The 72,089-nt window shown below is 34.0% G+C and overlaps 1 pseudogene; it reads left to right on the plus strand.

The window, feature by feature from the left end:
- Window positions 1-5,582: 5,582 nt before the first annotated feature.
- Window positions 5,583-60,443, plus strand: LOC104676450 (annotated as a pseudogene).
- The last annotated feature ends 11,646 nt before the right edge of the window (window positions 60,444-72,089 follow it).

Raw genomic sequence — 72,089 nt, forward strand, 5'->3', positions numbered from 1 at the left:
AAATGTAATAGTTTGTTTAGAGACAAGTAAATAAGTGTAGCAGATACTCTCAGTTTTACTTTTGGAAGTCTGAGAATAAGATTTGGTATAGATTTCTTGAAATTATAATAGACTTAATAGCTATATTTGTATTTTTGAAAATTATGTCTGTTGGTAAAGGAAAGAGTCTTGAGAGAATAAAAAAGTACCAATTATTTAAAATAATAAATTCTAAAAGGAAAACAATACAAACTTAACTGTATATTATATCACTGTGTTAACTCAGATAGTGCACATATTAAATATTCTGTAGATCATTATTCCAGTTTATAGTTACTCTCCTAAATTAGAAGTTTGGTACTTGTCACTGGTTCTATACTTGGCACAAATAGAATGCAACTTAAAACAATTGGGTAAACTGTTATTACAGATAATTTAAAAATAATTAGTAGTTTGTCAGATTTATTAATCCTTGGCCACGACGTTGGTCTCCTTTGTATAAATTATATGGTGTGTAACATTAAACAATTTAAAGATTTAATATGATGATTCAAATATATTTGTTTCTGGGTCCATTATTTTGCATTCTTTTAAAATATGTTTACAATAAATTTTAAAATGTAGAAGTTTATATGAAAACTATTAAATGTTTCTTTTAGTAAGAAACCACATATAAAAATCTCTGAAGAGCACATTGTATTGTCAAGATGATACAGTTTATTGATAAACTAACTCTCAAATAAAGCTAAACACAAGAGAGGTATGTCAATGTTTGTTCATACAATTTTTTAAAATTACAATGCCTTTAAAAATAAATTTTACTTTTGCCCTAATGTTAATTCAAATGCATATAAATAAAATCTTTGCATTTCTAATTTTTGTTAAATCATTTGTCATTTCATGAACATTACCTTTGTTACCATTGCTTTTTATTTCTGCAATATCATGTGTTGTTCTGGTAACAGCAATAGAAGGGAATTTTTATTAGTGTAAGACACAATTGCTTTGAAGTGAAATGATTACAAAAATATAAAATACCTAGCTATGTAAAAATTGTATGAAAATAAGGCTGAAATTGCTTGAAAATTTTTTTCTTTCTTTCTTTCTTTTTCTTTTTTGAGACAAGGTCTCACTCTGTAATTCAGGCTAGAGCACAGGGGAACAATCATAGCTCACTGCACCCTCAAAATCCTAAGCTCAAGCAGTCCCCCCATCTTAGCCTCCCAGGTAGTTAGGACAATAGGGGTGCACCACCATGTCTGGCTAATTTTTAAACTTCTTATAAAGATGGGGTCTCGCTATGTTGCCCAGGCTGGTGTAGAATCTCTGGCCTCAGGTGATTCTCCTGCCTCAGCTTCCCAAAGCATAGGCATTCCAGATGTGAGCACCCACTGGTGCTTGAAAGTTTCAATAGCAATTGCCTCAGATACCTATTACAGAGTAATGAATCCTCCCATCATTTTTGTTGTTGTTGCTACATTTCAATTTCCTTAGGGTATATTGTGCTCTGCTAGTGAGTTTCCCCTTAGTGTTTAGAAATTTAAAGTTTAGAGTCAGTGAGAGCATTATGTGTTACATGTATACATACATACATGTGTGTTTACATATATACACATATATATACATATATATACACACACACATATATGTGTAGATAAAATGTGGCTTCTGCTTTTACTGACTAACTTTTAATACTGGTAAGAAGACATTTTGTACATTTTGTAAAATCCATCTACCAGATATATTTTACATCTAAAAACAGAGAGAAAACAGTAGTTTGGCCAAATGGGCCATTAAAAAAGCAGATGAGATTTCATGAAAGACAGAACTTGAAATTAATCTGAATCTTAAAGGAATTTTATAACTTAGCAAATATCAAAAGAGAGTAACCCAAAATTAAAAGAAATGTGACCAGGATGAACTCGATGTATCCAGAGAAAATTTGGCTACAGAATATCTTGTATGGGGTGACAGAATGTAGATTTATTTCACTGTTTGAGAGCTGTCTTTTGAAAAATGTTCAAATCAGGATAAGACTGTTGGAAAAAGTCTTGACAGCAGTGTATGCCAGAAAATAAGTACTGAGAAGCAGGCAAGAGATCGGGAAGATGAAGCAGCATCTCATTAATTAAAGACAGCTCCCCCCACATCCCAGCTTTGCTGACACAGTACCAGAGCCGTGCAAAATGAGAGCTCTCTGTATATTTTTAAAATATGTTCACAGTTGTTTTTACTGTTACAGCTTTCTAGAGTGGTAGTTCTTTCTTTAGTTGGGTTTGGTACATCTATTTCATGATGCAGATTTTCCTGAAATATTTTGTTAATCTGGACTATGTGTACAGCCAAATACTTCACATTCATTTTTTTATTTAATTTTTTCTGATGTTTATATTTACTTCTACCAATAATCTGGGAATAAGAATGAGTAAGCAGCCGGGTCTGTTATTCCAGCAGCTCACCTACCCTTTCAGAGTAAGGGGTAGGTAATTTTAAATCTGTTTGAAAAGATATAGTCTCTTATTCATGTCTTAGAGATATAAGGGTCAGGCAATGTTTTGTGTGTTGTTTTCATCTTTAAAAAATTTAAACATTTCAGTTTATCCTTTATATTAGATTTAAATAAAATAATTTGGTTTTCAACAGATATTTTATTACTGAAATTCTTTTTAAAATAACATAATCGAAAATTGATTTAATTACCTTCTTGAGATTAGCAATGTTTTGCTTTTATGTTAGAAGCCTTGAAAAACATAGCATCAATAATAATATGTTTTTCTTCAAGATACTATAGTTTTCAAGATGCAGTTCAAAAGTTCATTACCATTTGTTAAAAAAACTGACTTTTTCATATTTAATCATTTAACCAAGCATAAATTAACCAATAAAATGAAGGAGGGTATTTTTTCTGACAGTTTTGTTTTATACTTTTAATCATTCAGTAGAAAAAAAAATCATCATCATTTAGCTCTCATAAAAATTAGCTCTTTTTTTTCAGATAAAATAAGAGGATGGTGATATGATTGCCTTAGATTTAATGTTTATTAACTTTTTGATTAAGCCCTTGTTTTTTCTCTATTATCAGATTACTCTTATTATTGTCATTATTAAGGAAATTCAAATGATTAAAAATATTAAAATCTGTCATTAATATACAAGGATAAATGAAAGTGAATAAATTCTGCAGTGCCTTTGCATTCTTCTTTATCATCATTATCACCATCAGTACTTCTTGCTCCTTTTCGGCATGCTCAGAAAGTAGGTAGAGTTTTTAAAACACATGGAGTAAACTTCCTAGCTATCATTCATTTTGCCTTATTAATTATATAATGATATAACTTTCTTTATGATGCCATGAAAAATAATAATATTTCTGAAATACACGTCGTGAATTCAACCAATTTCTATGTTCAATGCATATAATTTATTCCTTCACGGACCTTGTTTTTTCTGTTCTTTTGAACCATCTTTCCTTCCAGTAGGTTTGAATAACTAGATGACTTTTGCTTGTAAAAATGAAATAGAGTGTGACTGACTATACTGACATGAAATGATACAATCATTATAAAAAAACTCAAATCTAGGTTTGTATGACTTTTGATAAATAGTCATCTATCTTATTTATGCAATAATACAAAAATGTTGTGCCTTTTTAAATAACTTTGTAGAGTTAGAATTTTTCAAATGTATTTATAATCATATAAGTTTTATGGCTGAATTTCTAAAGAATTAATGTATTTAAGATTACAAATAAAAATTAAATAATTTAATAAAAACATAATTAGTCTCCTCTAATTAATGCTACGTATTAAGACCTCAGGAAATGTTTTCTGGGTATTATCTGTGCTATTTTAAATTAATAATCAATTTCTACTTTATCCTCAACAATGTAAGAAATTTTTCATAAATTCATTATTAGAATGATGGAGTTTATAATGACATTGAAGATTACCAACGTCAATATATTTATACTACAGAGTGGGGAAAAACTCTAAAATGTAATGACTATTAAGGTAATAGCAGTAAGTCTCAAATGGAGTCAAGTTCTTGTACCACTCTTAGTTTTTCTCTCTCCCTTTGTTTGCCTGATACTTTACTGAAATAAATACTCAGTTACTTTGTTTTGTACAGAGGAGCTGAATAAATAAAATATCTGACAACAAGGTATGCAGTCATTACTTTAGAATGACACCATTTGATATAAAAAAGCCTATCACAAATTTAAGACAAATATTCAGCTAAAGTTAGTTATTTTATTAATTAAATTTTGTCTAAAAATGGAGAAAAATGTCAGAACAAAATGTAATGGCATTTTTATAAATAAAGAAAAATGGAAACACACAAATGTCTTACAAATGGCAGATTAAATGAAGTTTTATATGTAATTATTGAGGATTCATGGCTACAATGCATTAGGGATACCATTACATTTTTAGAATTTGAATATCTAGAAAAACTTTTATATAATATCATTGAGATAACTCATTTTTAATCTCAAAACAGGGAAAACATTTTTATAAGACGTAGTACCAATGTAAACTTAGCAAGGTTCCTGGTTTTCTGCTTATTGTTTAGTCCTGTTATTTAAAGAACTTTGTCTTCAGTTTTATCATAAAGGATTTTAATTACTACTCAACAGAAAGTATCTGAGTAAATAAAATTATCTTAGCAAGGAAATGTTTCCTGGATGACTGTTAATTAGAGTTGCACAGGCTTTAACTCCAGTTCATATTTATTAGTAAACTCTAAAACAAAAGGTTATTTGTATGACAAATAAAAAGTATTGATAAATAAAGGGATTCAGGATTACTCTTTTGATACTAAGAAAATGTGGGTAACTTTTTTCTGCTTCCACATTTGTTATTTTAGGAAAAAAATATATGGATAATATTTTTTCCCAAATGATTTTGACTTTTTTCCCTGATATTTACATTTATTTTACTGACATAAAGTAAAACCAAGCAAACAAACAAAACTCAGCAAGAAAAACTCTAGTTTATGTAGAAAGGAAAAGGGAAAAAAGACAAACATCCAACATTTTGATGTATACTGGAATGTTTCTCTGTGTCTATTTATATAACAAAATGGAACACAACCTACAATATTATGTATGTGTAAAATTACAAAATTGTATGCTAGATCTATTTATATTTATTTACCCCAAAATATAATAGGAACCTATTCCCATATGTGGAACTTTAGAGAAAAATATTTCATATTTTTACATGTTGCAGGATTTCTGAACAAAAATTGCTGGAACCAGGAGTAACTTAAGAAAGCAACACACCAAATTAATTGAAGATTTGGATTTATCCATATTCTGAAGGCAATTGCAGAATTATTATTTATAACAATTGTGTGTATATTTATTGAGAGGTGTTGGGGATAATCTCTTGTATGCATAGCATTATCATTACGAAAGTTTTAATCAGTGGTAGATTGGTTTGAGATACACATGAAAGGTGAAGTAGTCAGGTAGGTACTGGATATGACACTTATTTGGTAAAGGTACGATCATAATGATAAAAACTGCAATGTGAGCTTGTTGCACTGAGCATCTTTGTAATAATATGATTAGAGGTAATTCAGGGAATTTAACCGTCAACATGAAGCATGCTATGGTAGGCAGAGAGCCTATGTAGCATCTTGATAGAGATTCTTATTTCTTGAAGCCACATTGTAAACTTTGCTCAAAATTAGGACTATGACATAAGTTTGAAAGTAAGAAAATGACAAAGGAGAGGATATGTTTAACTGAAACAGGTCCTCTTTGCTAATGTCAGGTTTCAAAAGACAAAATAGAAAACAGCAATGTGAAATAAGGAATTGTCCATTGATGAACTTAAGAATGAGAAACACTAAATTTCCTCAGTCCCTCAGTGTATCTCTTTCTCAGATCTCCTTGTCACCTCAATTTTGTCTTTCTAGAAAACCCATTTGTTATCATTTATGAATTAGTAAAGATTCATACCACTATGTGAATAAAGCCACTCACAGAAAGTGGCAACCAAGAGTATTTCCCAAAGTTATGCCCACTAAGACAGTTCCCCTTTATCTGTCCTTTATTTATTATTTATTACCTTCATGGCCATTGGTAAGTGGAGCTGTAAGGTAGCCTACATCATTTTAATACCTGAGTCAAGGTCAAGGATTTTATTTAAAAATACGGAGTTAATTAGTGGAAGGTCGAAGGCCATATCTAAAGGTAGACAAGTTAGAAGTCAATTTTCTATTTCCATGTATATTTCAATTCCTCAGTTTATGGATCTTCTCTCTCCTAAGAGATGTAGTAAGGAAAAGGTGGGATAAAGTTTGTATTTAAGAAATCTATTTTATCAATCTTATTATTGTAAATCTTTTAATTTAAATGTCTACATTTTGCCAGAAAAGTTATAGCACGTATACTTCATTAGTAAGTCACTATTTTCAGGCTTTGTTCATCTGACCAAGGAATGTATGTGATCAATTTTAAGACATGCGAGGTAGCTTATATTAATTCCTGAATCAAGGATAGTGGATTTTGTTGACAAATGTGGAGTTAATTAGTGGAAGGTTGAAGACCATATACGATGGTAGACAGGATAAAAGCCAATTTTCTGTGTTTATGTATTTTTGTCTTGTTGTCCAATTAATGGGACTTAATAGGTCAAAGAGTAAGGCCACCACTTTCCAGGTCTTCCTCCAGTTGTAAGTTAGCCATAGTCCTGTGTAAGTTTACCTTTTTTCATTTCTTTTTTTTTTTTTTTTTGAGACGGAGTCTCGCTCTGTCGCCCAGGCTGGAGTGCAGTGGCCGGATCTCAGCTCACTGCAAGCTCCGCCTCCCGGGTTTACGCCATTCTCCTGCCTCAGCCTCCCGAGTAGCTGGGAATACAGGCGCCCGCCATCTCGCCCGGCTAGTTTTTTTGTATTTTTTAGTAGAGACGGGGTTTCACCGTGTAGACCAGGATGGTCTCGATCTCCTGACCTCGTGATCCGCCCGTCTCGGCCTCCCAAAGTGCTGGGATTACAGGCTTGAGCCACCGCGCCCGGCCTTTCATTTCTAAACTAGATATCATTTTTGTTATCTACTCAAACACATTATTCAAGCAATTTTCCTTTTTATCTTTCTTTTTTTCTCTCTAACTTTTCCATTTTTCTCTCATTAAAAAAAATAAAAATGTTTTTGTGGTCCCACAAATTATCTTAAAATCTCTTTGCTCTTTACTGCCAAAACTCTTCCAAAAGGTCATTGCTTTCTCTGTCTGTAATTTTTCTTATTTATTCCTTAAGCTCACTTCAGTCTGGATCTCACTCCTTCCCACTCAATGCCTTTAAGAACAGCAGTCTCGTTTTTGTATATGGAACATGATATTATGGCTCTTACTAAACCAGGTTCCTTTGAATTTATTTGTGACTTGCACCTCATCTCTTTCATGTCCTTACTCAATGTTATCTTCTTATTGAAGGCTTCCCTGACCACCCTTTTAAAATATTAATTCATCGTTCTTTCTCCAAAAATGCTACATAATTTCCTTAATTTTTATAGTGTACATTTTTGCTTAATAAAACATGTTCTATTAAACAAAGTTTTTTTTATCAGTTTTGTTTATTGCTGTATCTCTAGCACTTAGAATAGTTTCTGGCACATGAGAAATTATCAGCAAATATTTGTTGAATCAACTACAAAATGGTATATTTCTAATAATAAAATTGTGTTAATATATCATAAGAAAGTTCTAATATTATTTTTAAAATTGTAACTATTTCAATGGCTTCACAACATTCTGTTATATATGTTTACTATTAGATATTTGACTATATAATAATTGTTTGATATTAATATTACTGTTTTATCTTATTATAAAATAATATATGTAATTATTTTGCCTATGGTCTGTGCTTTGACATTTAAGATTTGTAGAAATCTACATAACCATGTACAATTATTTTAAAAATTAATAAATATTGAAAACATTGGATTATTAACAGAATACTCAGGAAAAGCTGATCAATTAAAAATAAAATAAAAAGTTGATACAGATTTTTATATCAAGATTTTTTTCTTACTAGTATGATCTAAAACGTTTTTAATGTTAAAATAAATGTGATGTTTTGGTACAATATCTATATTAATAATTGGCAAGAGTTTCAGTTTCCTTTTTTGTTGTTGTTCAATGTTTGTGTGTCATAATCACACCAAGAGCTTGGAGTTCAGTAAAAATAGAAGGTAGTGGAAAAACCCATTATATTCCACACATTTTACCATTTGTAAGGCCTTTGAAAATCAATTTATCTAATTTGCATAATGGCACTTAAAATTAGGATTCTATACTCTTTCTTGTAGTTGATCAAATAAAACTCTAAGATGATAAGTAGAATTTGTACAAAACATAGTGGTACTCCATTACAGAGTACAAATACTCTGATTGTAATTCAAGTATTACTTGAGTTCATTTTTGAGAGCAGTATTTCATGTCTAAGGACCAATATTTCATATACATGATATAGCATTCTATGTTAGAAGAAAAACTACAATTCTTTCTGTTCACAAATATAGAAATTGGTGACTCAATTTCTCACTTTCAGTCATTTAAGTTTATGAACATTGCTTATTTTGTGATAAGCTGTTCTCCATGAAAATATTTCGTGCTACGTGAGGTGATGCATTTGTAATTAGCTAAATTTAACCATTCTACAATGTATATACACTTTAAAACATCATGTTGTGCATTATAAAAACATGCAATGTTACCTGTCAATTTTTTAAAAATTAATTTTGTATTCCAAATTTATGTTTTTATTTAAGGCTTATGGTATGATCAGTCTTTATAACAATTAGTGTTGAGTCTACTTTTGCAGTTTAAAGAGCTAGTCTGTTTTGATATTCATAATATATTTTATTTGTATTATTTTGTCTAAGAAACAATTATCATGAATTTTAAAACTTATTATATAACGGAAATCACATAGTCAAAGTGTTAAAGCGGTCATTTTTGATACAAATTAGCAAAATATATAGAAAATAAAAATAGTAAGTTGTGGTGCTTCATCTAAATGGACAACTGCTACTCTCCTCAAATGGATTCTTACTTGCTGAGATCGTGAGCCTATTTTTGCCAATTTTGGAGAGAAACAAAAAAGCATGCTTTTATATGAAATATCATAATTTTATGTGTGTTAATTAAGTTTCTTTTTAAAAACACTGAATGTCAAATAGATTACTTACTGAAGTGCCAGTCTGGTTCTGTTCACTGGCAACCAACTTGCAAAACTGTCATATAAGAAATTAAGATGTTTGTTCTGGCCTATGTCATTTCTACAAGTATGGTAACAACATTTAAAACATCTGCCAAATGATAAGAGCATATCTAGTAATTTTAAATCGAATGATATAGTAATTGCAATGTTATCTCAAAGAGATAGGATACTCTGTTAAGGATCTCACTAAACATGATGGAGATTTAATTATGGCCAAGTGCTGTAAATACAAAGTCACAAGCCTTGACCCTGGATTTCTTCAGAAATTCAAGTAATCTTTTACTCTTCTACAGTAATCTTATTTGAGGAGGGTTAAAATAAGTAATGTTTAATATTTCTAAAAGACAAATTAAACAGTAGTATTTTTGTAGCTCATAATTTTAAAACAATTATTTTCCTTTTTATATGTAAACATGATAGTGTAAAATGTTTTCTTAAAAATTTTCAAAACAGTCTCACAAAACTGTTGTTCAGTTAATTCTCAGCTCTCAGTGTTTTCTTTCTCTTTCTTTCTTTTGCTTTCTTGCTTTCTTTTTTCCTTTTCTTTCTTTCTTTCTTACTCTTTCTTTCTTTCTTTTTTTCTTTCTTTCTTTCCATCTCTCTCTCTCTCTCTCTGTGTGTGTTTAATTACATTCATTCTATGAGGGTAGTAGAAATTACACTGAAAGAATACCATTGATATTGATAATCAAAAAAATCAAACTTTTGGGGATTAAATAATTATTCTCAAAATATAATCTCTAATTTGGAAAAATATAATTTAATATTACAGACTTTCTTTGATTCTCAATCAGTTATTTTGATATAGCCAAAGCTTATGCTTTAGTCAAATAAGAAGTATGTTTAGACTGACATCATGATGGCATCATATCCTATTGAGAGACAGGACTAGCTGGATTTCCTAGACCTACTAAGAATTCTTAAGCCTAGCTGGGGAAGGTGACCACACCCACCTTTAAACACGGTTTGTAACTCAGTTCACACCCCACCAATCAGGTAGTAAAGAGGGCTCACTAAAATACAAATTAGGCTAAAAGCAGGAGGAAAAGAAATTGTCAGATCATATATCACCTGAGAGCATGGGGGAGGGGCAATGATCAAGATGAAAACCCAGGCATTCAAGCCGGGAGCGGCAAACCCCTTTGGGTCCCCTCCTATTGTATGGGAGCTCTGTTTTCACTCTATTAAATCTTGCAACTGCCCACTCTTCTGGTCCGTGTTTGTTACGGCTTGAGCTGAGCTTTTGCTTGCTGTCCACCACTGCTATTTGCAGTCTTCACAGACCCTCTGCTGACTCCCACCCCTCTGGATCTGGGCAGGGTGTCCGCTGTGCTTCTGATCCAGCAAGGCGCCCATTGCCACTCCAGATGAGGCTAGAAGGTTGCCATTGTTTCTGTATGACTAAGTGCCCAGGTTTGTCCTAATCTAGCTCAACACTAGTTGCTGGGTTCCACGGTTCTCTTCCGTGACCCATGGCTTCTAATAGAGCTGTAAGACTCACCGCATGGCCCAAGGTTCCATTCCTTCGAATCCGTGAGGCCAAGAACCTCAGGTCAGAGAACAAAAGTCTTGCTGCCATCTTGGGAATGGCCTACCACCATCCTGGGAACTCTAAGAGCAAAGACACGCCTGTAACACTATTTATTTATTTATTTATTTATTTATTTATTTATTTATTTATTCCAAAACAGGATCTCACTCTGTCTCCCAGACTGGAGTACAGTGATGTTATCTCAGCTCAATTGATCTACCTCCTGGACTCAAGTCATCCTCCCACCTCAACCTCCCAAAGTGCTGGGATTACAGGCATGAGCCACTGCACCCAGACCCTATATATATATATTTTATATTTTTATAATTCAAACAGTTCTTTTAGATCACACAAATGAAATATTTTGAATGTTTTCTATTGACTCAGTAGCTTGATTCTAAACCTACTGTTCACTAAAAGCCTTGTCTTTACTTCTAGATTATAATAAGAAATTAATACATAAACAGGCATTTTGTTCTATAGAGTAGCTATAAATCCTAATTTTTTAATAATTCTTTTCAATGTTTTCAAGTTATAGCTACTTAAATACCAGGCATGTCAAGTGTCACTTAACAGTCTACACAACAGACATATAAGAGCAGTGCAATCTAGGGTAATGATACCACACAAGAGCTTTAACATATTTCTAAATTTCTGAAATATTATCATATATTGGTTTGACAGTGGTTTATATAGTTAAGATGTACCAGAACGTTTTTAATTTTGTACATAGAATATATTATTCATTATGTGAAAGCATAGACTAGAATATAACCATTAGAAAAAATAATCCAAAATTATGGTTGCAATTTTATTAACTAGCTAATTCAAAAGATGTCTAGTATTAATGAAATATACTATACACTTCATGTAAATGATCCCCTTTTTAAAAGTTGCAAATCATTTGTACAAAATGGCGTTTGCATGACCATTGACTTTAAACTCAAAATTCCAAGTGAAAATAGCTTGTGCATAAAAGGGAATTCACTGACCCATAGTCAGAAATTACCCCAATGTTGTGTGTTTAACCCAATACACATACAGGATTGACATCAAGAATCTCCCTCTCCTTTTTCTTTTAATGCTTCTTTTCTGAATGTTGGTTTCCCCTCCAGTTAGATTTTATCTTTTGACCAATGACAGCCTTTGAGGTATGAATCTGACATACAGCAAATATAGATACATTTTTTATCCCAATTCCAGTTTAATGAAAAAAAAAATCCTAAAACTGGAAACTGCTATGAGTCAGCTCAAGCAGGATAAAATTTATGAGCTACCAGGTCACTGGTTCTATCCATCTTATACTTTATGATGCTTCAAGACATGAGATTTAGTATTTCCAGGAAGTCCCACTTGTTGTCATGCATATACTTGCCCATTTCACTGAGAGATACAACAGTATTTTCCCTCTTCGGAATAAGTGACCTAATATGCTAACCACACTGACTTCCTCTACAAATAAACCTACTATTCCTGAAATCACTATAAAAAGCATATCTGAAAGACAAAATAGGAGAAAATTCCTCCAGGTATTTTTCCACTGAATGACTAGAGGTGCTTTGTTAAAATGAATACAGGTTCGTTTGCAATATCTGATATTTCAATCAGATGCAATTGGATAAAAAAATTTAATATATGTTGAATGTATAAGAAACATGTAGATATCATAATAACCTATCTGCTAATTCACACTGAAGTGTGAATCATGGAGCAATCTTCATGTAGCCTCTCTTCATGACTACCAACATCACTCAACAGTTCCATTGTTTTGCTTCCTAAATCTCTTCCTAATGTAGCTAATGTTATTTGATTTTCATGAAAACAATCACTTTTATTTTTCATGAATACAGTAAATATTTAATTTGTCTTTCTATGTCCCTTTCAACTTAGTCTCCATGTTGTTACTAAGGTGATCTTTGCAGAAAGGAAATTTGATAAGGACAGCTTATTGATATATTTTCTTTAAATTAGACCACGTTCTAATCATGACTAAATTATTAATCCCAGCCTAGTTGTTTCCGGAGCCTCAGATTAAATATACTCTACTTCTAATATTTCTCTCCCTTTAAATATCATTTTGGCATTTCTGAGTTAACACAAACTTTCTAATACAATTTTGTAGAAGATTTCCCTTTGGAATAATTTGGGACATGCCTAATTTTCAGAATACTTCAAAACATATAATGGTAGGTGTTTATTCCAATTACATAGGACCTTGCTAATCACAACTTGTCAATAATAAATTGGAACATACAGAACCATTGTTGTATTAATGTAGAATAAAAAGTTATTAGTTACAATAAAAATGATTATGGGAGGTTCTACCTTCAAAAGATGAATACATAATTTTGTTTGTGGGAAAATAATTTTTTTTTTTTTGCTCACTTTCATCTACAAGAATCTAAAAGGGGAGGAAATATTTATATTGCCAATTTTTTCCAGTTCTTTTAGACATGACTCTAAATATAGATAACTCTAATTAACTGATTCTGTTCAGTAGATCCCAATATAGCATCTGTAAACAGAAACCCACAGTTGAAGAGTATGGGGGTACTTTATTTTTTTTAACTTTTGGGTCCAGAGATACATGCGCAAGTTTGTTACATAGATAAATGTGTGTCATGGGGGTTTGTTGGAAAGATTTTTCATCACCAGGTATTAAGCCTGGTATCCATTAGTTATTTTTCTGGATCCTCTCCCTCCTCCCATCCTCTACCCTCCAACAGAGCCCAATGTATTTTGTTTCCCCTCGTGAGTTCAAGTGTTCTCTTCATTCACTCCCACTTATAAGTGAGAACACGCAGTATTTGCTTTTCTGTTCCTGCATTAGTTTGCTAAAGACAATGTCCCCAAGCTCTATCTATATCCCTGCAAAGGACATGATTGCATTCTTTTTATTGCTGTATAGTATACCATGGTGTTTATATATCACATTTTCTTTATCCAGTCTATGATTGATGGACATTTAGGTTGATTCCATGTCTTTGCTATTGTAAATAGTGCTGCAGTAAACATATGTGTGCATATATCTTTAAAATAGAATAAATTATATTCCTTTGGGTATATAACCAGTAATGAAATTGCTGGATCAAAAGGTGTTTAAGAAACCTTTAGTTTCTGTCTTTTGGTATTTATGAAACTGCCACAATGTCTTCTACAATGGTTGGACTAATTTACACTCCCACCAACAATGTATAAGCATTCCTTTTTCTCCACAGCCTTAACAGCATTTGTTATTTTTTGACTTTTTAATAATACCCATTCTGACTGGTGTGAGATGGTATCTCATTGTGACTTTAATTCGCATTTATCTAATGGTCAGTGATTTTAAGCTTTTTTTTTTTTTCCATATGTTTGTTGACTGCATGTATGTCTTCTTTTGAGAAGTGTCTATTTATATCCTTTACACATTTTAATGGGGTTGTTTATATATACATACACACACACACACACACACACACATTTGTTTAGATTTCTTGTATTAGATGTGTTTAATATCTTGTTGGATATTAGACCTTTTGCAGATGCATAGTTCACAAAATTTTTCTCCCATTCTGTGGGTTGTCTGTTTACTCCATTGATAGTTTCTTTTGCTGTACAGAAGTTCTTTAGTTTAATTAGATAACATTTGTCGACCTTTGCTTGTGTTGCAATTGCTTTTGGCATTTTCATTGTGAAATCTTTGCTCATACCTGTGTCTTCAATGGTATTACCTAAGTTGTCTTCAAGATTTTTAAATTCTAGAGGAATGGAGAATGTAGAAGCAGATTAATCTCTTGTTCAATTGCAGAGCCACTTCAGGAGGGAAAATGCTAGGAAAATAGATAACGAGAACTTCATCATGGTAACATGGCTGAATGACTTGACAATAGTTTCACTTTTAAGAATTTTGATATTGGAAACCATTATGATCCTGTATATTTCCCCCAAACCTTGAGTAATATCTAATACATACAAATACATAATTTGTGTAAGTGTTATGTGAGAAAACACAATTACAGGAGTTATGTTCTTTGTCTAGTTCTGAGTGGTTAGTTCAATTAGGACAATTAATTGTTGTCATAAAATTACTGATTAGAAACAACTACAGAATCTCAGTGGCATACATAATTTAGTATTTGCTTCTTGTGCATAAGCAGTGCTTAGTTGATGCAGACTTACTTGTTTGTATTTGAAGTATATTTCCTCCTTCTGGATCAGTGAGCTAGCTTAGACACATGTTTTTAAAGATGATAGTGAAAACGTGAAAAAGCAAAGAAAAGCATATCATAATTCTTAAGGTGTAGGGTTGAAACTGGCATACCATCACTATTATCTATACACTATTTCAGTGGCCAAAGCGAGTAAAAAACATGATCCCAGATTTAATAGGCAGATATCTTCACCATTTTAGAAAAAACTACAATGTCCTGTGGAAAAAGCCATGAAGAAAAGGACATTAGAAAAAAAGATGATATAATCTGTTCCACATTCAACTCTCTTGTCTCCATATGGAAATGAAAGTAAATATACTTTGTTCCAAGTTCTTCTCCCTTGTCTCCCATAGAATGTGCAATGGCCCTGGAAAAGGACGAGGCTTCACAACAAGCGATAATAAGGAGTCTAGATGGTTTTAAAATAAATCTCAAAGATGAAAGTGACCAGGAATTTCATTTTAAATTACATCTGAAAAATAGATTTCAAGTGCTTATGAGTTTATGTGCAGCCCAATCTGTTTCTTAAACCAATGATTATCTAAATAATTGAAGCAGCCATGCATGCATCTTCAAAATACCTATTTGTAAAAGAATGGTACAGGCTATTGAAACATGGCTCTTGATTTAACATTACGTAATATTCATAGATAGCTATCTGAAATCATTTTGAGTCTGAGATTGCATTTTCGACCCTTATCTTTTAGACAAGAAGGGAATACCAAAATTATAGTATAAACTTTTAACAGTATATATATTCTTTTTTTAATATTACAGGCAAAGAAATGGTCTACACGTTTTTATGTAAATAAACATCAAAAAGATATGCTCAAATATATGAGTGGTTACAAGCTTGTTTTAGCTAAGAGTGATTCTGAAAGGGAGCTGTCTCATATGTTAGGACATTTCAGTATAGTAGAGACTACATTTAAAAGAATTACTAGAAGTAGCTTCAACAAATGCCAGAGAATGAATGGGAACTGTAGATTTGTAATAGTAGTCAGTTTACCATAGCAAGATGTAGAAATTGTTAAAAAGAACATGAAAGGTGTCAGACGCATAGAAATCAAGTATATTATTTGAAATTTCTGAGGCTGTCCTCTAAAAGTCATTAGTAGTTTACAATTTCAAGTGTTTCAGAGTATGTTACCATTTGTATAACAGCTCTTAAATGTGTATGAGCTTGTAGGTTGAGTAAAGGAGAGTCAGATTTCGGATTTCTAAATGTTTAACTAAGCAGTAAGAAGAAGGCACAGATGCTGCTTCATGGATATTAATATAATGTGTTCTGAAAAAAAAAAAAGAATGGAGATGCATACCATTAAATGAACAAATGATAAACAGGAAAGATCTGAGTAAGGTACCACAGAAGCTCTGAAGAGTGTCATTTTGGGAACAGCATAATACTATTAAAGCACTTTCTTTCAGGAAGTTAACTGAGGAAGAAGGGAGACAGTAAGCCATTATTGCTCTCTTTAAGAAACAGCACAGGAATGAAGTATGCTGGAAATTCCTGCTCAGAATAGGAGAGCTCACGACAGATGACTCAACTATATAAGGTAGTGTCCCCAAATCTCAAGGGGAAGACGTTTACTTACCCCTAAATTAAGTTATCTCCAAGTCAGGTGGCTAGTTGATGAATATGTTCACTTATTTGCTACTACTTTCCAGGGACTGTCACAAGTAAGAGATTTGTAAGCAATACCCGCACCTCTACCATTTAGATAAATTTAGCATATACTAGGTGAATCTAAGGCTCAATACCTTTGAGTCACATACTGCCAGAAATTCAAATCTCTGGTTCAGAGATGGCAAAGAATTTTCGACGCCATGAAAACAATAATGTAGAATTCCAGATAAATTAATCCACATGACAGGAAGCTGGAGCCTTCAGAAATCTTCCCAGCGAGAAGCTCTGGATGGCAGAGTGCAAGACATTTTTAAGAGGGGAGATGGCTAATAAGACACTTTTGCTTTATTTGACAGTTATTTTGAAAAGCTTAAAGAAAATTAATTTGGCTTATGTCTGATTCAAAGCCTGAGTAAGGAGATTAAAAATTCATGGGATATTAGATATTAGTAGGTGGATTGGGAGCAGGAAATTGGATGGAGAGGTGACCATGATTTTGTAAATTTGTGGTAATTGACAAATATTTTGCAGAAGACATCCATTTCATTCTGATTGTAAGATAATGGGAATTGAGCCAACTGTGTTCATATCTTGAAAGTCAGGGCAAACTCAGCTAATATTTGCTTTACAGAGCTTAATGTAATATATCTTAACTCCTTAAATATTAATGCAAAGAACTATATTATGTGTTAAATTACATCTTAATTACATAGTACTCAAAATATATTTTTAAAATTGCAGTGTGTTTTTTTAATATATAACTTGTTTAATACTGTTTTTCAGTACTCAAACAGCATTCAGTAACCGGTTTTACAGCTAAAGAGACTCTCAGTATTCTAAATGCCTGTGATTCATTTCATAAATAAGAAAATGCTTACAGACATTTACAGCCTTTTTGACCATCATGTTGAAGATTTTATGTTTTTGAATTAAAAATAACTAAAAATGAATAGAAAAAATTATTGAATTGGCGAATTCAGGTGGAAAGATCAAAAATTATATATGTTGTATTTGCACTTGACTGCCTGTTTGATGTTCTTACTTGAAAAAGATAATTGTTTAGATGTAAGCTAGTAGTCATCTCTATTATACCAGATTCAGATAGTATTTAGTGTAGAAAGCCCAAATGGGCAGTCAAGGATTTTTTTTTTTTTTTTTTTGAGACAGAGTCTGGCTCTGTCGCCCGGGCTGTAGTGCAGTGGTGCGATCTAGGCTCACTGCAAGTTCCGCCTCCCTGTTCACGCCATTCTCCTGCCTGGGCCTCCAGAGCAGCTGGGACTACAGGCGCCTGCCACCACGCCCAGCTAATTTTTTTGTATTTTCAGTGGAGACGGGGTTTCACCATGTTAGCCAGGATGGTCTCGATCTCCTGACCTCGTGATCGGTCCACCTCAGCCTCCCAAAGTGCTGGCATTACAGGGGTGAGCCACCGCGCCTGGCCAAGGTGATATTTTTAAATGATGTATTACGAAGTTCTCTGCATTTTTATATTTGTTTAAGAGTAATAATGTGCTCATAATCCATAATTTCTGATCATCCATGTTGTTTTGTCAGTATAGTAATATTCTAATTGAGGAGCATAATGGTTGAATTAGACCCTCATTTTAAAAAGAACAATTATTAACATACACTAAACTACACACATGTAAAGTGTACAATCTGATAAGTTTTGACAAATGTATGCATGCCTGAAACCAGCTAGCTACAAAGTTAGATAATAAGCACATCCATTACTCGCTAAAATTTTCATATTCCTTTCCAATCCCTCCCTCCATTTACTACCGCTTCCACCCAAAATGCCCTCAGTAAAGTACTGAGGGCATTTTTCTTTCTTTCTGTTATTTTCTTTCTGTTATTACCTATTAATTTAAATTTCCTGGAACTTAAAAAAATATATAATTATACAGTGCATGCTCTTTGTCTTGTTACTTTCACATATAAATATACTAATTTTGAGAATTCATCAGTGTTCCCATGTATTGTAATAGTTTATTCCATCCATTGCTGAGTAGCATTCTATTGTGTAAATATAACAAGCCTGTTGATAAACCTGTTCTGGACTACATTGGCTATTGATAGGCATTTAGGTAGTTTTTTCTTTTGTTTTTTTTTTTTACTATGATAAATTAAGCTGTTATGAACGTTGGTACACAACTCATTATATGGATGGATATGTTTCATTTCTTTTGGATAAATGTCGGGGGTAGAATGGTTAGGCCATATAGTACATTTGTTTAACTTTTTCAGAAACTGAAAAGTTGGCTTTCAAAGTTGGTGTTCTAGTTGGCACTCCCTGCAGCACTGTATAAAAGTTTAAGCCCCCTTCAGTCTCACCGGGTTTATCTAACTTTAGACTTTAATGGATAGGTAATGATATTTCACTGTGGTCTTAATTTGCATTTCCCTAGTGACAAATGATATTGAACATCATATCATGTGCTTATTTGCTATATCTGTATCTTCTTTGGCAATGTGCCTGTTAAAATGTTGTGCCAGATATTTACTGGTTTATTTTCTTTTTGTTGAGTTTATTTTAATATAACAGCTGTGTTGACATATAATTCACATATCGTACAACTCCCCCTTTTAAGCTGTACAACTGATTTTTTTTTTTTTTTTTTTTTTTTTTTTTTTTTTTTTTTTGTATATTCGCTGAGTTGGGCAACCATCATCATAGCTGACTTTAGAATATTTTCATCACCCCCAACACAAACCTCATATTCATTGGTAGTCACTTCCAAAAACTAGTTAAATCATTTTTAAATAATACATTTTTGAGACACGGTCTTGCTTTATCATCCAGACTAGACTACAGTGAAATGATCATAGCTCACTGTACCCTTAAAATCCTAAGCTAAAGCAATCCCCCCATCTCAGCCTCCCAGGTAAATCATGATGAAAATAATGGTCACTATGTATCGTCACTTCTTTTATTTTTATAATTGAAAATATTCCATTGTACTGATACACCACATTTTATTAATCCATTATTAATCCACCATTTATTAGTTAATCCATTTATTAATCCATTAACCAACTGATCAACATTTATATTGTTTCTACATGGGTGCTATTAAGACTAGAGCTACTATGAACATCCATATACAAGTTTTTATGTCAACATATGTTTTCACTTCTCTTGTGCCTAAATTGCTAGAACATATGATAGCTCTATAAGTTTTTGAGGAGCTGTCAGACTGTTTTCCAAATTAGCTCCATCAATATATATTTCCAGTAGCAGTTTACTGAGGCGTTCAAGTGTTCCTCATATTCACCAATACTTGTTTTAACTGTCTTTTTTATTTTAGCCATTCTAGTGAGACTAAAGTGATATCTCACTGTTGGTTTGAGTTGCATTTCACTAAAGGCAAATTGTGTAGAAAATATTTTATTTGTTGCATAATAGTCCAATTTTATATCTGCTTTGGAGAAATATCTAATACCCTTTTTATTCATTTTACTAGATTATTTGTGTTTTTATTATTGAGTTATGAGAATTTTACATATTCTAGATAAAATCCCTTTCTATGGACAGAAAGTTTGTGTCTCTCAAAAGTCATGTGTGAATATTCTTACCACCAATGGTATCGAATGATATTAGGAAGTAGAGTCTTTGAGAGGTAATTAGGTCATAGAGCTCATATTTGGGATTTTGGATCATATAAATAGACATGAGAGAGCTCTCTCACTATGCCATGTAAAGGTTCAAGGAGAAAAGAACCATCTACAAATTAGTAAACAGATGTGCAGGCACTTAAACCTTCAACTTCCAGCTTCCAGAATTGTGAAAAATAACATTTTGTTGTTGAAGTCACCCAGTCTATGGCGTTTTCATTATAGTAGGTCCAATTGACTAAAGCATACCATTTGCTTACATAATGTGCAAATACTTTCTCCCATTCTATGTGTTGTCTCTTCCTTTTCTTGATAGTGTGTATTGAAGCAAAATATTTTTTTAATTCAGATGAAGTCCAATTTATTTTTCCTTTTACTGCTGTGCTTTTGGTGTCATATCTAGGAAACCATTGTGTAACCCAAGTTAAGAAAGTTACACAAATGTGCTTTTCAAAGATTTTTATAATTTTACTTCTTACGTTTATGTCTATGATTTACTTTGAATTTATTTTCTGTATAATGTGAGGAAAAAGCCTAACTTTACTCTTTGGCTTGTGAATATTATTGTCTCTGCCCAGTTTTGTGGAAGACATTTGCATCTATATGCGTAAGATATATTAGTTTATAGTTTTCTTTTCTTGTGATGTCTATTTCTCTATTCTTATTTTCTTTGTTGTTGTTGTTTTTTAGAAATGGGAATTGTGTTCATCTGCCAATATTTTTGAAAGGCAATTTTGGTTGACTTGTTGATTTTTTTTTTTTTTTCCAACAATTTGGGTATGTCAAGTTACTGCCTTCTTGCCTCTTTTTTTTTTTTTTTTTTTTTTTTTTTTTATGAGAACTATGTCATTAATCTTATCAGGTTTTTCTCATATATAAAGTATTTTTCTCTAATGAATTCAAGATTTTCTCTTTTATCCATGTCTTCAACATTTTTACTGCAGTGTGGCTGGGTGTGAATCTACTGGTGTTTATCCTATAACAAGTTTATTGAAGTTTTTGGATTCTTAATGTATTTTATTAAATTTGGCAAGTTTTCACCCATTATTTCTTCAAGTATGTTGTCTGATTCCCTTTTTCTATTTTCTCCTCATATACTCCTTTTTTACTTTGTTGGAGTGATCAGTGATGCCTTATATATTACTGAGAATTTCCTCATTATTCTTTTTTTTCTGTCTTCTGTCTGTTCTTTTGCTACCATAATTTCTGTTTTCATGTTTGCCGATTCTTTCTTCTGCCAATGTAATTTACTGTTGATTCTCCTTATTGCAATTTAAAATTTTAGCTAATATAGTTTTAATCCAAGATTTCCATGTATTTCCTTTTTAATAATTGTTTCGTTAATATTCTACATTTAATGAGACATTTTCATCACACTCTCCTTTAATTCTTTGTGGTTTGCGTTAGTTCTTTGAAAATATTTAAACTGGCTGTTTAAAGACCTTTGAAAAGTCTAATAATTAGGCTCTCTCTCACAAAAAAAAAAAAAAAAAAAAAAAATTCTGTTACCTGCTTTAATTCCTGGCTATTATAGATTCCACTTTTCTGTTTCTTTGCATGCCTAATAGTTTGTTAAAAATTGACATTTAATTAAATATTTTAGCACCTCTGAATACTGATTCCACTCCTTCTACCATGGGTTGTTGTTGTGTTACTTTCATGCCTATTTTAGTGACTTTGTTGGTATTTTAGTAACATCTAAATCCCAAAGAGTGTGAAGTCTCTGATAGTTATTACTCAGAAGGCTCAGTTTCTGAGATTTTGAGAATGATCTTAGGCTTGAATTTCCTCACATGCTGTTCTAAATAAATTCAGTTCCTGGCTGGGCTTGGTGGCTCACACCTGTAATCCCAGTACTTTTGGAGGCTAAGGTGAGTGGATTACTGGAGGTTAGGACTTCAAGGCAAGCCTGGCCAACATAGTGAAACCCCATCTCTACTAAAAATATGAAATTAGTCAGGTGTGATGTTGTGTGCCTTCCAATTCCAGCTACCAGGGAGGCTGAAGCAGGAGAATCACTTGAACCCTGGAGGTGGAAGTTGTGATGAGCTGAGATCAAGTCATTTCACTCCAGCCTGGGCAAAAAGAGTGAAACTCCATCTCAAACCAAAAGAAAACCTCAGTTATTGTGGGGATAGTTTTGGAGGTGTCTGGTCTTAAAATTTGCGTTTTCTCTAGTACAGATTTTTTTAGTAGATGGTCTATAACTGAGTTCACAGACAGTGGATCACTTCTCTTTTACTGACACCCATATTTTACAAGCTGGGTCTTGGGAGCACATAGTAACCAATGGCTTTCTTGACTGGCCTTTCCTGGCATTGAGCCTCCACCCCAGCAGTGAGCTAGGGTGAGCACAATCAGGACCCAAGTATACTCTGCCTGTCACAACCAACAAAAGGGAACTGAATGGATCCCTTGATGTTTTGACTACACTAATCTGGTCATTGGCCTTTGCAGCATGGAGCTGGGGGAAGGAGGGTGAGAACAGTTTGTGGTCTACAACCCTTCAGGAGACATCATGGCATTGGGACAGAAATCTGAGCAGAAAGGGAATCCTGTCTTCCCAACCACACCCACCTATAATAGAGTCTACTCCACACTGAGCTTGGTGATGGGGGCAGAAGCAGTATGTCATGGCTTGAATGCCACATTCTAGATATTCTTACCGAGTTTTAAAATTTGTTGAATAAATGTTTCCTCATTTGGTGTTTGCCCTTATGACAATTTCCAGTGATTATTAAATGATTGGGTTTTTTAATACAATATATCTCAGTCATGGTTGTTTTATTGGGGAATAGATCCTCAGAGTTCCTCTCAGCACACCTCTAGTAGTTACCCATTGTTGAGAGTTCTTCTTCCTTCTCTGCTTAAGTGAATAATCAGATCATGATTTCACCTTTTTTTCTAAGATTGTGGCTTATCTTTTCCATCTCCTAATAGTATTTTTAAAGACTACATTTTAAAAATGTTAATAAAACCCCATTGATCACATATCGGTTTTGTAAATTGTGCTTTTGATGTCATATGGAAGAATCATTATCTAATTTAAGTTGAGGAAAAAAAGATTTTCTGTGTTTTCCTCTAAAATTTTTACAGTTTGAAGTTTTATAATCAGGTCTATGATCTATGATGTTAACTGTTTTTGTTTTTTTTGTTTGTTTTTTTTTTTAGTACAATTTGATAAAATATACTGTTCTAAAACTATTTGGTAAAAGCTTTCTTTATTAAATTTTCTTTGCATATTGTTTGCAAAACATGTGTCCATATATGGGTAGATCTATTTCTGGCACTACTCCTTTTCATTCGTCTATATTCTCAAGTTGATTCTGATATCTTGTTCTCTTAATTACTGGAGGTTTATGATAAAAGCCAAAATCAGGAATTTTCATGTTGATTTTATTGAATCTATCAAACACACACACATACACACACACACACACACAAGCAACATTTAATCTTTGACCCTTTAACATGACTTTTTTCTACTTAATTGTATCTTAATTGCTGTTAACATTGTTGTATAGTTGGCAATGTGCTAGTCTTTCATCTTTTTTTGTTAAATTTGTTTCTAAGTAATTTATATTTTATGTCGTTAAAAATGGCATTATAGTCCAGGGACAGTGGCTCATGCCTGTAATCTTAGCACTTTGGGAGGCCGAGGCGGGAGAATCACCTGAGTCGCCAAGGCGTTCACGATCAGCCAGGCCAACCTGGTGACACCCCATCTCTACTAAAAATACAAAAATTAGCCTGTTGTGGTGGCACATGCCTGTAGTCCCACCTACACAGGAGGCTGGGGCAGGAGAATCACTTGAACCCATGTGTCAGAGGTTGTAGTGAGCCGAGATCGCCCCACTGTACTCCAGCCTGGGTGACACAGTGAGACCCCATTAAAAAAAAAAAAAAAAGAAAAAGCATTGTAACTTTCATTTGAATTAATTACCTTTGTTACTAGCATATCAATGTTACTAAACACTAGTTCTTGAAACTTTGTACGTATTTATTTTACTACATTGCTAAATATTTCCTTAAAAAAAAGAAAGCATTAGATCTTCCTTTCCCATTTGGATTCATGGCTGTAGATAGGTGTTATACTTTCTTTCCAGTGTGCTGGATAGAATCTCTAGTGCAACATTAAACAGTGAGAGCTGACATCCTCAAGTTATTCCTGACCTTAGGAAGAAAGCCTGTAGATTTGCATCTTTAAGTATAATGTTAGACACATTATACTTAATAATATATACACTTAAAAATTATATATACTTAAAAATACACTCAAAACTATACTTAATATATATTATACTTCAAAATATATATACTTAATAAATATATTATATGTCTATATATAATATATGTCTATATATAATGTTATATAGATATATAGACCTATTATATATAGACATATAATATATAGACATACATATTATATATAATATATTATATAGACATATAACATATATAATACATCATATATAGATATATAGCTATATATTATATTATACATAGACATATATTACACTTAGGCATATATTATACGCATGCATTATATTATATTATATATAGACATACATTATATTATGTTATATATAGACATGCATTGTATTATATAGAGACATATACTATATTATATTATATTTAGACATATATTATACTATATATAATATATAGATATATAATGTATACCATACAGATGTATAGATATACTATATTATGTATAGATATATAATACATAGATATAATGTTATATATTGTATTATATAATATATAGATATAATGTTATATATTATATTATAGATAGATATAATATATATAATGTATGATATATGGTATTATATAATATATAGATATGTAATATATAGACAGATTCTTAGAATTTTGTTTAGATTATTTGCATCTATGCTCATGTGAGATAATAAGTTGTACTTTTCTTATAATGTCTTTGTCTGGTATCACATCATGGTAATTCTGGCCTCAGAGAATAATTTGTATTATATTCTCTTTATCTTGTTTATGTTCTCTTTAGTTTTCTGGAAGAGTTTGTGTACGTTTATATTATTTCTCCCTAAATGTTAGGTAGTATTCACGAGTAAAACCTTCTTGACCTACAATTTTCCTTGTGGGAAGGCTTTTAATGAAATGTTTTAGTCTTTTTTTGTGCTGCTGTAACAGAATACCACAGACTGGATACTTTATAATTAGCAAAAATTTGTTTCTCACAGTTCTGGAGTGCAGGAAGTCTAAAATCAAGAGGCTAGAATCTGCAAGCCTCATTTTGCTACATCAAAATAAGACAGAAGGCATCACATAATAAAAAAATATAGAGAGGGCAAGAGAGACAGAGAAAGAGTGTGCAAACCCACTTTTGCAATAACTGCATTAGCCTACTCGTGAAGGTGAAGCCCTCATCACCTAAACTCCTCTTAGAGGTCCCACCTCTTAATACCATTACAGTGGCAATTAAATTTCAACGTTAAGTTTTGGAGGAGACAAACCATGGCACCATGAATTTGATGTCTGAATAGTACATTTTTATTCAGGTTATCCACTTATTGATTAGTTTAGTAGTTTGTGTCTTTAAGAATTTATCAATTTAATGTAAGTTCTGGTTTTTTGAGATAAAATTAATTATAATCATTACATACTATCCTCTTAATATCCATAGAATGTGTAGTAATGTAAATTCTTTCATTCCCAATATTGTTAAATTGTGTATACTCTATTTTATTAGCCTGGTTAGATTATTATTATTTTATTTTTATTTTTTTTTTTTTTTTGAGACGGAGTCTCGCTCTGCCACCCAGGCTGGAGTGCTGTGGCCGGATCTCAGCTCACTGCAAGCTCCGCCTCCCGGGTTCACGCCATTCTCCTGCCTCAGCCTCCCGAGTAGCTGGGACTACAGGCGCCCGCCAGGTCGCCCGGCTAGTTTTTTTTTTTTTTGTATTTTTAGTAGAGACGGGGTTTCACCATGTTAGCCAGGATGGTCTTGATCTCCTGACCTCGTGATCCGCCCGTCTCGGCCTCCCAAAGTGCTGGGATTACAGGCTTGAGCCACCGCGCCCGGCCAGATTATTATTTTTTTAAAAAAATCTCAAAAACCAGGTTTTGGTCTTACTGATTTTTCCCAGTAGTTCTCTTTGGTTTCTCCAATTGACTGGTAAAGTCTACTATTCTATTTTCCTTTATTCTGTTTACTTGGGAACTAATTTATCCTTCCTTTTAATTTACACTTACTTTATAGTTTCTTAAAGTAGAATTTGAGTTTGAGACCTTTCTTTTATTTCAAGATACATGTTTACATCTACAAAATTTCCCTAGTATTATTGCATTAGCAGCATCTCACAAATTCTCCTACGCTTCATTTTGAGTTTCATTAATTTCACTTCCAATTTTTGGATAGATTTCTTTTTTGATGTTTCAGTCATTTGGAAGTCTGTAAATTTACTTTCACATATTTCAGGATGTTTCAGAGATATTTCTATTATCGATTTCTAATTTAATGCCATTGTATTTGATAATAGAGTTTGTATGATGAGGATACATTTAAATCTAATGAACTTATATTGTTGTCCCAAATATGTGTGACCACAATTTATAAATTTTGAGGTGACTTGAATGAGTTATCATTTTGAATTGCATTATTTTTAAATTATCTGATCAAAATTTACATGAAAGTTAAAACATTTTATTATATATCACAATTTTTATAAAGGTACTGAATTTTAGTTATTTCTTATGAAAATTGTCTATGGAAATAACATTGCATGTTTTCATTATTCCTGTAATACAGATTTGTCATTCCCATTTACTTAAAGAAACACAAGAATATATTTCCTAAATAAAGTCTTTTTTCTAGATGAAAATCCTAACTATATCTCTTTTCTTTTAATTAAGGTACTTGCTGCAAGCGAAGTTCTCTCTCCATCTTTCAGAGAATTTCTTGAATGCTATTCATAAGGGAGTGAAAAATTTTTGTTGTCAACTAATATTCTTCTGGTAGTTGAGTACAGTTTTATTTCTCTCAGTGGCTACCAAGTTGATCCTGGTTTACTGCAAAAACCTTCTATACGCTCTCCCTATTTATGTTCTTGGCCTTACAATGTATCCTGTATACAGCAGACAGACTAATAATTTAATACCACAACTCATATTATGTTATTCCTCTGCTTTAAACTCTTTATTGGCTTCCCTTGCCCTCAAAGTAAAACATAAATTTTTAACTTGAATGTACAACCAAAAAAGCCAATTTATATTACTCTACATTCAAATATATTATTTTACTTGCTTCATATCATTTGTCATGATCAGAACTTACTTATTTATATACATTGGTATGTTATTTACTCATTTGAACATGTTTCTATTGCTATACACAAGAACATATCTCCTTGTCTAGCTTGTTTACTTCTGTATCATGTGCACCCACCACTGTCACATCGTATAATTTGATTTATATATGCTGGATGAATGAATGAATGAAGAATGGTAGATGTACACAAGACAAAAGCGAAAATACACTGGGGAGATAGTAAGAAATTGACCCAAGACATGAAATAACAAGAGTTTTGTTTCTACTGCCTTGAGATTATTACAGGAATTAAAGTTGTAATTTTTCTACTTAAACATAAAATTTGTATTTAGTAGAGATTAGGCCATTAGATTATATATTGGATTAGATTATTAGTTAGATTTTATAATTTGATTTGATGGTCTATATTTATCTGATATATAAATAGATTATATTACATTATTAGATTATTAGATTATTGGATTTATATAAAATTATTCCATCAACTAAAAGCCATTTTATAATTGTTCCTAACATATAAAAATGAATTTCTTGCTGGGCATGATGGCTCATACCTGTAATTCCTGCTACTTGGTAGGATGAGGGAGGAGGATTATTTGAGGTCAGGAATTTGAGATTAGCCTTGGTAACAGTGCAAGACTCTGTTTCTAAGAAAAAATACATTTCATCCAAGTTTTGGAAAATCATATTAAATGTAATTTAAGTATACTCCTTTGGAACATAAATTGAAACTTGTTGGATGACTCTATAGTGTTCACTTTATGTTTCCTATTATTTCCTACCAAATTTCCTAATACTTAATAAAACATGAACTCTGACTAACGAAGAAAAAAAAAAAAAGAGAGAAATATTTGTGTATTATGTCTGACAACAATTTTAAACATTCCACTAAAAAAACAATAAACATGATGGTTGGTGACTGTTTCTTTTTTAGGTGGTTAACATGTATTATGAAAGTGAATGTATCCAATCTTAACTCCTTAGGAGTCAATAATGTATAGAGAACATTCTCACATGTGGTCTTAAATGATTTCTGGGTGCAAAATGAAGTCACCAGTGTTCCGGCTAAGAAGTTCAAAAGCTATCTGTTACAAATAAAACAATGCAGTTGCTTTCTTTGTATTTAACTATTAAAAAAATACTTAGGAAAATTTCAACTAACAATACTCCGTACACTCAGTCTTATCCACTTAAATTTTCTTTGGTTCTGTAAAAATATTAGTTGCAAACATACACACATACACAAGCACATATGTATTTATTCCAGTAATTTCAATAATAAAGACTTGTCTGTTCCTCTTCAGTGTTTCAAACAGTATATAACACATCACTTTTGAGGCTACCCTATAACTTAGGCTGAGCATTAAGTAATATTTTGTGGAATCCCTCTAACTTATTGTTTACAGTGCCTCATAGATCCTTTCTTTTTAATGTAAAGTGGATGATACAGAACTGAGTGTCAACTTTCACTTAAAGAGTCACACATTTACAATATTTCTAAAACCTCTCAGTTTGTGAACATGAATTTTAATAATTTCAATCTAAATGCTAATTTTGTTTGTTTACAACATTGTAATTTACTCTAATGGGTATCCACTTCTTTTTTGTTCCTCGGCAAAGTAGTTTTTTGTTTGTTTGCTTGTTTGTTTTTAAGGCAAAGGCTTTTGTCCTGTAGAATCTCATATCGTTTATAAAGAGATGACATTTTTAAACCTCAAACTGTGATGCTGTTAAATGGAACTTTAAAAATTGCCTTTTGAGCTTTCAATTTTTAATATAGGCTTCATTTTACTTTGCATGGTGTGCAATATATAACATATTGTCTGAGATCAGAGCTAAAGAGAAGTCAAACTGAGATTATAATGCTTATTAAAAATGACAACCTGTGTTGATTTAGTACTATCATAAAGCAGTAAACTAATCAAATATTAATTCTATCCAACAAATATTTACATCTATATTTTAGTAATTTTGAAAAGGTATCTGATGATGTTTAGCCTTATTGTCTATTTATGGACACAAAAATGTAAATCGCTAATGAAAATATTAGTAATATTGTCATGAGTCCATAACATAAATAAAACCAAATAGATATAAATTCAAATAAGTTAGTTTAATTTTGATATGTGTTTTGAGAAAAAGGTATCACAGGTGAAGGAGCATTTAAGTTAGCACATAAAGGAGGGGCAGAATATTGATAAATCAAGGAGTGGAAGAAAATAACTTCAACCAAGCAGATTGCATGATCAAAGAGATGGTGTCCAGTTTTAAAATGATAATTAAAGTTTTGATAATTATATTTTCAAGGACTTTGGATGTGATATTAAGATACTAACACATTTTCACTTGCTTCTTTTATTGCTTCTCATAATTATTTTGTTAGAGGAAAGGTATTTGAGAGATTATATGATTAGAGTTGAGCTTTTTGCAGCATTTCCTTGTTGCAATGTGAAAGATGGAATAGAAAGAAAAGAGGTTGGTGCAGGGAGGACAATTCTAATATTATTATTATTATTTTAATTTTTTTTTTTTTTTGAAACGGAGTCTCACTCTGTCACCCAGGCTGAAGTGCAGTGGCATGATCTAGGCTCACTGCAAGCTCCGCCTCCCGGGTTCATGCCATTCTCCTGCCTCAACCTCCCAAGTAGCTGGGACTACAGGTGCCCACCACCATGCTTGGTTAATTTTTTTTTGCTTGTTTGTGTTTTTAGTAGAGTTGGGGTTTCACCGTATTAACTAGGGTGGTCTCAATTTCCTGACCTCGTGATCCACCTGCCTTGGCCTCCCAAAGTGCTGAGATTACAGGCATGAGCCACTGCACCTGGCCTAATGTTACTATTATTATTAATGATAGAAATCATGAAGCCATATTTTGAACTAAGAATAACAGATTTATTAATGCTATTACATTTGTATCATTATTCAGAATAGAGAGCAAAAATAATGTATCTATAAGTCATGTAAGGTATGTAAAATCTGATAAAGAATTACAATAGTATTTATTTCCAGTGATAGATACTATTTCTTCACTTACTATGTTAATACATGTTTTGGTTGCAAGTGATAGAAATGCAAATCTAACTAAACAACAGGCCAGTGAGAAATGTATTAGCTGCTATATACCAATTGCAGGAAGGACAAGAATGGGGTTAAACTTGGATATGGTTGATCAGGGATTGAATATCATCAATACATTTTATTTGTAATTTTTTACTTTTGCTCATTTCTGTGCTTTGGATTCATCTTTTCAAACTGTGTTTTCTACAATGCTAAAACTTTAGCTATTAGCTAGTTTAGTTTAATGATGTCATTGTTTCATATTAGTGAGAAAAGAGCACATCACCATATGTTGCATTTTAAACTAGAAAGGCTGCCTCAGCATCGGTCACAGTCACTGTGACCAGGAACATGGAGTGATGTATAAGGACAGAAGCTCTCATATGATCTTATATATAAAGCAAGGGAGACAGTATTTTCATAAAGAAAGATATATTTCTTCTCTATTATTTCTGTAACAGACTTTCAAGGTTTTCTTTAAAAAATTTTTATCAGGTATATGGACATAAGAAAAATGTTGGAGTAGGACTCTCCAGACAGACACCACCACAGAAACATCAATTTGAATAACTATCCATGCATTAGAGTACCTTCATAAAATCTAAGGAAACCAAATAAGAGATCCCAGTACGATACCTGAGTGTAGCACAGAAATAAAAAAAGATGCATTGAAGAGGATAGAAAGGGCAGGTTTACATTACCCATGTCACACCTCTGCTAACCCAGGCAGTACAGAGTAATGAGAGATACCCCACACATATGGGAAGAAAAAGGAAGTAAACATAGAACCTCATTTCAAACTGCAAAACTGAGACACCCACAGTAAAACCCAGCACGAAGCAGGTCCTCATGACCCCAACTCCAGTTTAGTACTCATAGACTGAGCCCCTGGTTAAATTTTGAAGCCCCATGCTGCAGGACTGCTTGACAGTCAGTTTCTGTGTTGATCCACTGTCAGACTGACCTCAGTAGTCCAAGGCTCAGGACCACTTTCAGCTTCAGGCTAGGCCTAGTGCTTTCTGTCTCCCTTTGCCTTCTGCCTTAGTCTCTGGAATGCCCCCACTGCCTGCACAACCTCAGTGACCCCAGGCTCAAGACTGCTTCTAGTACCCAGTTGGATCCCATGGTCTCAGGATCCAGGCCAGCATCAGTGATTGCAGGTATCAGGCCAGTATCCGTGACTTTAAACTCCATACTAGATTCAGAGGCCAAGGTTCTATGTTAGCCCCAGCACTAGACTGTCTCCAAGTACCAGAGAGGTCCCCATGGCCCCAGGCTGCAGAGGACCCAGGTTACAACTTACTCAAGTAGACCCAGGGTCTCGACCTTAGTACCAGGCCAGCCTCTGTGACCTGAGACTCCGAGACCACCATTGCAAACCCAGGTTCTAAGTTAGACTCTGCAAACTCAGGAGATATATACACAATCCAGATTCAGCCTCCAGGCCTGCTCCAGTGTCAGGTCAGTGTCCATGGACTCAGGCTCCAGGCACATTCCAGTAGATCTACAAACCAGGCTTGGCTTAATGCTTGACCAGTCCCTACAAACTCATGTTCAAGAGCGGCCCCAGCACCAATTCATCCCCTGTGGTTGCACAATTCAGGCTAACCTCATGGGCTGATATTGTTTTCATATGTATCCCCACCCAAATTTCATTGTTTAACTGTAATCCCTAATATTGGGATTACAATATTAAGTAATCCCTAATATTGGGATTACAATATTAAGTAATCCCTAATATTGGGATTACAATATTAAGTAATCCCTAATATTGGGATTACCTGGTAGGAGGTGATTGGATTATGAGGGTGGATTTCTCATGAATGGTTTAGTACCATCCCTGTGCTGCTGTTCTTGTGACAGTGGGTTCTCATGAGATCTGGCTATTTAAGAGTGTGTGATACCTCGCCACTCCCACTACTCTTGCTTCTGCTTTTGCCATGTGACATGTCTGCCTCCCTTTGTCTTCTGCCAAGATTGCAAACTTCCTGAAACCTCCGAGAACCCAAGCATACGTCAGCACCATGCTTCCTGTAAATCATGCAGAATGATGAGCCAATAAAACCTCTTTTCATTATAAAATACCCAATCTCAGGTATTTCTTTATAGGAATGCAAAAATGGTCTAATACATGGACGCAGCCTCCAGCTCCAGCTCCAAGCTTGTGCACCTAGACTCAAGGCCCATCCTGTAGACCCAATCAACAGGTCTAACCCAGTGGATCAGGCTTCCGACCCAAAGCCATGGAATTAGCACCTGACCTACTGTTCTGCTGACTCAGGGACCAGGCCAACCTGCCCAAGGACCCTGGCAGCAAAACTGTCCTTGTACCACAACAAACAGCCTTCCCAGAATCTCTGGATTGGCTGACTGGTGAAGAGTTTTCGCAGAAAAAAACTAGTTTACAAACATTTGAATAAATCCCTTCTGCAAATATGCGCACATCAAAATGAGGCAATAAAGAATCCAAAAAAAAAAAAAAAAAAAAAACTAATGAGACGTAGTACCACCAAAAGAACACAATAATCTCCCACTAGCTAGCACCAAATAAATAAATATGTTAGAACTGCCAAATAATTTAAAATAATTGGTTTATGGAACCTCAGCAAACGTGAAGAAAATACAGAGAAACAATTCAATGTAATCAGTAAAAAAATAAATTATAAAAACTAGAAATTAAATAGAGATTAAAATTACATTTTAAAAAATCAAGCAGAAATTCTAGAGCAGAAAAAAATAGAAATGAAATATAAAATGCAATAAAGAACAGCAACAAAAATTGATCAAGCAAAAGAAAGACTGAATTAAGACAGATCATTAGAAAATATGCACTACAAGGAGAAAAAAGAAAAAATAATCAAAATGAATGAAGAGAATGTACTGGCTTGATGAAGTGGCATCAGAAGAGCAAATGTTCCAGTTATAGAACTTCCTGAAGAAAACCAGAAAGATACAGGAGTAGAACACATTTAAATAAATAATGGAAAACGTTCCAAATTTGTGGAAAGACACAAATATGAAGATACAAGAAGGTCAAAGTTCTCCAATCAGAATCAATCTGAACAAGACAACATTAAGTAGAATCAAACTGTCAAAAATCAAGGACAGAGGATCCTGAAAGCAACAAGATACAATAAACCAATCACATATAAGAGAGTTCCCATATGGCTAGCAGTAGATTTCTCAGTAGAAATCTTACAGAGCAGAAGAAAGCGATATGTTATATTTAAAGCAAACTTGTCCAACCTGTGGCCCGTAGGCTGCCTGTGCCCCAGAATGTTTTTGAATGTGGTCCAACACAAATTCGTAAACTTTCTTAAAATATTATGTTTTTTTTGGCTTTTTTTTTTTTTTTTTTTTTTTTTTTTTTTTTAGCTCATCAGCTGTTGTGTTTGTTAGTGTATTTTATGTGTGGCCCAAGACAATTCTTCTTCTTCTAGTGTGGCCCAGGGAAGCCAAAAGGTTGGACACCCCTGACTTAAAGTGCTGAAGGAAAAACAATAACAACAACTGCCGAGCAAGTATACTGTCCTTGGCCACCCAGCAAAGCTGTCCTTCAGAAACAAAGGAGTGTTGAAGGTTGAAGACTTTATCTGACAGACAAAGCTAAGGGAGTTCGTCACCATCATACCTCTCTAAAAATAAATGGTAGAGGGTTCTTCAACCTCAAATAAAAGAATGCCAATTAGTAACACAAAAACATATAAAGTATAAAACACACTGGTAAAGATAGTACACAGTCAAATCTTTCTCTCTGTCTCTTTTTTCCTTTTTGATATTTACAGTAGCTTGGCAGCAAGCACGTTGCCTTTTATTAGGTGAATAAATAAACTGTGATGTATAACAGTAAATGGAATATTATTCAGTGCTAAAAAGAAATGAGCTGTCAATCTCTGAAAAGACATAGTGAAACCATAAATAACATATTACTAAGTAAGAGAAGCACATATAAAAAGACTACATTTTGTATGAACTAAACTATATGGCATTCTGCATAAATGCGAAACTACAGGGACAATAAACAGATCAGTGGTTGCCAGGGTGAGGCTGAGAGAGGAGGAATAAATAGGCAGAGCACAGATAATTTGTAGGCTAGTAAAAATATTTCGTATAATACTATAAGGATGAATACAGGTCAATGATGAATGTAGGTCTTGAATGTATATATTTATGTCTCTCAGCAAATTTGAAAAGTCTGCAGGTGTTACTTATTCAAACATTCTCTTTGACACTTTCTATCTTTCCCCTCCTTCAGTTTGTCTTGCAAATCTGCTGTCAGACTTTTTGAAAGACATTTTATCCTGATTTATTTTTATGCTTTGACTGGACCATATGTTCCTGTTTCTTTATATTTCTTATTATTTTGTGGTTGTTGTTTTGCTGAAAACTGGACAATGGAATCTAATAATGTGATAATCAGATTCTGAAAATTAGTTCTCCTTCTTCCTCTGAATTTTCTGTTTTTTGTTATTGTTTCTGTTTTTAATTGTTTTAGACTGTCTCTGTACTAAGGATCAGACTGAGATATAAACTTAAGTTTTTTTCCTATCTTTTCTGAGACATTGTCTGGGCATGAATGCTCATTTTCAATTTTCCAGTATGTAATTGTTTTTGAATGTTTTATTACTTAATTTCTGGCACCCCAAAAGGGAAAAAAAAATGAAATGGAAGAGGACATCTAGCATTTAAGTCTCTTGGAAGTCACATTAGGTAGAGAAGAGTCTTGCAACAATGGGAGGAGGTGCATCAATGGTTGCCTGAGTTTGTGTCTATGCCTTTGTGATCAGAAGTAGCAATCAGCAATCAGACCACAGATGCCAATATTTGAAGGACAGAGTTCTTTTTTTTTGCCTACTCTGGCTCCCACAAGCTGTGTTCAAGCTGTTCGAGAAATAGGGGTATAGTTGTCTATCCTGTGGTGGAAGACTGGGGGATGGGTGGCTCTTAACCACTGTGCTAACAGCTGAAACTGACTAAAAATAATGACAATTTATCATCTGAGTCTTCACCTGGAAATTTCAAGCCTTCATTAGCCTCTAGAGTTCAAAATAGTTTCATCAGACAAATTATGCCAGTGGAATTGTTGCCTAGGTGAGAAACAAATTCCTGGTGCTTCTCATTCTTCGCATCTTCCCAGAAACCTCAGTGATTTACATATTTTGAAGCTACATCATTTTCTAGACGTATGACTTTATTTTTGTGATTTTAAATGGTGTTATGTTAAATTTTTACGTTTCAATCGTTTATTGCCAATGCATAGAAACATAATTGAAAAGGTCAAAATATATTGACCTTTTATCCTAAAACTTGTCAAAGTCATTCAGTTTGAGTAGCTTCTTTGCATATATCTTGAGATTGTTAAATGTATCTGAATATGTCAACTCTGAAAAATGGGAATTTCACATTTTTTGTTTCTAACACGACACATAAAAATTTTATTTTCCTGACTTAAGAGACTGACCATTCTTGCCTTACTCTCAATTTAGGGAGAATAAATTAATACTTCAACCTACTGCTTGATATTAACTATAAATTTTTTTGTGGCTGCTTCTTTTTCTTGCTCAAGTTTCCTTTTATTTCTAATTTAATGAGAATTTTTATCATGAACGGGGTTATTTTTGCAATTGTTTTCATGCGTTTTTGAGATAATCATATTGTTTTTGTCCTTTATTCTGTTGTTAGTTATATTGGATCATTTAAGTATGAATCTACCTTTCATTCCTGGTATAACACTCCCTTGGTCGCAGTATGTTTTCATTTTTATAGACTGAATTAGGTTTGCTGATGTTGTTAATGATTTCGTCTGTGTTCATCAGGGATGTTGATATATTGCATTTGTATTTGAAAGATCTTTGATCTTGGCATAAAATAACTTTGACTTTACAAATGTGTTGGAAAGTATGTCCTCTTACTCTCATTTTGTGCGGTATTGGTTGTATTTATTTATAAAGCATTTCACAAAACTCCCCTGTGAAGCCATCTTTAGCTGAAGGTTAGTACGACAACCTTTTTAGGGAGTTATATGCACTTGTGGGTCCTGAGCTCTTGTCCGGTGTCCAGGAAAAATGAGGTGAATGAAGAAGATTTTATTGAACAATGAAAGTGGCTGTCAGTGGGAAGAAGAGCTGGAAAAGGGAATAGAAGAGGCAGGTAACCTTCCCTTCAAGTCCAGCCATCTCTGGCCAGACTCTTCTCCGAACTCAAGCCGTTGATCTGTCCCTCTGAAGTCACATTGCTTCTCTCTGATGTCCAGCCGCTTCTCTACTTCTCTCCGACTGAGTCTGAGGTCTTCAGAGGTACAGAACTAGGGGTGGGGTGGGCCATGGGTAGTTTAGAAAAAGGCAACATTCAAGAGGGAAAACAGGGATAGAGGTTGTCACATTGGGCCGTGGGTTTCAGTTTTTTTGGCTTGAAGGTTAGGTTTTGTCAGGGACTCACCGTTGTCTGCCTAGAATTTCTTTGCCTCCTGCCTCTAAGATTGTAACAAAATAGTCTGCTAGTTTTTTTTTCTTTGTTGAAAATTTGATTAGTAGTATATAGTTATTTAAGTTTTTATGGGGAACCTTTTTTAGATGCATCTAATTATGTATTTTCTATGGGTTATATTTTAGTTTACTTTGATCAAGCTTCATTGTACTTCAGTATCTGAGAATTCTTGTCTTTCATCAGTGCAGAGAATTCAAAATAATTGCCATTTGCACATAGCCTCCTTCATCAATTCTTGTTTTATTAAAATTGTACTAGCTGTGATTGTATATATATTTATTCTCTCACTTATACTTTTTCTTTGTTAATGGTCCCTAGAAATTCTTTTATTTGATATCTGTGTATGTAAATATGTGTTTATTGTATTTTAGTAGTTACTTGCTTTGAGAAAGTTTTATGTCATGTAGACTGCCCTTTGGGCAAGAATGCTATTCAAAATTTTATGTTCATGTGTATTTTTGTTTAAAAGAATATAATATTTTCACAACAGACAAATGTTTGATTATATTCAAATATTTTATGTGTTCTTGTCATTTTCTAAAAAAAAGTAAATATGATCAAAACATTCTAGAGGTATAAAAAGTTTGAAACTTTCAAAGTGAGCAGTTGTTTCAATCAATCCATATATGGGACCTTCAACCATACAGTTAAGCAATTCAAAGAAAATTAAAATGTATTAATCAGTTTGCAATTACTCAAAAACACTTATCCATCTACTATGTATAATACACTTTGGTTATTGATATAAATGTTTCAAGTGTTTTAATACTAAATCCTTGCCCTCTTTCTCAGTGAGATCATGATTAAAATGAACTAATAAAGTAAATACATACCTACTCCTCTCCCACACTTATGCACACAAACAGCAATCTGTGAATGTCAGTCACATAAAAAAAACTGATCATAAAATATATTCAGTAATGATTGATAAACATTTTCTTATTATTCACTCTATATATTAATATATATTTAGGAAATTAAAGATTACTTTATTTGCATTTCTACAGTCATACTTCTTTATCATGAGAAAATAGTTTTTAGTTCACTTAGCAAATATGTAGGGAATGACATCTTTGCACGAATTTTTAATATAAGATTGTGACGGTAAGGAGAAAAACAACAAGCATAATAACTGTGTATTCTATTTCTTTTTCCAAAACTAGTAAATTAGACCAGATTTTACCAAAAGTACAGAGACACAAATGATTTCATCATATGCAATTACATGATAGAAATTTAATGTCCCACTACATAATTTTACTTTTAATTGTAGATGGCATAAAGTTCTGCTAGATTTTAACCTAAATAGAATCTAAACCTTTATTCTGATAGAAGACCTTTATAAAAGGACAAAAAAATTCCTATATAGAGCTTTAGGCTTGTCAGGAAAAGATTTTAACATTGTAACAAATCAGATAGCAGGTAGAGATTTATTGTCCCGGGGGACCTACAGCCTTTTTAGGTGACTTTTAAAGGTCTTTTTTGAGTGGAAGATGTAGAAGACTAAGAAATAAAGTAACGACTGACTGCTCATGATTCATAATAATAAAATAGTGTAGTTGGAATACATACACACATTACAAATGCACAAAAAGCAGCTCAGCTAATTCCTCCAAGGTGAAATTTACACATTTCTTTGCTGCAGAAGTACAGCTAAGGGAGTGATAAATTGCAATGCTCCTGGAAATGAGAATGGAGTCCTGGTTCCACAGTCTACTGCCAGATCTTTTAAGATGTGCAGGGATTAGTGAAGGCCCCTGAGCATTTTTCTATGAGTGGATTTCCCCTTTATAATGATTAACTATAAATTTCAGAAACAGATAGTGCTGTAATTGGATGTCCTGTATAGATCCCTGTAACTGACAACAAAAACCTAAGCAGAATCTTGAGTTTTGGAGGATAGTTATGAATTGATGTTCAATCTCTCACCACATCCTTATACCTCACGTACACATCCTAACTGGCAAGAAGCCAATTGAGTAGTCCAAAGAATCAATTACACAAATGTCATTAGGTCTCTAATTTTTAGGGTATTGGTTGAGTTATTGACTAATATGAGTTGATACTGTCAAATATGGGGCTGAAATAATTTTTATATAAGCATTTTCAGTTTAATAATCTAATATTTAACAAATTTACACTGAAAACAAAAATAGCATACAGAAAATTATTGCTATAACTTTGCTTCAAGTGATAATTAAATACAAGGAAATTAAATAGATCAGTAATTCTCAAAATTTTGATTGCAAGGATTGGAAATGATAAATAGATGCTGTTTATTTGGGTTAAACCTATTGATACTTACCTTACAAGAAATTAAAATGTAGTATTTTAAAGTGTTTGTTTAGGAACTCATTAGCAAAATAATAATCTCCTATGTTGATAGAACTGACAGACTGAAAAATATATTTTTCTTTCCCAAATTGTGGTAAGAGTGAAATTCTTTTATATTTTTCCAAACATTTTAAAAATACGTGCCTTCATAATGATAATTCTGCCTCTGGATTTAACTTGCTGAGATACATTGTTTTGGTTGAGGTATAGGGAAATCATTGCCTTTTGTAGACATATAGTTGGAAAAGACAACAGTATTTCAACAGGCTTTTAAGCAAATTGTGGGTATTCTTTGTTAATACATCCAAGTCAGGCACATTGGGTGGTATTCTTCCTTGTTAATACACGAAAACATGGACACGCAAGGGTTTTTTGTGATTAATTGAATATACCAAATTATATCAATAAGCTATTTATCCTGCTTCACTAAAATCAAGCATTCAGTAAGAAACAAGTTTTCAAATATTTGAACACAAGCAGCACAAGACATTGATCTCTAGGTTAATGGAAACAGTTAAGACAACCTCATGATTGCACGAACTTTCTATCTGAGGAGACTTTGTAGTTTTCAACAAAGAGATAGAGGGACCAAACTAGAATCTACCTGTTATAAGCTATCTTAAGGAGACAAATTTCAGAAACAGTAGAGGCCACGGTGGCTAGAATTATTAAGGCTGAGTAAGAAAGAGGAGAGAACTACTCTGGGAGGAATTATAGAGATCTGCTTCGGATTCTATTGAGTCTTTCGCTGAATATTGATGATGTAATTCAATGGGAGGATAAAATCTGAATCTGGGGTATAACCCACCAGACATTAGCAGAAAAAACAATCCAGGAATTGACACATAGCCTAGAATAGTTTGTGTTCCCACCAGCCAGAGCAGAAAAACCTCATAATATATGAGGTGCTGGTTGACGTGTTCAGTATGTTTTTGCCTCAGTGATGAGAAAAAGTAGTCCTGACTAAAAGCTCTTCTGATACAACCTTACAAAAAGTAATAGCAAATCTTTCAAATATCAGTTTCTAAGTAGCTTAACTAAATCCCAGAGCTAATCTCAAGAATATTTGAAGATATATAAGAGTAACCAGTACCCAACAATTACAAATGTTAATGTCTGACATCCAATAAAAATGTGAAGACATGCAGAGAAGCAGGAAAATACACCCTTTAAGAGAGAGAGAGAGAAAAAAAAAAAACAGAGTACATAAAAATAGACCCAGAACACAAAGGAAAGGATACTTTTAAATAAGCTACAAGTCAAAGAAGTCAAAAAATGAAACTAGAAAATATTATGAAAATGAAAATTAAAACATAACGTATTAAAATCCGTAGGATGTAACTAGTACAGCACATGGAAGAAAATTCATAGCATTAACTACCAATTTTTTTAGATTGGTTCACAAGTATTTACTGTTTTTGCCATTAAAAGTAATGTAGTCCCAGCTACTCAGGAGCTCAGGAGGCTGAGGTAGGTCAATAGCTTGAACTCAGGTGGTGGAGTTTGCAGTGATCCAAGATTCGGCCAGTGTACTCCAGCCTGGGTGACAGAGCAAGACTCCGCCTCAAAAAAAGAAAAAAAAAAAAAAAAAAGAAGAAGAAGAAGATCAATACCCTTCACAAAATCAGATGCAATTTTCTTTGCAATTAGCAAAGATTTCTATTAATTAAAATAGGAAGGGGAAACATAAAGGATCGGAATGAGAACCAGGAAATACGATATGATGTTAGGGCAAGGAAAATAATTCCACTAAGCCAGGGGTATCCAATCTTTTGGCTTCCCTGGGCCATATTGGAAGAAGAATACTTTTCTTGGGACACACATAAAATACGCCAACACTAATGATAGCTGATGAGCAAAAAAAAAAAAAAAAAAAAAAAAAAAAAAATCACAAAGAAAGCTCATAGTGTTTTAAGAACGCTTACAAATTTATGTTGGGCAGCATTGAAAGCTATCCTGGGCTGCATGCGACCTGCAAGCTTTGGGTGGAACAAGCTTGCACTAAGCAATTTTCAGTTCTTGAAAAGATGGTCAAAATTCCAGAAAAGTGCATTTGTGGAATTAATAATTTTAAGTCCTCAAAAGATAATCTAGGGTTAAGTAAGTTCAGAAAAAGGACATCTCAGTTTTGCATTTATCTGTCAGTTTAGGTCAGTCAGTGAAAAACGCATTCTCTTGTGTCTTTTACATGATGGTTGCAAAAAGGTCTTAGCTCCTTCCACTTACAAATTTTAGTTTTTGCCCATTATTTCCACAACTTTTTTTTTTTTTCTATACCAGTGTTTTTCTTCTTTCCTTGTAGTAATCAAATGACCAGAATAGTAGATCTTTTTGATATTGTTCCACTGTTTCCAAGTCTCTGTTTATTTTTTTTAAATATTGTATTTTCTCTCTCTGTTTTTCAGGTGGGATAATTCCTACTCTTAAAGTTTAGTGACTTATTTCTCTGTCATCTTCATTATTCAATTGAACCCATCCAGTGAAGTTTTATGTCAGATGTTACAGTTTCCACTTTTGAAATTCAATTTTTTTTTAATAGCAGTTGGATTATCCTCTTCCCAGAGAGGATTTATTTACCTTCTCAAATCAAGGTTTGTTTATTTCTTTGCTTATTTTTCCCTCTCCATATCCCTGAATGGATGATGGACAGATGGGCAGCTGCCCTATGTAAACTTTGGGTCTGAATTTCAGTGTTCCTCCCTGTAATGCTAACCCTGCTGCACACACAGGCATGTCTGGCCTTCATTACCTTGCCTCATGAGGAATCCGTGTACGGGAAGCTGGCACTGCTAAGATGTTTCATGAGTAAATACAAGTTCTGTTACCGTCTCTGGAGAGCTCTTGTTTCTTGTCCCAATAAATAAATATGGATGTAAAAACTTAGCAAGAGGTTCTAACCTATGAATCTAGGTTACTATTGTAGGAATTGCCAAATGTTAGCTTCAGAAATGATATTCTCTGCCAAAACTCTAAGTTTGAAGTGAGAAGTGTGGATATTAGAGAATGCTTATGAAATTATTTAAACCCAACCTGGTAGACATTAAAGTGTATTATTGTTCTACCCAGCTTCTGGCATCTCCTTGAGCAAATTTTGTTTGCTTTTTTTTTTTTTTTTTTTTTTTCGTTGTTGTTGTTGTTTTTTAATCTGCCAGAGTGTTTCCATAAAATTACTTGTAATGTTCTTTTATCAGTAGCAGTGTAATTCATCTGTCTTATATCAGGGCAATGTCAACACTTTGACTCTCTCCTCATGTAGTTTGCAAAGATTTTCATAAATGGACTTCCTACAAGTCACTTACATTGATGATATTTTGGTAAACCAGAGATGGAAATTTCTCTAAATCTTCACTTTTCAGAGTTTGGACACTGACCAGCAGCCTCAGCCGCTCTTGAAAGGTTGTTAGAAATACAGAATTTGAGGCCCCACCATAGAATTTCTGAATCAGAATCTATATTTCAATAAAATCATCACATTACTAATATGTCTATAAGATTTGAAAAAGCATTGACTTAGATGACCCAGATGTCAGAGTGTGAGGATAATATAGAGTTATAAATCATTATGTTTTATTAATAGGAATACACAAACCAGATGTATGATTACCCTATCTATGGCCAAGTGGCCAACTAAAGGAAAAAGAAAAGTATACGGGTGATGATCACACTAAAAACCTAGACTTCACAACCACACACTCTATCAATGTTACAAAACTGCACTTGTATCCCCTAAATCTATAGAAATAAAATAAAATAAAGATAAAACATGATTTACATATAGTTCTGCGTGATATGTTTCTTTCACCTGGAAGCAGATGGGTGTTGCATTACAGTCCAACTCAGGGTTAACTCAGAAAGAAATTGAAATATTGCTAAAACTTCAAGAAGTACATTTGATTATCTCCCTTGTGTAAAAAAAAAAAGTCACCTGAGATAAAGATCTACATTTCCTAGATTACAGATTAGGAAAGAACAAGATTAAAATATCTGTCACGTGGAGCTCTGGGGAAGAGTTACGTGTATGGAATCGTAAGTGTAGGCACGGGGTGTGAGGTTATCTGTTTTTCATGTAACTTCTCATCTACTACCAAGGAGGCTTTCAATAATCAAGTGGACAAAATGACACATCCTATGTATATTATTCCTCCTTTGTGCTCGGCTTCCTCAATCCTTTGTTCATTTGGCCCACGTACCAAATTACTCAGTGACAGGGTTTGAATGTTGAGGTCTTTAATGTCTTTAAAAAAAGATTAATTTATTATTTAATTTTCTAGTTATTCTTGGGGTTGTTCTGCCATGCCATCCTACTGAGTAGCCAAAGTCTTACCCATCTCTACTCTTTATTATATAAATATTAGAGGCACATTTTCTTATCTGATGAAAAGTCTGATTACCATCTGGAGACCCTGAACTTCGAAATGGTTGATAATTGATCGAGAACATGTATCTTCTCTTTCTGAAGAAGATGTGAATGTCTTTATATGTTGAATAGTTGCTTCATGTTAGATGGAGGGATGAAAGATAATTTTATTTGCATATAAATATAGGGAAATTGTTATATTAATGCTAAATAACAATATAGGAGGATTGAGCTAGTAATGTCCCAGTATCTATTCCTTGCCTCCCTAAGGCACTGTACCAGAATATGCTAACAATGCAAATTACATTTCCTAGGATTTCTTGTGAATATGCTTCCAGCTAGATTCAGCCACAGGGAAATTTTGCCAGGAAATTAGAGTATATTAAAAGAAAAAAATATGACATTCTTTGCTTATTCTGCTTTGGATGGTGTTTCTAAGCGAGGCTGTACCTCTTCCAAAGTATCGAATAATGACTTTCATGGGCACTATGCACTTTTGCTTCTGTGAATCCCTTTGTCCGTAAGAAAAATAAATAAATAAATCACAATTATATTTTCTGGCCAGGTTTGTTGCCTCACACCTGTAATCCCAGCACTTTGGGAGGCCAAGGCAGGAAGATTGCTTCATGCCAGGAGTTCAAGGACAGCCTGGGCAATATAGCAAGACTCTGTCTCTACAAAATATAAAATAAAATAAAGAATTAGCTGGGCATGGTGTCATACACCTGTGGACCCATCCACTCCAGATGCTGAGGCAGGAAGATTGTTAGAGCACAGAAGGTTGTCTCTCTCTATAAAGATATCTCTCTCTCAAAGAGAGAGAGAGAGAGAAAGAGAGATCTATATCTATCTATCTATCTATCTATCTATCTATCTATCTATCTATCTATCTGTCTATCTATCTATCTACAATGAACATATTGGTATAAAAATAATTATAATTCAAATTGCATTTATCATTATATATTTGCAAATAGTGTATTCATTTTTTCTTTCAATTTTAAGGAAATTAAAATTAAAATATTTTTGTGTACCCCTAAATGATCTCAAGACCAAGATGTGGTACCTAATGAACATAATGAATAAGGTGACCCTACTTCTTTATAATTCCACTTTCCACCAAACCATACCTTCTAAAGGACAGCCCTGGCATAATTCCAGCATCTATACTACGGTCATAGCTTCCAGGATCTAGTAATACAATTTTCTCTCCAGCCTTATGTTAATTAGTGCTATTTTAAAAATGACAAACACAAGAAATGAACAAACATAAGAGAAAATTTAAAACAATAGTAAAAATACGTTTAGAAGGATTTTTTTTTTTTTTTTTTTGGAACTTGAGTCAAATCTTTTCAGATATACTAACTGAAGAAAAACCTATAAAACTTTAAATACAGCATAGTCCTTGTTTTAGTTTATCTACCAAGCACATCTACCAGTGTGGGATTGAGGTTAAGTATTTTTTTCTGAAAAGTATTTACCAATTTTTAAACATTTATTTTAAATATTCCACCATTAAATGAACCAAGATTTGTGGAACTGCAGGTCACTGAGTTAAAGGTATGACACCCTGCAATTTTATTCAAATTATTGACTTACTCTCTGGATGATCTTAAGGCTGTCACTATCCTCCCTAAAATCATTTTCATCTGTGAAATCTGTGCAAATGATATTTTCACTTCTGATTGTGATCATTTGTTAGTGTTTGCCAAAGCACTTTATAAAGTAAAATTTCATTTATTATTATAAGAAGACAGACCTATGAGTAAATTTTAAATATTAATTATTCACCTCAATGTTAGATTTAAAAGACTCAGAAATCAAATTATCTGATGTCACACAAATAATGATACTCGCTTTTAATTTGGATTCATGTCACCAATATTTATTGTATTTATTCATTTATTTATTTTTTTGAGTTTTAAATATTCTTTTTTTAATGCTTTGATCTTTTTTTAATTTTTTTTATTTTTTATTTTTTTATTATACTTTAAATTCTAGGGTACATGTGCATAACGTGCAGGTTTGTTACATATGTATATTTGTGCCATGTTGGTGTGCTGCACCCATCAACTCACCAGCACCCATCAATTCATCATTTATATCATGTATAACTCCCCAATGCAATCCCTCCCCCCTCCCCCCTCCCCATGATAGGCCCCGGTGTGTGATGTTCCCCTTCCCGAGTCCAAGTGATCTCATTGTTCAGTTCCCACCTATGAGTGAGAACATGCGGTGTTTGGTTTTCTCTTCTTGTGATAGTTTGCTAAGAATGATGGTTTCCAGCTGCATCCATGTCCCTACAAAGGACGCAAACTCATCCTTTTTTATGGCTGCATAGTATTCCATGGTGTATATGTACCACATTTTCTTAATCCAGTCTGCCACAGATGGACATTTGGGTTGATTCCAAGTCTTTGGTATTGTGAATAGTGCTGCAATAAACATACATGTGCATGTGTCTTTGTAGTAGAATAATTTATAATCCTTTGGGTATATACCCAGTCGTGGGGTGGCTGGGTCATATGGTACATCTAGTTCTAGATCCTTGAGGAATTGCCATACTGTTTTCCATAATGGTTGAACTAGTTTACAATCCCACCAACAGTGTAAAAGTGTTCCTATTTCTCCACATCCTCTCCAACAACTGTTGTTTCCTGATTTTTTTAATGATTGCCATTCTAACTGGTGTGAGATGGTATCTCATTGTGGTTTTGATTTGCATTTCTCTGATGGCCAGTGATGATGAGCATTTTCTCATGTGTCTGTTGGCTGTATGAATGTTTTCTTTTGAGAAATGTCTGTTCGTATCCTTTGCCCACTTTTTGATGGGGTTGTTTTTTTCTTGTATATTTGTTTGAGTTCTTTGTAGATTCTGGATATTAGCCCTTTGTCAGATGAGTAGATTGCAAACATTTTCTCCCATTCTGTAGGTTGCCTGTTCACTCTGATGGTAGTTTCTTTTGCTGTGCAGAAGCTCTTTAGTTTAATGAGATCCCATTTGTCAATTTTGGCTTTTGCTGCCATTGCTTTTGGTGTTTTAGACATGAAGTCCTTGCCCATGCCTATGTCCTGAATGGTACTACCTAGATTTTCTTCTAGGGTTTTTATGGTATTAGGTCTAACATTTAAGTCTCTAATCCATCTTGAATTAATCTTCGTATAAGGAGTAAGGAAAGGATCCAGTTTCAGCTTTCTACTTATGGCTAGCCAATTTTCCCAGCACCATTTATTAAATAGCGAATCCTTTCCCCATTTCTTGTTTCTCTCAGGTTTGTCAAAGATCAGATGGCTGTAGATGTGTGGTATTATTCCTGAGGACTCTGTTCTGTTCCATTGGTCTATAGCTCTGTTTTGGTACCAGTACCATGCTGTTTTGGTTACTGTAGACTTGTAGTATAGTTTGAAGTCAGGTAGCGTGACGCCTCCAGCTTTGTCCTTTTGACTTAGGATTGTCTTGGCAATGTGGGCTCTTTTTTGGTTCCATATGAACTTTAAAGCCAGTTTCTTCCAATTCTGTGAAGAAACTCATTGGTAGCTTGATGGGGATGGCATTGAATCTATAAATAACCTTGGGCAGTATGGCCATTGTCACGATATTGATTCTTCCTATCCATGAGCATGGTATGTTCTTCCATTTGTTTGTGTCCTCTTTGATTTCACTGAGCAGTGGTTTGTAGTTCTCCTTGAAGAGGTCCTTTACATCCCTTGTAAGTTGGATTCCTAGGTATTTTATTCTCTTTGAAGCTATTGTGAATGGAAGTTCATTCTTGAATTGGCTCTCTGCTTGTCTGTTACTGGTGTATAAGAATGCTTGTGATTTTTGCACATTAATTTTGTATCCTGAGACTTTGCTGAAGTTGCTTATCAGCTTAAGGAGATTTTGGGCTGAGACGATGGAGTTTTCTAAATATACAATCATGTACATCTGCAAACAGGGACAATTTGACTTCTTCTTTTCCTAACTGAATACCCTTGATTTCTTTCTCTTGCCTGATTGCCCTAGCCAGAACTTCCAACACTATGTTGAATAGGAGTGGTGAGAGAGGGCATCCCTGTCTTGTGCCAGTTTTCAAAGGGAATTTTTCCAGTTTTTGCCCATTCAGTATGATATTAGCTGTGGGTTTGTCATAAATAGCTCTTATTATTTTGAGGTACGTTCCATCAATACCGAATTTATTGAGCGTTTTTAGCATGAAGGGCTGTTGAATTTTGTCAAAAGCCTTTTCTGCATCTATTGAGATAATGATGTGGTTCTTGACTTTGGTTCTGTTTATACGCTGGATTATGTTTATTGATTTGCGAATGTTGAACCAGCCTTGCATCTCAGGGATGAAGCCCACTTGATCATGGTGGATAAGTTTTTTGATGTGCTGCTGAATCTGGTTTGCCAGTATTTTATTGAGGATTTTTGCATCAATGCTCATCAGGGATATTGGTCTAAAATTCTCTTTTTTTGTTGTGTCTCTGCCAGGCTTTGGTATCAGGATGATGTTGGCCTCATAAAATGAGTTAGGGAGGATTCCCTCTTTTTCTATTGATTGGAATGGTTTCAGAAAGGAATGGTAGCAGCTCCTCTTTGTACCTCTGGTAGAATTCAGCTGTGAATCCATCTGGTCCTGGACTTTTTTTAGTGGGTAGGCTATTAATTATTGCCTCAATTTCAGAGCCTGCTATTGGTCTATTCAGGGATTCAACTTCTTCCTGGTTTAGTCTTGAGAGAGTGTAAGTGTCCAGGAAATTATCCATTTCTTCTAGATTTTCTAGTTGATTTGCAGTAGAGGCGTTTATAGTATTCTCTGATGGTAGTTTGTATTTCTGTGGGGTTGGTGGTGATATCCCCTTTATCATTTTTTATTGCATCTATTTGATTCCTCTCTCTTTTCTTCTTTATTAGTCTTGCTAGCAGTCTGTCAATTTTGTTGATCTTTTCAAAAAACCAACTCCTGGATTCATTGATTTTTTGGAGGGTTTTTTGTGTCTCTATCTCCTTCAGTTCTGCTCTGATCTTAGTTATTTCTTGCCTTCTGCTAGCTTTTGAATGTGTTTGCTCTTGCTTCTCCAGTTCTTTTAATTGTGATGTTAGAATGTCAATTTTAGATCTTTCCTGCTTTCTCTTGTGGGCATTTAGTGCTATAAATTTCCCTCTACACACTGCTTTAAATGTGTCCCAGAGATTATGGTATGTTGTATCTTTGTTCTCATTGGTTTCAAAGAGCATCTTTATTTCTGCCTTCATTTCATTATGTACCCAGTAGTCATTCAGGAGCAGGTTGTTCAGTTTCCATGTAGTTGAGCGGTTTTGATGGAGTTTCTTAGTCCTGAGTTCTAGTTTGATTGCACTGTGGTCTGAGAGACAGTTTGTTATAATTTCTGTTCTTTTACATTTGCTGAGGAGTGCTTTACTTCCAATTATGTGGTCAATTTTGGAATAAGTGTGATGTGGTGCTGAGAAGAATGTATATTCTGTTGATTTGGGGTGGAGAGTTCTATAGATGTCTATTAGGTCCGCTTGGTGCAGAGATGAGTTCAATTCCTGGATATCCTTGTTAACTTTCTGTCTCGTTGATCTGTCTAATGTTGACAGTGAAGTGTTGAAGTCTCCCATTATTATTGTATGGGAGTCTAAGTCTCTTTGTAAGTCTCTAAGGACTTGCTTTATGAATCTGGGTGCTCCTTTATTGGGTGCATATATATTTAGGATAGTTAGCTCTTCCTGTTGAATTGATCCCTTTACCATTATGTAATGGCCTTCTTTGTCTCTTTTGATCTTTGATGGTTTAAAGTCTGTTTTATCAGAGACTAGGATTGCAACCCCTGCTTTTTTTTGTTCTCCATTTGCTTGGTAGATCTTCCTCCATCCCTTTATTTTGAGCCTATGTATGTCTCTGCATGTGAGATGGGTCTCCTGAATACAGCAGACTGATGGGTCTTGACTCTTTATCCAGTTTGCCAGTCTGTGTCTTTTCATTGGAGCATTTAGTCCATTTACATTTAAGGTTAATATTGTTATGTGTGACCTTGATCCTGCCATTATGATATTAACTGCGTATTTTGCTCGTTAGTTGATGCAGTTTCTTCCTAGCCTCGATGGTCTTTACATTTTGGCATGTTTTTGCAATGGCTGGTACCAGTTTTTCCTTTCCATGTTTAGGGCTTCCTTCAGGGTCTCTTGTAAGGCAGGCCTGGTGGTGACAAAATCTCTAAGCATTTGCTTATCTGTAAAGGATTTTATTTCTCCTTCACTTATGAAACTTAGTTTGGCTGGATATGAAATTCTGGGTTCAAAATTCTTTTCTTTAAGAACGTTGAATATTGGCGCCCACTCTCTTCTGGCTTGTAGAGTTTCTGCCGAGAGATCTGCTGTTAGTCTGATGGGCTTCCCTTTGTGGGTAACCCGACCTTTCTCTCTGGCTGCCCTTAAGATTTTTTCCTTCATTTCAACTTTGGTGAATCTGGCAATTATGTGTCTTGGAGTTGCTCTTCTGGAGGAGTATCTTTGTGGTGTTCTCTGTATTTCCTGAATTTGAATGTTGGCCTGCCCTACTAGGTTGGGGAAGTTCTCCTGGATGATATCCTGAAGAGTGTTTTCCAACTTGATTCCATTTTCCCCCTCACTTTCAGGCACCCCAATCAGACATAGATTTGGTCTTTTTACATAATCCCATACTTTTGTAGGCTTTGTTCATTTGTTTTTCTTCTTTTTTCTTTTGGTTTCTCTTCTCGCTTCATTTCATTCATTTGATCCTCAATCGCTGATACTCTTTCTTCCAGTTGATCAAGTCGGATACTGAAGCTTGTGCATTTGTCACGTATTTCTCGTGTCATGGTTTTCATTTCTATCATTTCATTTATGACCTTCTCTGCATTAATTAGTCTAGCTGTCAATTCTTCCACTCTTTTTTCAAGATTTTTAGTTTCTTTGCACTGGGTACATAATTCCTCCTTTAGCTCTGAGAAGTTTGATGGACTGAAGCCTTCTTCTCTCATCTCGTCAAAGTCATTCTCTGACCAGCTTCGATCCATTGCTGGTGATGGGCTGCGCTCCTTTGCAGGGGGAGATGCGCTCTTATTTTTTGAATTTCCAGCTTTTCTGCCCTGCTTTTTCCCCATCTTTGTGGTTTTATCTGTCTCTGGTCTTTGATGATGGTGACGTACTGATGGGGTTTTGGTATAGGTGTCCTTCCTGTTTGATAGTTTTCCTTCTGACAGTCAGGACCCTCAGCTATAGGTCTGTTGGAGATTGCTTGAGGTCCACTCCAGATGCTGTTTGCCTGGGTATCAGCAGCAGAGGTTGCAGAAGATAGAATATTGCTGAACAGCAAGTGTACCTGTCTGATTCTTACTTTGGAAGCTTCCTCTCAGGGGTGTACTCCACCCTGTGAGGTGTGGGGTGTCAGACTGCCCCTAGTGGGGGATGTCTCCCAGTTAGGCTACTCAGTGGTCAGTGACCCACTTGAGCAGGCAGTCTGTCCGTTCTCAGATCTCAACCTCTGTGTTGGGAGATCCACTGCTCTCTTCAAAGCTGTCAGACAGAGTCGTTTGCATCTGCTCAGGCCTCTGCTGTTTCCCATGTTGTTTTTTAGCTGAGCCCTGCCCCCAGAGGTGGAGTCTATAGAGACAGGCAGGTTTCCTTGAGCTGCTGTGAGCTCCACCCAGTTCAAGCTTCCCAGCGGCTTTGTTTACCTACTTAAGCCTCAGCAATGGCGGGCGCCCCTCCCCCAGCCTCGCTGCTGCCTTGGGGTTAGATCACCGCAGACTGCTGTGTTAACAATGAGGGAGGCTCCGTGGGCGTGGGACCCTCCCAGCCAGGTGAGGGATATATTCTTCTGGTGTGCCCGTTGCTTAAAGCGTGGTATTGGGGTGGGAGTTACCGGATTTTCCAGGTGTTGTGTGTCTCAGTTCCCCTGGCTAGGAAAAGGGATTCCCTTCCCCCTTGCACTTCCCAGGTGAGGTGATGCCTCACCCTGCTTCAGCTCTTGCTGGTCAGGCTGCAGCAGCTGACCAGCACTGATTGTCCAGCACTCCCTAGTGAGATGTCCCCAGTACCTCAGTTGAAAATGCAGAAATCACCGGTCTTCAGTGTCGCTTGCGCTGGGAGTTGGAGACTGGAGCTGTTCCTATTCGGCCATCTTGCTCTGCCTTATTTGTTGTATTTAAAGGATAAATTTTATTTAACTGTAATATTATATTTCATTGTTTGGATACAAAAGCAAATTGTGGGAAAGCACTATGTTCCAGTGCCTAGACGAATGAGCCCTGAAGAAAAATTATTCTATGGTAGGCACTCAGTAATAACTTTGAATAAGCAATTGAGTATATATGTCCACTGATAATCCATGAATAACCAGAAATTATCTTGAATGATGCCATCTATTACGTTAATTTCCTGCGTGTTTTAGCCTTATCCAAACCTAGATTCCTGTTGCCCACAAAAATTTATTTTTTTATAAATTTTAGTTGGTATTCTGGCCACTAGCAGCACTGCAACTGGATCCAAGAATTCTTAAAAAATATAAAGAATTCCAGTGCTCAATTGAGCTGCGCACGTGTTATGGATTCTCTATGTATTTGGTAGATTGGTTGTTATGAACTCTCTATATTTAGTTGGTTTGCTGTCAAAGTATTGGCTCTCCTTTTCTTTTTCCTTGACATTTCATGTCCAATAAAATTGTTTTAATGGCTTTTGGTATAACTCAGATGATGTTGGACTGTCTAGAGGTGGTATTATAAATGACCACCTCTCACTTCTACTGTTTATTGCTAACTGAAGTCTTTCATTCATCACTTGTATTAATTAAGATCATAACTACCAGGTTTTAAAACTTTTTCATCTGATAAAGGGATAACAATTTTTTCTTCATGTTTTTAGAGAGAATACATTGGTTGTACTTTAACTTTAGTATACATTTTCAGTTTATTTTAATTTTTTATAAAAAGCTGAAATACAAAACTTAGATTAACTTATTGAAAATGTGTGTGTTTGTTGTTGGCATTGTTGTTTGTTTCCTACAAATAGATAATAGATATCCTGATGAATTTTTAAAGGTTATACTAAAATGTGGATTTCTGTCTGGGGAATTTATATTGGCACACCCTCCAAACAGTCTCTTTCTTTCTCTCTATCTTTAACTCAATCTTTCTCCTTTTTTTCCTACAAATTTTCATGTTTTGAAAATGTCCAAAATAAGGAAATTTATGAAATAAAGAATCTTTTTTTATATATCTCAGTACTGGAATTTCTGCTCAAACTTGTCTGCCAGCTAAGGACTTTTCTTCTTTGTTATCTAGAATTATTATTATATATACTGTATTTTAATAGATTTATCCTATCAAATATTCAAATTATTCTGTCTCTGTATATAGAGTATGAAATGTCTATCATATTTTTCATAGTGGGTGAATTAAAAAAATATAAAATTATTGAACATGATCAAATTAATTACTTATTAAAAGTGAACAACCAAAATATGAAAATTTGCTCATGAAAATAATATGTAAAATATTTCATTAGAATGAATAAGAGAACATAAAATGCATATTTAATACCAGTGAATTACCTCCAGTCAGCAAACCCATCATAAAATTAATAGCATTGTGTTTGGGGCTTTTCTGTTTTAGGTAATTTACGAGAGAAATTGACATTTTATAGAATAATGTTTAATCTTCTATCAGATCTTTGCTCCTTAGAATAGCCCTTGCCCTTGAAATAAATGTTCTAAGACCCCCACGGGATGCATGAAACCACAGATGGTAATGAACCTGATTGCCATAAATCAGAACACTTTTCTGTTCATATCTTCCATTCCCAAATGTACTGCCTTTTCCTTCTTAACTAAACACTTGTCACACATTGTGGCTGTAACTTTTGCAGTTTGAGGTGTGACAGCAAAACTAACATAATTTTTTCCTCCTTCTCAATTTCACAAATAGAATATTTATTTTTACCCTACATCTTAGCAAAAAGTACAACCTTTTTCCTTTTTTTTTTAATTGAGTTGAGAACTTTCACTTTCAACTTTATGTACTTTAAGCACCTTATGGCCTCTCTTTGGCATAGCCAAATTGCTGGCATCGTTTTTCTTGCACTTTGAGACTATGATGAAGTACAATAGGAACTACTTGAATGCAAGCACTGTGATACTGCCACAGTTGATCTGATAATCGAGATGGCTAAGTGACTTATGGGCAGGTAGCATATATACCATGGATGTATTGGACAAAGGAAGGATTCACATGTCAGGGTATGAGATTTCATCATGCTACTCAGAATGGTGCCCAATTTAAAACTTATACAGTTTACTTCTGGAATTGTCCATTTAATATTTTCTCACCGTATTTGACTGTGGGTGACTGAAACTGAGGAAAGCAAAAATGCAGTGAAGGGGTCTTCTGTATTTACGTTTCATAGCATTATACCAGTTAACTGGATAAGGACATTTATGAAATAAAGAATCTTCTTAAGTTTGGATGATTGAAAATGAGAAAATTTCATCTATTCTCGTGCATTTTAACGTTTAATTATATCTGTAATGATAGAGACTTTTGGACCTATGTCATTTAGAGGCTTTTCACTTATTTGCATCTAGAGTATTAGAAACTTAAAAAGGAGATGTGATTGCTGTAGTTTTAGTAAAGTACCTACGGTTTAAGGTGGTATCATTAGTAGTGGCCTTTGCATGCATTTGTTCATTGCTTTATAAGATCAAAAATAGTGTGTCCATGATTATCCTTGCTCCACAACATGGATTAAACAGATTAGCGAGTGCTCCAGAAATATGTTTATTACAGAATTATTACAAAAATGACCAGGCGTCACATTTTCAAATTAAATTGTTCTCTATTACTTGAAAATTAATTTGCTTTCTATTTATACTAAGGAAACACTTGCTTTTGCTTTTGTATTTGATTGTGTGTGTGTGTGTTAATCATTAGGAAGGGTGCAGGGCTTAAAGCAATCATATTTGCTTTCAGTGGTTAATCAAGCTCTGAAAATTTTTAAAGATTTGATGTTTTATTCTCCTCACTCATTACACATCTGATTATGCACATTTTCTCTGGCTTTCCATTCAGTCCAGGCTCATCTTGTATAAATCCTGCCCCGGGTCCAGAATCAGCAATTTTGCCAAGCAGCACTGGTTCCTTTTAATGAAGAATAGTAGTAAAAATCAAGAACTAAGAGTCATTTCTGCTTCTTTCTTTTATTCATTCTCAGCTATCAGAGCAAGAAAATAGATGTGTATAAGCTAACACATGTATATACTCATGTCTATAAACATTTCTACATGTAGACATATGTCTCTATATTAACATGATTTTTTTATGTCTTCAACTTTAATTTATTGCCACATGGATCTTTTTAAATTTCTCATCGTACTAAGCTGTAAATTCCCATACCATTGGTAAGAAACAAGCTTCCCATTATCTGTCACATCCATTTACTGTTTTCAGTTCCATACATATTTTAAGTATTTCATACTGATATATATATATATATATATATATATATATATATATATATATCTCCAAATTGTTTACCCACACACTTTCATTGGACACACTATTATCAACTATAGTACAGTGTTTATGTGAAGTTCCTTTTGTATTTGGTCTCATAGGCCTCACTCATTTTCAAGTTACTTAGGTCAGCAGTTTGTTCTCCCAAGCCCATCGCTAAGGTATTTTTCATACATTTGCAATACAGTTAGATTCTATTATTACAGTCTGCATTCCTTCTTGGGATCTCTGGGTCTCCTAAATGATTTTTTAAAATTTGCACACATTATTGTTTATTTTCTGTTTTGTAAAATTTTAGGTGTATTATCAAATACACAGTGCCAGGTATCCACAATTATAGGACCAGATACACTATTGTTACTGCCTTAAAAATCCTTATACCTCTTAATCAATCCTACTCTCATTCTCATAATTCCTGATAACTACCAATCTTTTAACTGTATATAGATTTGCTTTTCCCACAATATCATGCAATTGAAATCAAAAAGTATGCAAGATTTTCAGACTAGCTTCTGTCCCTTAGTGATATGGTTTCACTGTGTCCCCATCCAAATCTCATCTTGAATTGTAGCTCCCATAATTCCCACATGTTGTGGGAGAGACCTGGTGGGAGACAATTAAATCATGGGGAGGGTTTCCCCCATACTCTTCTAGTGGTAGTAAATAAGTCTCATGAGATCTGATGTTTTTATGAGATTTCCCCTTTTGCTTGGCTCTCTCATTCTCTCTTGTCTGCTGCCAGGTAAGATGTGACTTTCACCTTTCACCATGATTGTGAGGCATCCCCAGCCACGTGGAACTGTATGTCCATTAAACCTCTTTTATAAATTACCCAGTTTCAGGTATATCTTTATCATCAGTGTGAAAACGGACTAATACAGTAAATTGGTGTCAGGAGTGGGGTGCTACTATCAAGATACCCAAAAATGTGAAAGTGACTTTGGAAATGGATAACAGGCAGAGGTTGGAACAGTTTGGAGGGATCTGAAAAAGACAGGATAATGTGGGAAAGTTTGGAACTTCCTAGAGACTTGTGAAATTGCTTTGACCGAAATGCCGATAATGATATGGACAATGAAATCCAGGCTGAGGCAATCTCAGATGGAGATGAGGAACTCGTTGCAGATTGAAGTAAAGTTGACTCTTGCTATGTTTTAGTAAAGAGAATGGCAGCATTTTGCCCTTGCCTTAGAGATTTGTGAAACTTTGAACTTGAAGGAGATAATTTAGGGCATATGGTGGAAGAAATTTCTAACCAGCAAAGGGTTGAACAGGTGAGTTGGGTGTTGCTAAAAACATTCAGTTTTAAAAGGGTACACAGTGCCAGGTACCCTTTGGAAGGTAAAAGTTCAGAATTTTCAGCCTGACAATATAATAGAAAAGAAAAATCCATTTTCTAAGGAGAAATTCAAGCTGGCTGCAGAAATTTGCATAAGCAACAAGGAGCCAAATGTTAATCACTAATACAATGGGAAAAATGTTTGCAGGGTATGTCAGGGACTTTTCTGGCAGCTTCTCCCATGGCAGACCCAGAGGCCTAGGAGAAAAAAAAAAAAAAGCAAAAAAAAAAAAAAAAAAAAAAGCTTCATGGGCTGGGCCCAGGGTCCCCCTGCTCTGTGCAGTGGCCGCTTGGTGCCCTGCATTCCAGCTGCTACAGCCATGGCTAAAAGAGAGTAAGGTACAGCTTGGACCATGGCTTCAGAGGGTGCAATCCTCAAGCCTTAGCAGTTTCTATGTGGTGTGGAGCCTGTGGGTGCACAGCAGTCAAGAATTGAATTTTGGAAACTTCCACCTAGATTTCAGAAGATGTATGGAAAATCCTGGATGTCCGGGCAAAATTTTGCTGCAAGGGCAGGACCATCATGGAGAACTTCTGCTAGGGCAGTGCTGAAGGGAAATGTAAGGTTGAAGCCCCCACACAGAGTCCCCGCTGGGGCACTGCCTAGTGGAGCAGTGAGAAGTGGGCCACCATCCTCCAGACCCAAGAATGGTAAATCCACCTATAACTTGCACTGTGTGCCTGGAAAAGCCACAGACAATGCAAGCCTGAAAGGAGCCAGGAGGGGAGCCTACAAAGCCACAGAGGCTCAGCTGCCCAAGACCATGGGAACCCACATCTTGCCTGGATGTGAGACATGAAGTCAAAGGAGATCATTTTGGAGCATTAACATTTTACTGCTCCACTGGATTTCAGACTTGCATGGGACTTTTAGCCCCTTCGTTTTGGCCAATTTCTCCTATTTGGAATGGGTGTATTTATCCAATCAATGCCTGTACCTCATTGTATCTTGGAAGCTTTTGATTTCACAGGGTCATAGGTGGAAGGGAATTGCCTTGTCTCAGATGAGACTTTGGAGTGTGGAGTTTTGAGTTTATGGTGAAATGAATTAAGATTTTGGGGGACTGTTAGGGAGGCATGATTGATTTCAAAATGTGAAGACATGAGATTTGGGGGGGTGGGGCAGAATGATATGGTTTGGCTACCCAAATATTTTTTTAGAGGTTTGTCCCTACCCAAATCTCATCTTAAATGGTAGCTCCCGTAACTCCCACATGTTGTGGGAGGGACTGAGTGGGAGATAATTGCATCATCGGGATGTTTTCCTGCATACTGTTCTCATGGTAGTGTTAAGTCTCATGAGATTTGATGTTTTCTAAGGTGTTTCCCCTTTTGCTTGGCTCTCTCATTCTCTCTTATCTTGCTGCCACCTAAGATGTGCCTTTTGCCTTCTGCCATGATTGTGTGCCTTCCTCAGCAATGTGGAACTGTGGAGTCCATTAAACCTTTTTTTCTTTATAAATTACTCAGTCTTGGTTATGTCTTTATCAGCAGGGTGAAAACAGACTAACACACTTAGCAGTGTACATTTTCATTTCCTTTATATTTATCAAGTCATAAAGAACGTAAAGGAAATGTAGATTACTTATTTTGACCACTGAATGATATTTCATTGAATGGCTATATTGGAGTCTGATTATTTATTCATCTATTGTAGCTTTTAGTTACTTGAAGTTTTTTGGGATTATGAATAAAGTTTCTATAAGCATTTACGTGCAGGTTTTTGTTTGAACATAAGTTTTGAAGTTAATTTGGCTAATATCTATGTGCACAATTACAGGATCCTATTATAAGACTATATGTAGCTTTGTAAGAAATTGTCAAACTGTCTTCCAAGATAACTGTACCATTTGCATTCTTATCAGTAATGAAAGAGATTTCCTATTGCTTTGATTTATTCCCAGAATTTGGTATTATCATATTTTTGGGTTACACTCATCGTAATAGATATGTAGTGCTATCTTATTGTTGCAGTTTTAATATGCAATTCTATCATGGCACGTGATGTGGAACAGTTTCTTATACCTGTTTGCCATCTGTATATATTAACTTGTGAAGTGTCTGATTAGACATTTTGTCTATTTTTCAATTGCATTATTTATTTTTATTCTTGAGTTACAAAAGTATTTTGTATATTTTTATACAAATTCTTTATATGTTTTACAATTTTTTTTCTACCAGGGTGTGACTAGCCTCTTAATTGTCATTACAGTGACTATCACATAGCAAAATATTTCAACTTCAATAACCTTCACATCATCTCTTTTTCTTTCATAGACTGTGACTTCAGTTTTATATTTAACATCACATCAGCTAAACAAAAATCACACGTTTTTGCCTACGTTTTCTTCTGGGAGTTTTATAGTGTTGTGTTTCACAGTTAGTTCTATGATGTACTTTGGACTATTGCTAATATGCATAGGATAACTCACTTGGATTTCTACTGGAATTATATTAAATCTGTAAATCAGTTGAAAAATAATTGTCAAAGTGTGGTGTCAGACATCGCGGTTGAGGTGGATGGAAGGGACCTGCTGCAGGGAGATGAGGCGAATGCAGGACAGTGACTGCAGCTCCAGAGCTTGGGGAGTGGCTCCTTGCAGGTACTTCTGCCCCAGAGAGGACAAATATGAATGCCCAGACTAGAGTCTCATCTGTCTATGTGCTATATGAAGATTGAGGCAACAGGAAAACACTGTGGGGCATTGAGCTGTGGTGGGTGCAAGGGCTTCTTCAGATGCAGCATATGCAAGAGTCACGTTTATTCTTGCAGGTTCCATCGGCAATGTTTTGTTGACAAGGCCAAAAGGAATCAATGTATATACTGTCGATTAAAAAAGTGTTTTAGAGCAGGAATGAAAAAAGAAGTTGTGTATAATGAATGCAATAGAATAAGCACCAGAAGAAGCACATGTGATGGCAGCAATATCCCCTCCATTAACACACTGGCACAAGCTGAAGTTCTGTCTTGCCAGATCTCAGTCTCAAGCCTTGGGGCAAGTACTGACATACATGTTAAAAAAAAAATAAAATGAAATAAAAAATTGAAAGTGTTGGTGATGTCTGTGAATTTCTGAAACAGCAGCTCTTAGTTTTGGTGGAATGGGCTAAATATATTACTGCCTTCTGTCAGTTACCATTGGATGATAAGGTGGCACTGTTGAGATCTCATGCAGGGGAACACTTAACTGCCTGGAGCTATAAAGAGATCCATGATGTATAAAGATATTTTGCTTTTGGGAAACAACTATATTATTCACTGCAACAGCTGTGAAGTTGAGATTAGCAGTGTAATCAATCGAGTTCTAGATGAGCTGGTTCAACCATTTCAAGAAATCCAAAAGGCAATTGTATTTTTTGGCTCAGATGCAAAAGGGTTACACTGAAATGGGCTACACAGATCCAATAAACATTAAAAACATGCAATTCCAAGAGTGGATGGGTTTGGAGAACTACATCAATGATCCGCACGCAGTATGGCTCCCTGGGGGAGGTTTGGAGCGTTGTTTCTGCTGCTGCCTGCAATGCCGTGCATCATTTGGCAAATGATTGAGCAAATACAGTTTATTTAAAAAACTTTTGGGGATGACTTCAATTGTCCACCTACTTCAGGAAATGTTAGATGGGGCTTCCAATGGTAGTAGTCACCTCCATCATCCAATACATCCACATTTATCTCAAGATCCATTGATTGGACAAACTGTACTTTTAGGTCCCATGCACACAATGGTTCATACAGACCACATTTGAACTCCTGAAACCCCACTCCCTTCCCCACCACAAGGCTCTGGACAAGAAGATTACAGAACAACTACAAATCAAGCTTCAGTCATTTCACCAGCCTCTCTTCAAACAAAAACAATAGCGAAAATGTGTTTATTTCTGAACAGTGCTGCATAAATGTGAAAAGCTGTTTGTCTTAAAACATCTCAAGATAGTACATTTGGCAAACTCTGATCCAAGGCTTCTTCATGGTACTGTTATAAGACGGTATCCTATTTTCTTGTTTACATGTTCATTCTGTTTGTTGTTGCCACTGTGTGAAACTTTCACACGAAACCAATGTATATTTGAGTTTGAAGATGTTTATACAGTGTATTTGTTCTGCCCTTGCATTCTGCCTGCATCTGTTAAGTCTAATATGTGCCTTTGATTTGTTTTCTTAATATTGATTGAAATGCATAAGTAATTGCTTTATTGTGATGTGATGCAGAACAAAATGTAGTTTTTAAACTTAGAATAGTGGATCAGAAATCTCAGTTTAATATAAAATGAAGGTTTTTTTTAATAAATTACAAACTTGCAGATTAGAAAAATAAAGCAATTGCTGTAGAATAAGGTATACCTTTTTGAAGAATCTCCTCTGTGTGTTCTGTGGCAAAGAAGCATCTCTTTTGTCTACAGTTAAATATACCAATCCTAAGTTTAGGAAATTATAAAAAGTCATTCCAAGAAAGACTGGATATTTTTTGGAATGTGACTGTCTTTGAAGATTTATATTAAGCTAAGACATGTTCATTTTATCAGTTAAGATACAGGCTAAACGGGAACAAAGAAACTCCTAAAAGATTCACTCAAATTAGACAGACATTTATTTCTTTCTCCTGAAACAATCTAGAAATAGTTCTCCATTGACTAGAAATGAGCACATGCCTGCAGCTGGGTCCCAGGGCGGCCAGGAGAATCATCTATAGGTTCAATTTCTGTGTCAGCCAAAAGCATGCCACTCCAAGAAAGCTGATCATGGGGACAAATTAGCTATCTACCACCAATGTGCCTTATTTAGTCCTTACAACAACACTTCAGGAGATAGAGTATTATCTCTCCTAATAAAATAACCTTAAATTGAGGGTTTAAGAACATAACCAAAGTTCATAAATGTAAATCTAGGTCAGGTTGACATTAATGATTATAAATTTTTGTGGTGGAATAAAAAATGCAAGCTTCTTACTCAAAGAGTGTTTTTAAATATATGCAATTGACTGGTTATTGGATATTATCATGTTGCCTATCATATATTTAGATGTAAGCAATGAGTGTAAAATTGTTGTGGTTTCAATAAGAAACAACTTTTATAGTTTTAATAAGACTTTCTTCTAAAAAAATTAAAGAAAATAAAACATTCACCAAGTAGATTTGATGAAAACAAAAACAAATTTAAATAATTGACTTAGAAGACTTTTTGAAATGTAGCAGCTGAAGGAGGTACCAACTATCTGATTCCAGACTTCAACTAATTGTTGAAGCCTTAAGCTACTTGATATCATCTCCAAGCTAGAGCTTATTTTAAAGCAATTTAATCATGGGCTACCTCATGAGTCAGTGGTTCCTCTCTGGTTGATAAGAGGGAAAACTATCAGAGTAATTATTAGTATCAAAGATATATTTTAGAAAAACTATTCCAAGCTCTAAAATATTGAATTAAATAAACTTTTTCAAGATCTTGAAGCAATACTAAGACTATGATGCCATAAATCTCACTTATCCTACAAGTGAAAAGATTATATTAATGTTAACTTATTGGCTGCTGAGGTAAAATTCAACTCAATGTAGAAAAATGGTTACTTAAAAGCTATAATTGGTTTAATAAAGCCAATACAATTTCTTCAAGACCTGGTACCCTTGTGAAACCATAAAAGATATCATTGTTTGATGGAGGTTAACTCTTCTTTTTTGAAAATTGACTCCAGTGTCTGCTTCATGAATAATAATGTTTTTTTTTTTTTAATTTTTATACATACAAATATCCTTTGGCAGGTTTTTGTTGAGTTTGCAGGGCTTTCTCTTAGAAGATATAAAAAATGCCATCTTGTTCCATGCAGACTGCTACAACAAAATACCATACCTTGGGAAGATCATAAACAACCGGAATTTATTTCTTATTGTTGCCAAGGTTGGGAAGTCCAAGATCAAGGAACTGGAGGAAATGGCAAATTTGGTCTCCGATTCATACCTGCCATTTTCTAACTTTGTCCTGACATATGAAAGAAACAAGGCAGCTCTGTTGGGGTCTCTATTATGAAGACACTAATCCTCATGACTTAATCACTTCCCAAAGGCCCCTAATCACCTTCCAAAGACCTCCTAATAGCATCACCCCAAATAATAGTTTTCAACATATGAAATTTAAAAACCACAAGCATTCAGAACATAGCAAATAACTTTAAAATACAAAATATAAAGTTCATTCTTAATGAAACTTCTAATTTATCCATATATGTTTAGTAAATGGCTATGTTTTAGAAACTGTTAGTAATGATTTGGCTTCAATAACTATAATTAGGAAATTTGTAATATAATATTTTGTATACTGAACTGTCAAAAATGCTGAACAAAAAGGAACTACTGTTTTTGACATATTTTCAAAATATTGATAAGGAAATGTATTCCTTTTGTATGCCATACAACTGTTTTCAGGTAACATGAATAAATAATGTGTTGTGAAATAATGATCCATTTTATAAATGTAAAATTATTTTTATAATTTTTTGTTGAATATCAAAAATTAGTAGATTTTTAAATGTCAAATCATAGTGAGATTACGGTATTTCTAAACTGTGATGCCATATTGCTTCACTGAACTTTATAAATGAAAACAGAAAAAAATTAAAAATAATACTTGTCTTCTTATAAATAGTATTTTTATCTATAAACATAGAATTAATGTCTATTTAGATGCTCTTTGGTTTATTTTATGGTTCTAAAATATTCTACATATATATGCTTTACCTATTTCATTAAAGACATACCTACATTTTTTTGTGCTGTTGTATTGCTGTACCATGATATACCATGATAATGATAATAGAAGTCTAACATTGCTATATTAATTTCAGATAGAGTAAACCTCAGAACAAAAAAAAAAAAAAAGCAATTATGAGGGATGCAGAGGGGAATTACTAAATGATAAAGGAGTCAAGTCAAAGATCTGCAGTATGGCATAATGTTTTAAGGACATAATATTTTAACCTGTATTTTCTTGGAGGCCACCTTTTCCAGTTTAAACTATTACTGATTGTACTCTGGAACACTACATGGTATATGAAGATTACCAAAGGATGAGTATATTGATAATTTAATCTAATTTATTGTCTATATCATATTATTAATCAAATAATTAACATATAGTCTTAAATAATAGTGTGGGGAGCTAAGCTTATTGAACAGAATTTTATTGTAATATTAATAAATAGGAGACATTAGATAGAATCCTTGAAACTTATTAAATTGCCCATTGAATAAGTAAAAAATTCATAAAATCACTTCATTTTAACTGTTATAGATAGAGCCACAAATACAGTAATTTTGAAAACGTGTGTTGTATACCATCTAATTCAACTGTAGTTAAAAATGGGTCAAGATATATCTGTATTCATGGGAAAATTATTTTTGTGAAAATTTGTTGTGATAATAATAACAATTACTTAGCAGAGTGCCTGATGCTTCAGAATCAAAAAATATTTTAAAACAACAGAAATAATGTGATTTTTTTTCTTAAGATGCCAGTTGATATACAGTTATAACTGTAACTGTATTCACAGTATTATTTAAGTATCAGTATTAACTTTATTTGGACCACTCTCTAAATTATGCATGGGTACAACCAGGCTAATTGAGAAACACATTTAGTTGTTTCTACACTTGCCTTTCTCTGGTTCTAGATGTTTTTTCAGATTGTTGATTCAATAAAAAAATAAGTGGAAAACTAAAATAATAGTGACAGGAGTTATTAGTGCAGGTTGCCTTCAAACAAAGAAAGGTATATAAAGCTTAATATTCAAGTTGAAAATCACAGTACAAATCCAGTTATATCACAGGAGTAAAGAACACATTTTACTTAAAAAATCTTGGAACATAACGTAGTTATGAAAATATAGTAGCTGTTGTACCCAAAGTTGCCTCCTACAATTGCAATTAAATTGAGCTGTAGTGACATTTATGATCCCAAACGAACATATAAATATTTTATAATTTCCTACTATATCTGTTGTGTATTTCACAATGTAAATTTTAGAAATGTCAGGGAAACCTTCTAAGTTTGAAAACTAGGAAGTACACATTGACCAACTCCATCTAAAAGAAAGTAAACATATTGTTCTCAAATTTAGTTACTATCTTGCATGTAACGTTTCCACAGAGTGAGTCTTCGATGAAAGGCTTGAATTTTTTCCTGCATAGCTACTACAGAATAATGCATTAAAATCACAAAAGGATGCGCACAACGAAGGGTCCATTGCCCTGCACACAACAGGTACAGACAGTCCTGTGTAAGAGATTCAGATTATAATGAGATAATGAAAAACCCTATAAAATGTAGCTCTAATTGAACTCTTTACTTTTGTATAAATGAATTTGGAAAACTTCCCAGACTATTATTGCTTTTATAAGGAAACCTGTGTTTGAAGGGAGTGGCTGAATAAAATAGCTTAGTCTCTTCATCAACACAAAGGCTGAGGACATTGATTTTTTTCTAGGGTTGCCGAAGCATTTTCAATTTTTTTGCACATTTTTTTTTAGTCCACTTGAAAAACTCTTTGCCTGATATCTTACTCAAAATGGACACCTAAAAGATTCATGATTTCAAAATAGTTTATTAAAAAAAAATCTCTCATTCAAATCTAAAAAGAATGAAATACATTTTGTGACATAGAGTTAAATAATTCTTCAAAACTTTGCAATTACATAAATTAAAGGGAAAATTGTCACTGGACTTTGACCCTAAATTAGACTTTTTTTTTTTTTTTTTTTGGCCTTGATTCTTGAGCATTAGCAGAAAATGATCAAATCACCTGATAATGTGTTTTTGTGGTTTGTATCATCCACATAAAATTTAATTTGTACATAAAAATAAGCTTAAAAGTTTAGAAACAAACACATATGTTTGGCATATTTACATTTAGCCTAAGTGTTATAAAACAAAACCTTAAGACCATGATATACTTTCTGGTCAGTTTTGCATTTTTGGCTAGGTTACATTACAAATATTGGATGATCCTCATTGTAAATATTGGTGAGCAGTTTTTTTTTTTTTTAATTATCAAATTCAGCCCCATATAATTCCTAGATAAGAAAAAAATATTTACTGTGCAAAAAATATGGAATGCTTCTTTTTGTTGTTGTTTAAAAATAGTGGTCATAGTTGCCAGAGTTTTCTTCAGTTTTAAGTATTAAAGGAAGTTTTTTCCTTCCTAAAGTGGTTCAGAGACCTGAAAATGAAATGTCGGTTATTTTACTCTAGTGAGTGAGACTCTAGAATTATGCTGGCTCCAGGCAAGTCAGGGAATAGGAGGTTTGCCTTGAGCATACGTAATAATTTAGGCTTAGCTCCTATGGCCAGCGGTTTACTCCTTCTTGACAGAAAATCTATGAGAACCTTCCAGGAAGACAAACTCTTTGGATTAAGGTCAGAATCCAGACTTTTCACTGAAGACCAGATATACAATTAAATTAAAATGAAATATATATCAGACCCATAGATATAAAAAATATTAAAAGATATGTATATTAAAGATATATGAAGAGAGAAAGCTTTAGAATCATGGCACAGAGTGATTTATTTAAATAAATTGCTCAGTATATACCTCTAATAAAGTAATTTTATGAAATATTATTTTAATTTATAAAGTTCAAATTTATTTCTAAATTATTTAAAACTTAAAGTGTTATTTTTATGGTACCCAGAAATAGATGTTACTGAAACTGTTATTTCAAATTTTGAAAGAAAACATAAATTTTCCAAAGTGAAACTTTTAGGAAAATATGTTACATGAGAAATGTATTATGTTACAGTCATGCAAAGAAATGTTGCCAACAATATATAATTTTGCATTAGCCACCTATAGAAAAATGCAATGAAGTTTGTAATAAAAATAAATGTTATTGCGTATATTTAATATATACAACATGATGTTATAAGACACACACACACATATATATATAGTAAAATGGTTACTATATTGTTACAAATTAAATTAGCCATCATCTCACATAGTTACTAATTTCCCACCCTTTGGCAAAAGCAGCTATAGTCTACTAATTTAGCAAAAATTCTGAATACAACTCTTCATTATTAATTATAGTCCTCATTTTGTACATTAGATCTTTTGACTTGGTCACACTAGGTATTTACTACTTTTTGTCCTTTGACCCCATTCTTAACACCACAGCTTAAATGACAGTCTTTCCTGATCAACCTAAAACACACTCAAAAACACATAGAAAATATTGAGTAGTGGTTTTCTTCTATATGTACTCTCATGATATTCCCTACTACCCCATCCCTAGCTCTAATTGCTTCATTATTATTTTCTGCTTACTCATCTGGAACCTTCTCTAGGATCTGAATGTAATGAGGCAAGGAGAGTTTTGACCCTGTTCATCATTATACACAATGTATGCAGCATCGGTGGTTAGCACATAGTAGAACAGAATGTATTTTTTAAACTTTTAAGTTCAGGGGTACTTGTGCAGGTCTGTCACATAGGTAAACGTGAATCATGAGGGTTTGTTGTGCAGAAAACAATAATTTGATTGAAAAATAATAGCATTTCAAATTTGAAAGTAAATACTAAATATCTATTTCTACTAAGTATTTTTAAAGAACCCTGGTGTTTAATCTTGCTAATTTTTGGTATCACATTTTGGTAATCATGATAAATATTTGAATGTTTAACTTTACTCATTTATTCTCTTTTAAAATTACCCTATTTGGAAGAATGATGTTCTAAGTAATGATGTCATTGTATCAGCTAACAGTGATTAACTAACATTTTGACATTATTCCCAGAATTTCTATTTTTAGTGTTAATTCTTCCAGGAAATATGAAGACAATGTTCACATACTTATTGGAATAAAACATTTTGTAAATATTTCAAGGTCACAGCCAACAAAAGCAGGAAATCAAAAACAGAGTATCCTACTTATAACATCCAAACAATTATATCTTATTATTTTCCAGCAAGCAAAATAAAACTATAAGAAAGAAAATAAGCTCACTAAAAACATCAAATACCTGTATTATATAATAACATTTTGAGCATTCTGTTTTTGGGATAACATAATTTAAGTTGCATTATGGAATTCCATTTTCCAATGCATGCAATATCATCTTTACCTTAAATATGTCTAAATAATACAGGTAGTTTGAAAGGACAGAGAAATAAATAAATGAAGGAAAGGAAATATATTAAAACTTATAATCACATTTTGGAGAAATCCGCAAAACAGGCTCATATGCTACCAGTTGGGAAACTAATTATCTCTTCTGTGTTTGTGAATGAGAACATTTTAGCCTTAAATCTATGCAGGCTGGAGAAAAAGACCAAATCTATTGAACAACAACAAAAAAATCCATCACATTGTTACTCAATTATATTTTCATTTGATAGGATTCCATTACTTATTGCCAATGGCTTGAGTATTAGGCTTTAACAATATGCCTTCAATTTTCCATTGCATTGTTTCATCTATTATAATCTAAAAATTACCCTTTCATTATTTAACTTCTAATTTTCTCATAAAGATTTTTGTTTTAAACTTTCTGAAATTAAACCTAAACCTCCTTTCTTCAATTTGTTCTCTGTTAGTATATACTAAGCTTAGAGTTTTATGACAGATTCGTATATATTTGGTTTTCTACTCTATAACAATCTTTCATTACTGAAGACACATTTCTTATTAATGATTTTGTATTGCGCATCTTGTATCTATTATACATAATTGTATGAGTTAACCCTTAAATTAAAAAGACGATTTTTAGCTGGGTGTGGTGGCATGCACCTATAATTCCAGCTACTTGGGAGGCTGAGACACGCTTGATCCCAGGAGGCGGAGGTTGCAGTGAGCCAAGATCATGCCACTGCACTCCAGCCTGAGTAACAGAGTGAGACTCCATTAAAAAAAAAAAAAAAAAAAAAAAGACCATTTTTAACATACTAATAAAGCCAAGAGCATATTTCATTGACTCCATTAGTGATTATTCATACGGCATAACATAGTAATAGATTTGTATGGATAACAAGGAAACAAAAATAAAATTTAGGATATAATATTAAGTAAATAAAAAATGAGAAGGAAAAAGTAATGTGGGAAATCTAGAGATATTAGCAGAAAATTTGAGTCTTTTTGTGAGATGGAGCCTCACTCTGTTGCCCAAGCTGGAGTGCAGTGGCACAATCTCAGCTCACCACAACACCCAGGTTTAAGTGATTCTCCTGTCTCAGCCCCTTGAGTAGCTAAGATTACAGTTGCACGCCACCATGCCCGGCTACTTTTTTATATTTTTAGTGGAAACGGGGTTTCATCATGTTAGCCAGGCTGGTCTGAACTCCTGACCTCAGGTGATCTGCCTGTGTCAGCCTCCCAAAGTGCTGGGATTACAGGCGTGAGCCACTGCACCCAGCCAAGTTGAGTCTATTTTTATTCAAATGGTATATTTTCTTAGCTCAGTGAAATTATTGTTGAAGCTATTTGTTTTAATTTACTCATATTTAATGCTCTGTACACATTTAAAATCTATCATCTTTTTAGTATAGTCTACCTATCTATATATAGCTATGATTTTGAAAGATAATTATGTATATTTCCAGATAAAAGTTGAACATATTTGGATTTGCATTGACTCAACTATGAACTAAGTCAGTAACTATTAAATAAATATAAATATACAGTTTAGATTCTAGAAATATGGCAAATTTGAAAAATTTATAGAAAATTCTGATGATAAATGTAGAAATGCTAGAAAAAATAGAACACTTTAAATGAATAATTTATACTGAAAAAATAAAGAAACAAATGTGAGTTGAAATAAAGAAGGAATTCAAAGTCATAAGAGTTTGTAGCCCCATTTATCTACATGATCCATTTTTAAACTAGTCAAGACAATCCTAAGCAAAAAGAACAAAGCTGGAGGCATCACTCTATCTGACTTCAAACTACAAGGCTACAATAACCAAAACAGCATGGTACTGGTACCAAAACAGATATATAGACCAATGGAACAGAACAGAGGCCTCAGAAATAATGCCACACATCTACAACCATCTCATCTTCAACAAACCAGACAAAAACAAGCAATGGGGAAAGGATTCCCTATTTAATAAATGGTGCTGGGAAAACTGGCTAGCCATATGCAGAAAACTGAAACTGGACACCTTCCTCACACCTTATACAAAAATTAACTCAAGATGGATTAAAGACTTAAACATAAAACCTAAAACTATAAAACCCCTATAAGAAAACCTATGCAATACCATTCAGGACATAGGCATGGGCAAAGACTTTATGACGAAAACACCAAAAACAGTTGCAACAAAAGCCAAAATAGACAAATGGGATCTAATTAAACCAAAGAGCTTCTGCACAGCAAAAGAAACTATCATCAGAGTGAACAGGCAAACTACAAAATGGGAGAAAAATTTTGCAAGCTACCCATCTGACAAAAGTCTAATATCCAGAATCTACAAGCAACTTGAACAAATTTACAAGAAAAAAACAACCTCACCAAAAAGTGGGTGAAGGATATGAACAGACACTTCTCCAAAGAAGACATTTATGTGGCCAACAAACATAAGAAAAAAATTCTCATCTTCACTAGTCATTAGAGAAATGCAAATCAAAACCACAATGAGATACCATCTCACACCAGTTAGAATGATGATCATTAAAAGTCTGGCAATAACAGAGGCTGGCAAGGTGGAGAAATAGGAATGCTTTTACACTGTTGGTGGGTATGTAAATTAGTTCAACTGTTGTGGAAGACAGTGTGGCAATTCCTCAAGTATCTAGAACCAGAAATACCATTTTACCCAGCAATCCTATTACTGGGTATATACCCAAAGGATTATAAATACTTCTGCTATAAAGACACATGCACATGTATGTTTATTGCAGCACTATTTACAATAGCAAATACTTGGAACTAACCCAAATACCAATCAGTGATAGACTTGATAAAGAAAATGTGGTAAATATACACCATGGAATACTATGCAGCCATAAAAAAGAATGAGTTAATGTCCTTTGCAGGGACATGGATGAAGCTGGAAACCATCATCCTCAGCAAATTAACACAGGAACAGAAAACCAAACACCACATATGCTCCCCCATAAGTGAGAGTTGAATGATGAGAACACATGGACACAGGGAGGAGAACATCACACACCACAGCCTGTCTAGGGGTGGGGCCAAGGGGAAGAAGAACATTAGGACAAATACCTAATGCATGTGGGGTTTAAAACCTAGATGACTGGTTGATGGGTGCAACAAACCACCATGGCACGTGCATGCCTATATAACAAACCTGCACATTCAGCACATTTCCCAGAATTTAAAGTTAAAAAAAAAAAAGAAAGAAAGAAAGAAAGAAAAGAAAATGGAGACGTTGTATGCATAATAAATGGCAAAACTGCTGTGTAAAGGCACTTCACATGTACTGTGTAGATATAGAATTGTAGAATAGATGAGTGAGATACTGAAAGGGAAATTAGTAAATCGTGAGAAAGATATGGAGATAGTACATATAATTCGGGATAGAAGGAATAAAAAGCAATGTGAAAGAAAATGTAGACTGCCCATTTAAAGGAATTATTATGACGAAAGGCTTGATATAATGAGGAAAATGTTATATTTAAAGAGAACTTGGCAAAGACTTCTCTAGAAAAATCAGAAGTTCTGGTGTCTCAAATGATTCAAATTCAATAAGTTAAGGATAGGATCAATAAAAATAAAACTTTAAATAGCTACTTGGTAAAAATAGTGCATTAAAGAGCAAAATAAATAATAAAAATAAAAACTACAGAGAAAAGACAGAATAAGTATAAAGTATTTACACTGGTATTTACACTGATATTTACAGCAAACTAGAAAACAGAAAAGTAGAAGTTAGGGGGTAATGGAATGAGGATACATAAGCATCAAACAAGAAAATAAGCAAAACAGTTTTTAAAAATTAATGATATATTATTGCTGAAAGAACTGCTATAGGGCAGTCTCCAGTAATAAAATTAATTCCCAACACAAAGAATTGATAAATGCTTGAGGTGACAGATACCCCACTTACTCTGATTTGAACACTATACATTATACCTTATATTCCTATATGAAAACATCATACATATCTTACAAATAGTGCTACACCAACTTACATTATCACCAACAGTGAATAAGACTTCTCTTTTTACTACATCTTCACCAATACCTCTACATCTTGAGCATTTTGATAATTGCCTTTCTAACAGATGTGAGGAAATATCTCATATCTCATTGTGGGTTTGATTTGCATTTCCCTGATGATTGGTGGTACTGTACATATACCTGATGGCCATTTGTATATCTTCTTTGAGTAATATATTCAGGTTCTTTGCCTTTTTTTTTTTTTTTTTTTTTTTTTTTTTTTTTTTTTTTTTTTTTTGAGACGGAGTCTCGCTCTGTCACCCAGGCTTGGAGTGCAGTGGCTAGATCTCAGCTCACTGCAAGCTCCGCCTCCCGGGTTTAAGCCATTCTCCTGCCTC

The sequence above is a fragment of the Rhinopithecus roxellana genome, chromosome 18, assembly GCF_007565055.1.
Source record: "Rhinopithecus roxellana isolate Shanxi Qingling chromosome 18, ASM756505v1, whole genome shotgun sequence".
Lineage (NCBI taxonomy): Eukaryota > Metazoa > Chordata > Mammalia > Primates > Cercopithecidae > Rhinopithecus > Rhinopithecus roxellana.